We start from the raw sequence: 72,089 nt of genomic DNA, 5'->3' as shown, positions 1-72,089 counted from the left end.
GTTTTGATCTTTTATGGTCAAATCCCTAAGTGTCTCACTTGTGTTATTCTCTTTAGATGGGGAAAGAAAGAACATGAAAATTGTTTCTGATTTGACTTAGGGACCATAACCCTATTATCTTTTCTTTATATACTAGGTTAATTTTAGAAGTCCATCAATCATAAATTAACTTAGTATTGGACTTCTACACATTGCAAAGCTCATACCCAATAGATGTTAAAATAGTCCAATAAAATAATTGTTCTTAAATATGTGAGCCTACAGTAGGAAATTAAACTTTCCTAACAATCTCCCACCTGGGCAACACATAAATATCAAAAATAATTATATTACCCAAACCTTAAGTGTTCACAATATGACTATCATCTTTATAACATCTCCTTAATTCAATTTTATTCATCTTGTATACTAGCATGTGATCAAAGCGCCATTCGTTACACTCATATTCATAACTGAACCCATCAATGGTCACCACACTAATACACTCAATGACATAGATGGAGTATGGATGTGTAGCATGGTAATATGCATGCTTCTTAACCTTAACATGCGTATCCCAATTGGTCCTACCTTATTTCTTATGAGATCAACCTTAGTTTCTTTTAGTCCTTAACTCTTCCAAAAGGAAGATAACATTCAGAGTCACAAATACATAAAAAAATGCATTCCTTTATTACTTTATTTTTACAGTGAATTATCTGAACCAAGTGTCTACAAGAAGGAACATAAAAACAAATACAATTCCCACTAAACTGCAACATCGTCAAATAAGATGACACCTATACGAGCAATGTGCTCATGAAACACCTTGGGCGGTAAACCCTTGGTGAGTGGATCTGCAACCATGGAGTTTGTCCTAATATGTTTTATCGACACTTGACGACTCTGAACCCTTTCCTTAAACCACTAGAAACTTGATGTTAATATGCTTTGACTTGGTGGAGCTTCTGTTGTTGTTTGAATACAACACCGCAAACTTATTATCTCAATAGATCTTGAGCAGTTTTTCAACCCCGTCTAAGATATGCTACCCGGACAAAATTCTGCAACCAAATTCCTTGATTAGATGCCTCGTAGCATGTTATAAATTCTACTGCCATGGTCAAAGGAGCCATAAGAGCATGCTTAACACTCTTCCTGGAAATAGCACCTCCAGCCAGCAGATAGATATAGCCCGAAGTGGATTTCCTGCTATATTGGCATCCAGTGAAATCAGAATCAAAATACCCAATGATCTCAAGTTGATCCGATTTCCTATAAGTGAGCATGTAGTCTTTTGTTATCCGAAGATACCTCATAACCCTCTTGGCTTCCTTCCAATGATCAAATCCTGGGTTACTCAAATATTTGCCTAAAATTCCAACTATGTACGCCAAATTCGAATGCATACATACCTGAGCATACATAAGACTCCCTGCAGAGGCCCGAAAAATATAATTTTAAAAGAAATAAGGACTAAAGGAAGATGGTTTGGGTACAGCCTAAACTGTCACCAGTTTTATGATGAAGCAAGAAAATCGTAAATAGTTTTCTTTTTATCGTGGACTGGTAGCAGATAAAACAGTTAAGGGGGCAAGTAAAACCCAAACCGTTGACAGTTTTGTGAGAGGAGCAGAAAATCGTTGACGAATTTCTCTGCAGTGTTGGCTATAAAGAAAACCCGCGAGCTTCATTTTTATTAAACAAAATTTCTTCTCCCTCTCTCTCTCTAAACCCACGAGCAACCTTCCCTTTCTCTCTAAAATTATACTCTGATTTAAGCATAAATTGACGATCATAAACCACCACGACGATCAGAGGTTGATTCTCTACAAGTTTACCAGAGCAGATTTTCAATTTGAGGTTCCGGGGCACCACTCCAAAACTAGGGTAAGTAAGGTATTTTAGAGTTGAATGATTAATTTGGAGTATATAGAGTCTAGGAAATACTGAATGATTAAATATACTGAGAGTTGAGTTGATTAAATATGGGAAATATGAATTTCAAGATTTTGAACTTCGAATGCCATGGGGAGTAGATTTAGAGTTTTAGTTGGCTTAACAGGAAATAGGTAAGAGAATAGATTAAGTCAGATATTTTTAGGAAAATTTAATATTTATTATCCAGTATTTGTTTTAGAAATTATATGTAGAAAATAATGTAGTTTTGGGAATACTGATGTTAAATTGAGTAAACCCTAGAAATAGATTTAACGATATTTTTAGCAAAATATGTTTTCTAGACAAATTGTATGTTATATAGTAGCACTCATTCGTGTGGCACAAGTATATTGATTACGGGCTTAAACTGTGTAATTAGGCGTTTTAATTCATACATTAGGACTTATATTTTTAATTAAATGCCTAATTACCCTCAATATTTTAACAAGGTATATTATTTATAATATTTGTATTTTTTTATTGCAGGAAAATTGTCGAGAGCTAAAACCGACATCAATTCGTAATTTGTGCATAACCTTTTCATCTGAGCTCTAATCGAGATTATTCAAAATCTTGGATAAAGATGAAAAAATTACCTACAATTTTTGTGTTTCGAGTTTCGAGAGATACGGGCTCCGGGGGGTCAAGATTGGCTTAGTTCATAAAGGAATAAAAAGAAGAAAGAAAAAGAAAAAAAAATTACATTACCTTTGATGTGACCTGGCCATACAGCCGGGTCGGGTGATCTAGGCGCCGGGTCATAGGTTTCCACCCCCGTCCCCTTTATATTTTCTTTTTACTCTCTCTCCCAAGGAAGCCCCTGTACCCTCTTCTTGTTCTTTTTTTTTTTTTTCTTTTCTCTTGCTCTCTCTTCTCTCAAGCTCGCCCTAACTCTCTTTCTCTTCCTGTCTCTCGGCCCTCTCTCTTTCTTAGTCCCTCCTCTCCCGCACCCTTTTCTTCCCTATCTTTCTCTCAGTTTCTCTCCCTTTCCTTCTCTCAAACTCGCTCAGCCACTCTACTATCTCCTTCTTAGCCTCTTCCAGCCAGTCGAGACCTCCAACTTCTGCAAGTTCCGCTGCTGCTCCAAATCATCATTGAAGCCCTCTGCTCCGGCCATCACACCAACCACCCTCCTTCTCTCAAACTTTCTCTCAGTTCCTTCACCTTCCTCTGTAGCTCGAATATCATCCACAACTGTTGCACCTCAGTTCGGCCGCAGACCTCAGCAATAACCAGCGATCCACCTTGCTGCTGCACAACAGCCACCCAAGTCACCTTGCTGCCGAGAACACCTCAGCAATATCCACCTTGCTACTGCACAACGGCCACCCGAGGATCTTCTCTGCAACCAGCCACTCTACTCCAACAAATCAGCACAGCGACTCGGCTCCAGTCGACAATCCGACAGCCATGGCCTTATCTCTCTCTCTCTCTCTCTCTCTCTCTCTCTCTCTTCTTTTCTTTTTTCTTTTTTTGTTAAGTTGGATATTATTATTATTTTTATTTATTGAAGTTATTTAAAAATTTTGAAATTTAAATATTCTTTAGAGTGTTTTATTATCATTGCAACATTTATTTATTTATCTTCTCAAGTAATTTTAGTGGTGGATTTAATTAGTAGTTCAGTATTTCATTACTTCTGTTAATCTCGGGTTGGTTATAAAAAAAAAGAATAAAAATAATAAAATACAAAAAGAATAAAAAATGTTTTTGTCTTTAGAAAATTAAATTAGTTGTTCCTTTTAAAATTTAATTTTGGTCAAAGCTCGAATTAGTTTAGGGTTAGCCTTATTAAAGTTTTCATTTTTATTGTGTTTTGTTATCGTTCGAGTTATTTAAGTGTTAAATTTGTGTTTGTGTCTGCGTTTAAGTTTGGCCTTGGTTCAAGTTCTTGATTTTGTTAAAGATTCGGTTTTTATCATTCGCGTATGTGTTTGGTTGAGTTTTCATTATTGCGTGTTTTAATTACGTGTTAAAGTTACCGTTTTTAGTTAACGCGTGTTTCGATGCTTGCCTGATTAGACGTAGGGTTTTCGTTCTTTTTATTTAATTCAGTGCATGTTAGGATTAGGGTTTCAATTTGTGTGTTCGTTTAATTTGTTGAAGGAAATCTCAAACAATCTTGAAAAAAACCAGAATCTGAACCGAGTTCAGTAACTTCTTAATTTCAATTGAAATAACGTAAAATTTGAGATTAAATCGCATTCCCTAAGGAGACGATCTAGCCCTTGGGCTGAATATTATATGGCGTAACTCCTATACTTGGGATAGCTTCCAAACTGCTCATTTTTCGAGTGAGTCAAGTTTTTAACGCCGTTGCCAAGGAGTGCTAGTTTTAATTTCAAATTTTATGTTTTCCAATTATTTTGGATTTTTTTTCATTAAATAAAAAAAATTAAAATTTTAAAAAATTTGAAAAAAAAAATTTGATCATGCTTGTTTGTTGTTGTGTTAGTGGATTTTTGTTACCTGCATTGATGTTTGATGCCTTGGGTTCAAGATAATTTGAATAGACTGTGTAGAATTTCACCTAACACTAGTAGAGATACACGAAGCATAGAATTTGACTGTTCTCGTGTTAGTTTTAAGAGTGATTCTGAAATTGATTTGAGCAATCTGTTTAACCAATTCTTTGAGGAAGTCATGGATGCACCTGCACCACGTACACTTCAGGATTTTCTATAGCCCACACGCACATCTACACCTTCATGCATTGTGTTCCCACAAGATACACCGAACTTCAATCTTAAGCATGACATATTATCTGTGATACCACAGTTTCACGGGATGGACTCTGAGAGTCCATACCAACACTTGACGGATTTTGAGTTGGTCTGCACCACTTTCATTGATAGGGTTGGAACTGATGAATATATCAAACTTCGCTTGTTTCCCTTTTCTTTGAAAGATAAGACAATAATCTGGTTTAATTCTCTATGACCTAACTCTATTACTAGTTGGGCTAAAATGCAGCGTGAGTTCTTACACAAGTTCTTTTCTTTTCAGATAACTCAGTACCTGCAGGAGCAGATCAGTCAGTTCATGTAAAAAAATGACGAGACATTCCAGGCCAGCTGGGAGAGATTCAATGACCTAATGAACATATGTCCACACCACGGATCTGAATCTTGGAGGTTAGTGAATAAATTTTATACTGCACTAACCCTTGCATGTAAAAAAATTGTTCAGACTAAATACAATGGGGAGTTCTTCCGCAAAGAACTCGATGAGGTTTTATCATTCTTCGATTATTTAGTTGAGAGTGCCCAGCAATGGAACACACATTATGAATAGGCACCGATAGCAGCACAACCTCTCCGAGCGATTAATGATGGAGGCAGATATGAGGTCAAAGAGGAAACTAGCTTATAAGATTTTGTTGCTACGTTGTCTAAGAAGCTGGAAGTTATGGAATCAGAAAAAGCGAAAGCTGATGATTGCTTTATCTGTGAGACCTCAGACCACAGACCTCGAGACTGTCAATTCCTACCAGTATGGCAAGAGAGTAGATTTGATCGGGTGTCATCAGTAAATTGGGTCAACAAAACACAAAATTAGCTGCTCTTGAACATTTATAACCCATGATGGCGGAATCATCCAAACTTCTCATGGATAAATGAACAGCCCAGTCCATCATCCTCGCGGTATTAGAAACTTCCTCAACCTTATGCATTGCCTTCGCAACCGACATATCACCCAGTTGCAGCTCCTCAACCACAGTATTAGCCGCAATAGATTTCTCAGAGCTACGCACCACCAGGATTCCAACCAACTCTAGCTCCTATTCCAGCAAAGAAATCTCTTGATGATAGCATGACGTAGATGGCAAACATGTTCAAGCAATTTATGCAGCTTCAGGTTACGACCAATAGAGAATTGAAAGATGCCATGAATAAGATAAGTACGCAGCTGAACACCATGGAAAAAAGGGAAGTTCCCTGCACAGCCTCAGCCTAATCCCCAAGTATATAGACAACAATAACAACTGGTGCACAATGTTTCAGGGGATACTTTTGAGTCAGTTAAGGCAGTTATTACCTTGTGAAGTGGAAAAGAAGTTGCCTGTCCTGAAATTCCCACTGATCAACAAACAGTCGCTCTTGCACCTAAAGTGATAGTTGAGCCATATGAGGGAAAAGAAAAATCAAATGAAGCCAACTTAAGTTTAACAAAGTCAGATAATAAGGAGGATGAGTCGGTCAAGGAGTATCAACCTATGGTAGCCTATCATCAGCGGTTGACATCTGGTCAAAAGAATAAGTATCACACTGAGATTCAAGATGTAACGACCTAAAAAAAATAAAAAAATAAAAAAATTATTAATTAAAAAAAATTATTATTAATAATTAATTATTATTATTAGGAAAATTAATTAAATTAAGAAATTTGAGGATTATGGATATATATATATATATATATATATGTATATTTAATTATATATATATTGTTAGGATTGCTAGTGTGGAACCGTTGGCAACTGCACCAGCCCAGCCGCCAACTTGGACGTTGAAGACCGGCGGCCACCTACTCTGCAGACATTGCTGAAACAATTGCCACCTTCTTTGATTTTTTACTCCCCCCTTCTGTGTGTGTATATATATGCAGTTGTGAGAGTGTGTGGAGTTGTGCGCAGAGTGTGCTGTGCTGTGCTGTGTGAGTGTATGTGCTGTGTGTGAGAGCAAGCTATGTGTGTGCAGCAGTGAGTTGTGAGAGGTGTGAAGTGTGTAGAGAGTGCTGTGCAGAGTGTTATGCAGTGCACAGAGTTGAGAAGTGTGAGACAGAGAGAGTAAAGTTGAGCAGTGTGGCTCCTCCTCCTTGTATTTTTTCTCCCAGTTTATAGTGCAGTGGTGTGCTCCCGTGGACGTAGGTCAGATTCGACCGAACCACGTAAATCCAGTGTTCCAACGTGGATGTGCTTGTTTATTTTTCTTCGTGTGTGATTGTTGCTCCAGGATTATTCCCCAACATATATATATATATAAATATATATGTAAGTAATATATATAAGTATATATAAGTGTGTGTATATATATATATATATATATATATATATAAGTATATGATGAGGTTAAAGAAAGGATAAAGGAAAGAAAAAAAAAGAAAAAGAAAAAGAAAACTTGGTGTTAAAGTTTTCTGCTGGAACAAAATAGAGGGAAAGAAGAAAAAAAAAACAAAATTTCACGCGCTGAATAAGAAAGGAAAGAAAGAGAGAGAAAGGAAAAAAATTAAATATATTCTGTCACGCTCTTCACTCCTCTTTTTTCTACGATTTCATGGCGGATTTTTGCCCAATTAGAAATCTGAGAATACCACCGAACTCCATTCTTCGCCACCGACATATCTACCGAAATGGATTTGTCGTAGGAGTAGCGTTGGCATATCTCTTGGGGTAAGCCAAATTTTCATTCCTACTTCAGTTTTTCTTAAATTTTAAGAGAAATGAGCGATCAGATACCACCACGAGAATCTAGGGATGATTCTCTACAAGTCTACCAGAGCGAATTTCTTGTGGGGTCGTTGTAGAAATAACCCAAAATTAGGATAAATAGGTTATTTAGAAATTAATTGGTATTTAATTATTATAAATTAGGAAATGCTAAAATAATATTTTATTGGGATTGATTTGATTGAATCAGGGTTCGGGTGAGCGTCGCGGGTATAAGTTTGGGAGCCCTACAAGCTTAATTCAGGGAATCAGGTAAGGGGGAATAAAATTATATTAGTATTTTATTAAGGTAAACCAGTTATTCACGAGCGTATGAAATTTATTATTTATCTATATGATTTTCAGAATAGCCTGATTACTGGGAAAATGATGATTTTGGTTTAAGGTTATTTTTGAGATAATTGTTTATGATATTAAATTCGTGTGACATGGGAGTAATTTTTTTCTAATAAATTGAATATGAATTACTATGGTATTTGGGTTTGCATATGGGGGTGTTTGAAATGATTATGGCATGATGAATGAGTTGTTATGTTTGACTCCTGTGTGGAAATGTATTGATCTGTGGGGATATTGTGTGGAAATTTATTGATCTGTTGGATTACTGTGTGAGAATGTATTAATCTGTTGGATTCCTGTGTGGAAATGATTTAATGCGTCTGTGTGAACTAACTGTGTGGTTATTCGTATGCATCTCAATATAACGTTGGCATGAGGAGGTTGTTATATTGCTTAGATGTAAATCATGATATGACTTTGGCAGGTTGAGGAGCTTGTCATATTGTCATTTATATGGGGGTAGGACATTGACAGGTAGAGGAGCTTGTTCTACTGATGTATGACGGATAGGTCATGGAGATTGGATACTGGTGAATAATGGCGCCTGTGTGGGTAGTGGTGCCTGTGTGGGCCACGTTATATCCTGTGTGGATAATGGCGTCTGTGTGAGCCATGTTATATACCCTGTGTGGGTAGTGGTGCCTGTGTGGGCCACGTTATATCTTGTGTGGATAGTGGCGCCTGTGTGGGCCATGTTATGTACCCTGTGTGGTTAGTGGTACCTGTGTGGGCCACGTGTAGATAAGAAGTATGTAGGTGCCTGTGTGGGCCACGTACTGATATGTACGCAGTTGTTCTATGTGGGCCATGTATTGAGGATATTGGAAGATGAAGTATGAGATGCATGATTCCTGTGTTTATGTGTTGTGCGCATATGAATTTAATTATAGCATAAAAATAATGGTATAGCATATTGTGAATGCATGTGTGTGCCTGCGGCGAGGTAAACATACCATCAGGGGCTTGCTGAGAAAGGCAAGTGCTCTGTTAGGTAGTTTATTGGTATCAGTGCAAAGGGATGCTACTTGTATGGGCGGGTAGACATCCCGATCGTCGGAAACCTTCGCCTTTAAAATAATAAAGATGTGTGTACTGGCGGCGAGGTAATACTTCACCTAAGGGCTTAATGAGTAAGGTGAGTGTTCTGATAGGTAGTTTTTAGTACCAGAGCAGAGGGAAGCTACTTGTATAGGCGGGTAATCTTCCCTATCCTTGGGGACTTTCGCCTACATAAAAATTATGTACTTGTGCATATTGGATGTGTGTGATATTAGATGTTGGGGACGTTTTTAATGGTACATTTTCTCAGTTGTTATTGATATTATATGAGAAAAAGTTTATGTTGATATGTAAATATTAAAACTCCTTTGTCATACACTGTTATAATTTATTCCACCCTTACTAAGAAGTGTCTCACCCTAGTGGATTAACAATTTTTTCAGGTTCTTCTGGAGATCGGGTTTGAAGGCCTATGCTGGGACTGTTTTTACTGGTTTCCTTTTTGGGGTATTGTGAGATACTGAAATATGTATAGATATATTTGTACGGGATTATGTTTTAAATACTGGTTGAAGAGATAGATATTTGTATGTTGGAGTATTCGTTTTTGGGTTGCTATATAGAACTCTAGTATTTTTTTGAGATTATTTATTATGTTCCGCTGCGTGCATGATAATTATGGTATTAGATGCAAGTGATTGGAACACGTGGCACCCAGGCCCCACTTGACGGGTTCGGGGCATCACACAAGAAATATTCAAACAGGTAAAGATCAACATTCCACTTCTAGAGGCCGTACAGCAAATCCCTGCAAATGCAAAATTTCTGAAAGACCTATCCACATTAAAAAGGAAATTGAACATGAAGAAAAAGGCTTTCTTGACTGAGCAGGTTAGTACGTTGATACTAAGTCAGACTCCGTAGAAACTGAGAGACCCTAGGTCTCCCACGATTTCAATCACGATTGGTAAATCTCGTATCAGGAGAGCTCTACTTGATTTGGGGAGTAGTGTGAACTTGCTCCCATTTTCGATATATATGAACAATTGGGTTTAGGTGTGCTGAAGAAGACCACTATGATGCTACAATTAGCATATATATATCCGTAAAAGCTCTACAAGGCGTTGTTGAGGATGTATTGTTCAAGTCAACAAATTTTACTACCTCGTTGTTCTAAACATGTAGCAGCCTGTGTCCACCATATATTAGGCTCCTGTTATTCTCGGCCGACCATTCCTTGTCATTTCTAATGCCTTGATTAACTGTCAAAGTGGAGTACTCAAGTTCACGTTCGGAAAAATAACACTAGAAATAAACGTGCTTAATAAGACACCAATTGGGTGTGATGATTCGGAAGTACACGCATTAGATGTGTTGGATGACTTGGATACACTGAAGCTGTTTTCAACATTTGGTTCTGATGGTGCATTTGAGAATGAAGCTCCTGAACAACCTGTGGTAATTGATGGGAAAGTTCCATTGATTAGCGCGTTACTTGAATCTGAGGGGCAGTCCACAGAGATAGATGCAATACCGATCCGTGATGTGCGATGGAGACTGCCGGAGTTGACAATGTTAGACATCATCTATCCAATCACCAACATGTCATGTGGCCCTCAAGTTGATGATATTATAAACTACCTTGCCACTAAGCAAACACCAATGCAGGATAAGTGATAGTTCTTTCCAGAAGTCAAGATCATATTTGAGAAGACGGGTTGTCCTAACCGCAAAGCATGGCTCGAGAAATTGGTTGATGCACGCTGGGCTCACCGAACTGCAATCAAGAAAATTTAATGGATGACTTCATACAGGTTGATTTACGGTAAGATATGTTATGTACATGTTAAAATTTAGCATTATGTATTTTGGATCATAAAATAGATTGACTTTTTACTTGATAATGTCATAGGGTTGAGAAAGTTGCAGGTGCGTGCGCTCACAGAATCTAAGAGTCATAGAACCACTTAGAGAAGAAGCAGATGAAGGTGCTACATAAACTCAAGGACAAACAACCCTTCCTAAATCAACAAGACCTTCTCTGCACATCTAGATACCGTTTGTTTCCTTGGAAGCTAATGTAATAACCCAAGGAATTAATCAGGGTCTCGTCGACGAACACAGGGGATTCGTCGACGAGGATACATGTGGACCTCGTCGATGAAGACATGTCTCATTGACGAGAAGATACCGAAAGAGGGTTTAAGGCAGACTGAAACTCGTCGACGAGGGTGCAAGTTCGTTGACGAACTTTCTACAAGACTTGTCAACGAGATGACGTGTCTCATCGACGAAGCCGGCCCTATAAATAGTTGAAACTTGAATTTTCCAATAGTAAATCTCACAAGAAACTCCCTTTCTCTCTCTAAAATGTATTCCTCTCTTTCTCTCTTCGATACCGGCTCCATTTCTCGCCGGATTGAAGATTTGAGACCACCACGATGCTCCTGGTGAAGTTCTCTTCAAATCTTCCTGAGCTAATCGTTGGTGGAGATAGTTTGAAATTCATTCCAATTTCAGGATAAGGTATTTTAATTAACTCAACCCCAAATTAACAACCATTTTAACATTCCTAAGCCCACATACTTCCAATGACTAATTAAACTTTAAAACATCTTCCTTACCCTAGTTTTAGAGCGGTGCCTGAAATGCTTGAATTATGAAACCACTCTGGTTAAACTACGGAGGATCGTCGCCGGGATCCCTAAATCACGTTAATCAGTTGATTCGGGCTGATTTCGGGCCAAAAATCAAAGAGAGAGAAAGTAGAGAGGCCGCAACCCTAAGTGCGTGAGAGAGAGAGAGAGAGAGAGAGATTTAATTTCTTTTAAAAAAATGACCTCCAATGCTATATATAGTTGGTTGTACTCAGATGAAACCGTCGGTGGTTTGGTTTTTAACCAAACTCTTTTTCACTTATTTACCCTTACCTAGTCGCGATAACTTAAAATCGTCGATAGTTTTCTGAGCTCAACCAAAATTGTCGATGGTTTGACCTTGTACCAAACCAATTCCTCATTTTCTTACCTATTTTTATTATTATCATTTTTCTAGGTCTCTACATATTCCCTGATATGACCTTTTCCTTTATACCTCATTGAAACAATACTAGCTAAAAGGTTGCTTGTTTGAGCCTTTTCGTTTTTTGCAAAATGTTCTTGTACTTCCTCAAGGAATATCTTAGCATTATCCTCATCGGACATTGCGCCCTTGAATGCTTTTGGAACAGAGCGTTTCATGATCTTTAGGCTCATGCGATTACAACGCTCCCACCTCTCCAAGTCCCTCTTCATTTAAGCGGTACTTGTATCCGTAAGGGTGGAAGGCTGTCTGTAGCGCAAGATCTATATCCATACAGCCTAGAACAATCATGACGTTTTCCTTCCAATTCTTAAAGTTGGAGCCGTTAAGCATCGGAATGGAATTTATGTTGGCAGAAATTGTAGTAACAGATGCAGTAACCGAATGCAAAATAAAAAACCAAACAACATGCTTAGTCATAATATAAAAGTCATTAGATTCCTAAATTAGTTCCATATATACATGACAAGTATATTAACAAATAAAAGTGGGCCCTATCTGAAGATACCTAGTACAACATTAATATTCTATCTTTGGACAGAAATATTAACTTAGTGGTATCCTTTATGCAATGATCAAATACTTACAATAAGTCGTGTCAAACAACAAGCATTTCTATGGACTAACTTATTATTCACATGGATAACCCAACAATTGTAACGTATTTATCACCGCAAGTATGCAAGTTATTTGGCCTAACAATGACCTTCTTTTGGGCCTATCATTACTCGCACAAATAACACACATATGTCCCAAATGTTTCAATATAAATGCATGTACATAATAGAGGTTACTTTGACAACTTATTACTTCAATATACTTATACTGAAACAGTATGCATACACAAATTACATCAAAAAGAGAAATTTTTTTTTTTTTCATATGCCAGACCATGGATAATTTATTAACATTTCAGAATAATGTTTTTGCTTTCTTAAACTTATGTCAATGCATTTTATATCCATACAAGCAGCAAAAGTGCTTTAAACATGCTAATCATAACATTTAAGATTACCCATGAAATTACCACATTTGACTCCAACCTTCTTTATATATTTTTTTTTTCAGTGTTCAATTTCTTGTACATTTGTTTCTCCTAATTGGTTGTTTTGTTTTATTTGATTCCAATCTCACCACATATCAAAAGTCATTTTCCAAAAATTATAAAATTGTTATATTGACGAGGCAGCTTGTTATGTGTGAGATTCATTTTATAGCAGATTTTCTTCAATGTTAGTGTCGCTGTCCCACCGGAAATCAAATCATAACACTACAGCAAATCCCATCATTGAATAAAGCATTTCATATAAGTTCAGGACTCTCCTGGTACAAAAAAATTGAGAATCGTTTTTTTTTTTTCCAAACTAATTACAGTACAACAACACACAAGTCCGCGCGCCCATGTGTAAATCCAAATCTGCCTAGCACAAATAGTGCCATAGGTCCATAATCATCACAGGCGACAATACAAAATTTAACCAAATATATTAACCATGCACACCACCAAAATTGATTTTATGAAAAATTGATCCTTTTAGTCTAGGTTTTTTTTAAACTTTATCATGCCAAATCTAGATCTAGGGTTTTAATACAATCAATATAATTCCTAAATCAGATCATGCACAATTTCTTAATCAACAACATGATTAGGCTCTGATACCACTTGTTGGGAATAATTTTAATCCATAAATCTAACAACCCAAGATCATCATGTTATTTAATTAAAAAAACTAAAAGAGGAATAAATACCTGGATCCATATTAAATGCGAAATAAATACCTAGATCCATAGATGTGTCTGATTTAATTGTCAAACAGCTTTTAGCAGAAAGTTTTGATCTTTCATAGTCAAATCTCTAAGTGTCTCACTTGTGTTTTTCTCTTTAGATTGGGAAAAAAATAACGTGAAAACTATTTCTGATTTGACTTATGAACCACAACCTTATTATCTTTTCTTTAAATACTTGGTTAATTTTAGAAGTCCATCAGTATTAAATTAACTTAGTATTGAACTTTTACACATTGTAAACCCATACCCAATAGATGTTAAAATAATCCAGTAAAATAATTGTTCTTAAATATGTGAACCCACAATAGGAAATTAAAATTTCCTAACACTAAGGAGATCGTGGAGGTTATAAGGATGGTTTGGACTCCAACTAATGGAGGAGCCTTCCATAAAACAAACTCGTGAGATCAATGGGTCAAAGTGAATGAAACCTTACTGGAGTTGGACCCAAGACCGTTATACTATGCTTTATAAATTATCCAATAACCTTTTGATTTTCATAATGATTAGTAAAAGGGATCTTTAAGAGTGGTGCAACTAACATAAACCCTCTGCAATGCTAGGCCAGTTTCATTAAAATAGTGCATTAGCCCCTTTGAATAAGCATGTAAAAAGGAAGTATTGTATGAGGAGAAGTAAGAAAGTTGTGGAGACCCTAGGAGGCTATTCTCTATAAACCTCATACACTCATTACCTCATACACTCATTCTTAAGGACTAGCATTTAGTCGGTTTGATTAATTAACCAAATTAATAAAAAAATTTCAGTTAAAAAATCTCATTAATTGAATTGACTGAAATTTCATATTTAACTAAACTCAAAATCGATCAAACATAATTTTGATTAAATTGGTTAACCGATTTAATATTTAAATATATATATAAAATATTAATTTTTAATATATATAAGATATAAATAATATATATTATATATAAAAAATAAATAAAACTTTAGTATATGTATAATAAATAAAATATTTTAATATATGATATATATAATTATTTATTATTAATTTATACTATTTGGTTAATTTGGTTAATCAAACCGAAAATTGAAATTTAATAAAAACAAAAATTGAATTAAACCAAATAAAATTTTAACCAAAAGGAATTAATCGAATTTATTCGATTAATTTAATTAATTTGATTTTAATTAAATTATGTCACTGTTTGGTAGATTGACACGTGGTTCCATAAGATGGAAAAAGATAACAATTAGGGCCAATGGAACGGTCTAGGAAGTTTTTTTTTTTACCCAACCTAACCAAGCAATTTTAGTGGGAGTAAATCCACGTCAACCAAGAGATTCCCTGTTTCCTGACAAATTGAAAGAGCTCGCCTAATGAAAATAGTAGCCATGCATGGCTTTCGGCAAAAGATAGAAGTTGTACGAGGAAAAATTCTTCTACAAGAAATTGACCTTGACCTTGATCTTTCGATTCAGTTATATTTTAGAAACTGAAATTAAAATCGAATATCGAAAAACTAAATCGCTAATTTCGGTCCGATTTTTAGTATGTAAAATCAATTTTTTCGAATAAGATAATTCATTTTATAGTTACTTGTTACTTAAAATTTAATTGAAATAATTATATGAGTTTAAAAATATAATTAAAGTAAAGATGTCCATAAAGCTTTTAAAAATAAAATAAATAATAAAAGTTATTTATGAAATATTTTTACTAAATTTTTTTTTCTTTTGGATTACGCATCGGGTATCTACCTGTCCGTTTTACGTTCCACGTGACTAATCCTGCGTCCCTTGAAGTTGATCCCACAACTCGAAAGGGAGGGTAAATTCAGGAATCCAGGGACGGAAATGAACCTGGGGGGTTTGAACACCTGATCTCGTGAAAGGCACTCCCGCAGTCCGTACTATCACCTGAACCACATCCTGAGGGTATTTTTTACTAATTTTCATCATGCATGAAGTGAATCTTGAAATATAATATTTAAAAGGAAAAATCATTATTATAATCTTTATTTATTTGATAATATTTTTATTTATTTATCTTGTACTTTTGTCATTTTAATTGTATTTCTTAAACTGTCCTTTGGTTCAATAACAAAAACGTGCATTTATTTAATTAAAATTAAAATTTATTTTAGCTTTACAAATATCAATTATAGGTTATTAATATAGGTTATTAGCTTGTAATTTTTTATTTCCATATTCATATTTTTAAATTATTATTTAATTTAAGGACAAAAGCAAATATTCTTTTAATCAAAGTTTTATTCTATTTTAAATTTTCAATTATTAACCAAATAAGTAACTAATTTAACATTTTTAGTTTTTATTTTTAATTTTAAATATTTTTTTAAAATTTTAATTTTCATAATTTTGGTATCAGTGTCTTAATTTTTTTTGAAATGTCTAATTCATATAATGTTCTTTGATCTTTCATAAAAAAATCGCTATTTTATTTAGTATACATCCCAGAATCTCAATTTTTCAATGGCAATTTCGTAATAATATAGACATTGGGCACCAAATATATGGGCCTCTTCCCTATAAGTCTCCGCTCAGTTTTACCAAACAAAGGAACGAAAACCCTCGCTCTGAAAAAATGTCAGGATATCCCCAACGTCCTCCGGGCTACGGTTACGGCGGTGCTCCACCAGCGCAGCCCTATGCGGCATCCCCATACGGCGCACCCCCGCCGGGACAACCCTATGGTGCACCCCCCCCGGGACAACCCTATGGCGCACCCCCACCGGGACAATCCTATGGCGCACCCCCACCGGGACAACCCTATGGCGCACCCCCGCCGGGACAATCCTATGGCTCGCCATCGGCACCGTACGCGGGGGGCCCCACTCCACCCAGCGTCAAACCCCCGAAGGATCAGAGCCACGGCCACGGCGGGTACCCACCGACGGCGGCACCCTACGGTAGCCCTTTTGGGTCGCTCATGCCGTCGGCGTTCCCGCCCGGAACCGATCCGAGCGTGGTGGCGTGCTTCCAGATCGCGGACCAGGACGGGAGCGGGTTGATAGACGATAAGGAGTTGCAGAGGGCGCTGTCTTCGTACAATCAGAGCTTTAATCTTCGTACTGTTCATCTTCTCATGTATCTCTTCACGAACACCAACACTAGGAAGATCGGTGAGCTCTCTCTCTCTCTTTCTACGGATTGCAGTGCGCATGTTAGTAGGTAGATTTACTTGTTGCTAGGTTGCGCTAGGGGTGGATATGCCCCCGTCTCTGGCGATTGTTGTGGCGGTGGACGGAATTCCGGCTGGACGTAGTCTTTTTTTTTTTTGACAGAAAAGCCCTTGGAAGTGTGTGATTTTACATTTGGCCATTGAACGCGTGGACCGAGTAATTTTGACGCGTTTCGGAGTTCACATTTTTTATGCAAGTCTTGTGGCCTAATGATCCAATTTAGCGGGACCCGCTTATCATTGCATTTCATTGGATCTGGACCGTCCGATCAACTGATATCGGCATTTAAAATAAAATAAAATTTATGTAAAAAATTATTTTAATTGAAATAATTATAGAATAGCAGAAACGTTTTAAAGATTACTTAGAGGGTCTAAAAAAATAATTTTGAATTTTAATAATTGAATTTTATGAATTGTTTTGTTTGGAAACAGGGCCAAAGGAATTCACAGACGTGTTTTACAGCCTTCAAAGTTGGCGGGTAATGCTCAAATTCTGAAATCAGATTCCCCTCATCATATATATCGCTTTGTTTTGGCTTTGATTTTGATTTATTAATTGCCGGTGGCGTAGACGATATTCGAGAAATTCGACAGGGACAGAAGTGGGAAGATCGACGCATCGGAGCTGCGAGAGGCGCTCTTGAGTCTAGGGTTTGCAGTGTCCCCTGCCGTCTTGGACTTGCTAGTCTCCAAATTCGATAAAACCGGCGGCAACTCGAAGGCCATCGAATACGATAACTTCATCGAGTATGTTTTCCTTTCATTGAATATTTCTTAACAAAAATGTTTATATTTTATTATATTAATAGGTTTCTAAGTATAATCCTTTATGTTTGGGGGGGGGGGGGGGGTGTAAAATGGTAAATGCAGGTGCTGCCTGACGGTGAAGGGGCTGACGGAGAAGTTCAAGGAGAAGGACACGAAGTACTCGGGGTCCGCCACGTTCACGTACGAAGCTTTCATGTTGACTGTTTTGCCCTTCCTCATTGCATAGCATCAGCTGGAGAAATAAAGATGTGGCCAGTTTGTTTAAGAAGAAGCTATGAACGAGTGATTGAGGCTTTTATGAACGAGTAATGGAGGCTATGATGGTGGGCATGACTCGTTTAACTGAATTATTTATTATCCCTGAATCGTCAATCAAATTGAAGTTGCTATAAACAATATGTTTTCATAATAATTATTTATAAATTTTAAAATTTTAAAATAAAAATTTGAGGATGGATCTTAGATAAATACAATTTAAATTTTTTTCTTCAAATATTTTTCTCAACTAATGTGTTTTTATTGGCGCTTGCAATGATTTATCAGAGAGATTTGTGATTTTTTAGCTCAAATAAATTATTGTTTATCTCAATCGATACCTTCAGATTTAATTTATGCTCCACTCCACCAAATATTTGCTCAATTTTGAATGTCTTTGGGGTTTCAACTTTATTTCTTCCCCCAATTTGGCATTAAAGAAGCAGAAGAAGGTTTGAGGTTTTCCTTTGGAGGGTAAAGATTTTCCATGGATGATTTGGATTCGCATTTGTAAGCTTAATGAGAAAAGTACTCGGGATATCAAAGCATATTTACAAGAATTTTGATTCGAAAACAGAAAGAAAACAAAAACAAGAAGGAAACTCGATGTTCACTATATTTTCTTTCTAGTTATTTTAATATAGTTAAAAATTAAGAAAAATTAAATGTACATGGTATGTAAAATCATATTTTTATTCATTAATTTACTATATATATATTTATATATATATATTTTTTTTCCTTACTTTTTTTAATGACTAAACATGAAAAGTAATTTTTTTCATATTTTCTTTTCCTTTTCTTTTTCTTAAGATTTTTTAAGTTCTAAACAAGGTCTTGGGAATTCATAAACGTGGTTACATGGAATTCCTACTAATGTAAGATTGCCTCCATAATTAAGGATAGCAATGGATTTGGCCAAGATGATTAACAATAGATATAACATTTTTTAAAATAGCTATACATATTTCTCCCAATATGAGAAATATTATTTTAATTGAGCAAGTAAAATTTGGACAAAGCATAATACAAACATTCCTTCATTATATGACAAGGCAATTCAAAAAATGATTGATACGCTAGAGAAAATTGCCTTATGAGAGGCAAGATATCAAACTCAACAAGTAAATTATGTGGCTCTTGTTCGAAAATAATAGACTACTTTTCAACTGTCCAATTCTAATGCAAACCTACTAGAAAGCAAGCTCATCACTTATTATAAAAGGGCCTTGAGCTAATTAGGATAAAATTTGAGATAGGTTTCTTCTTCAGGAAATTCACAATATTAGGAAACTCCTAAGTTGTTTTGGGCAACCACTCTATATTTTTTTTTAGATTGCCAAGAACTCATTTTTGTTTGAAGGAAATATTGCCAACTCTAATATGATAACAACTATTAGCATGTCAAGAGAATTAGTTTCACGTCTCGACTTTTACGATGTCGCTCACTTAGAGTAACGAATTGTCGGCTCTGATACCACTTGTCCGGACGAGTCCATAGGTGGGCTTAATACATATAGGTGAACACCAACTTGACCCAAACGTTTAAGTCTATTGGATCTTGAGTCCAACCATGTATATAAGAACCCATCATCCACTCAAATTTTTCAATGTGGGACAAACTCTCAAGTGGAATTTTCAATAATCTTCCCCTCACTTGTGAGTTCCAACTGCTCCCATTTGAACAGAAACCGTCCCCCTTATGGGAGTAAGCTCAATTCCCCAATAGTTACTCAAGTGGGCCTTACCACTGATGCCTTACATGTCTCGGATTGCATTCCATTACACATGCCCCCGAATCAATTCTACCTCTCACGTCTTGACCCTATTCGGATCCATCCGAAGTCTAGATGATCCTTATTGGTTTTAGTCACACACTTGGTCTACCAACTGTTAGCATGTTAAAAGAATTATTTTCACGCTTCGACTTTTACGATGTTGCTCACTCAGCGTTGCAAACCGTTGGCTTTGATACCACTTGTTAACAACGAATGAGCCCATGGATGAGCTTGATACACATGGATAAACACCAACTTGATCCAAAAGTTTAAACTTATTGGATTTTGGGTCCAACCATGTATATAAGCATCCATCATCTACTCAAAATTTTTAATGTGGGACAAACTCTCAAGTGGAATTCTCAATAATCTTCCTCTCACTTGTGAGTTTCAACTGTTGCCCCTTGAATAGAAATCGTCCCCCTCATGGGAGTAAGCTCAATTCCCCAATAGTTACTCAAGTGGGCCTTAACACTGGCGCCTTATGTGTCTCGAATTGCATTCTATTATACGTGCTCCTGAACTAATCCTACCTCTCACATCTTGACCCTATTCGGATCCATTTAAAGCATAGATGATCCTTATTGGCTTCAGTCACACACTTGGTCCACCAATTGTTAGCACGTCAGGAGAATGAGTTTCACGTTTTGACTTTTATGATGTGGCTCACTCAAAGTTACAAATCGTTGGCTTTGATACCACTTGTTAACACTGAAGAAGCCCATGGGTGGGCTTGATACACATGGATAAACACCAACTTGATCCAAAAGTTTAAACCTTTTGGATCTTGGGTTCAATCATGTATATTAGCACCCATCATCCACTCAAATTTTTCAATATGGGATAAACTCACAAGTGAAATTCTTAACACTTAGGGACCAAACCTTTTGTATTCCTATATGGAGATTAAGCAAGTTATACCTTCCTTTTTGGATTTCTCTTATGATCGATGATTATCTCCTAGATCCATAAGTATTATGTGATTAATTGTTCAAGACTTGAGAGCCATTTTCGTTGGTATATTATTTTGATGAATTTTTTGATTGTGGTAAGGTTGGTTAGCCAATTTTCTTAGCTCGGTGATATATATGGTGCTTACTTCCCACTAACAAAAAACATCAAGTTGATTTTGATATGCATTTGTAATGCCCCTTATTACTTCTTTTGCTTTACTATGGCTTATTCTTGCCCTTTCATGTCTTTTATGCCCCCGCCAACATAATTTGTGCAGTTCATCCTAAGAATTTGAGCGCACTTCCATTTCTAATTTAAACTGTTAACAAAAAAAAATAATAATAATAATTATCTAAATCACAAGTCAAAAGCTTTAATACAAAATCATGACAAAAGAAAAATCTCAAATCATCTAATCAAAATTACAATTCTAGTTTTTCATTTAAATGAACACTATCAAGCTTATTGATAAGGATGGTACTTGGTTACAAGTATATTTCTTCCAACATAAGACAGATATTTGGCTACCCCAAACTTAAAAAACAAAGGCAAAAAAAAAAAAAAAAAAGACCGACCAAAGAGAAAACCTAGACAATAGCTTAATTCCCTTTAGGAGTATAACAAAATTGGTCTATCGCCCACTTGTTGAGTTGGCCTTGCATTTGCTTCATATCCCTGAAAAGTGGTAAACGAGCATAATTTAACTTAGAATTAAATGGCGACAATGTCGTGTTTGAGACTTCAGTCTTTGAAACTTGAAATTCATGTTAATTAATTTTTAAGAAATTCAATATACAATATATTTTGCCAAATGTACATAAATCCAATTCTAGGTTCAAACTCCAAGTTTCCAAACACAAAAAAAAATATATCATCGAGTTCAAAAATACTTTTATTATTTGATTTTAAAACTTGGCGTGGGCAAATAATGGCGAAAGCGATTTTATAGTTTATATAAGTTCAATGTGAGCACTCAACAATCTAGTTGAAACATGAACATTAATCACTCGGAAGAAGTTTCCAACTTCCTAAAGAATGCAACTTATTAGCCAATCGTCAAAGATTAATCTAAAAATAATTTCATTATGAAATTATTAATATTGAAATTACTTGGGGAAACACTTACATCATGAACAGCTTCTCTTAATAGCCTCACTTGTTCCCTTGAAACAGTCCTCACCTACAAAAAGCAAAGGGTTTGTTAGTGTGGTCTGAAGGATATCAATGGCATGAACAAGGGGCAAAGCCTCCAACCTTTTTTACTATTGTCCAAACAACACCTTCAGTGCATGGGGGAATTGTAAGAGCACTAATATATTGATAATATTTTCTGCTCCCAAACCTAATATCCCCAGGGTTTACGATACTCAGGTCATTTTCTTCTTTTGCTACGAAATTCTCATTGCTGATTGAATACATGTGATGAATCATCTGCGAAAGAAAATAAAAGGATTAAGAAAAAAAATATTATTGTTCCTTAGTAAGGATTAATGTACTCAACTTACAATAACTAGAGGTGTATTCGAGTCGAATTGATTCGACATAGTAAAATACTTGAACTCGATTGGCTTCGAAAATGTTAAGCTCGAAACTCGACTTGAATCTAATCGATTACATAATTGTAAAACTCAAACTCGACTCGCCTATAAGTTCATAAAACTCAAGTTCGATTCGATTATAAATTGGAAACTGGACTCGAGTATTATTACTGAGCTTGAACTCGACTTGGTAAAATATTCGAGTAGCTCGAACTCGAGTAGAGCCAAGTCAAGTTGAATTAGAGGATGAGTCGAGTCCAAATAGCTTGCAAGTAAATTTGACTCACTTACACCCCTAACAATAATTATATATGCTTAAATGCTTTGCTTATGTGTATATGTGTGTGTGTGTGTTTGTGTGTGTGTTTCTCATTATGTACATGTCTATAATCGAATAAACAAATTTAATGCAATACAACTCAAAATAAACCATCTCAATACCCCTTTAATAAAATGATTGGGTCGACCATATTTGTAGATAATTCCAACAATAGCTATTTTCTCATCGGAGCTCTTATGAACAAGGTTGAGCTCCATATTGTATCTGCAATAAAATAAAATATGAATGTAAAAAATAATTATTGAAATTAGGAATAGCTTCCCAAGAGGGGGGGGGGTGAATTGGTTTTTAAAAATCTCTTTTAATTTCTTTTAAGAATCCTTAACTTCTTTAAACACTTAACCAATTCTTTAACTTGTTTGTTTAATTTCACCAATTACACAAGAACTTAGTTCTTTTATCCAATCAATAACACAATTAAACAACCAATCAATTAAACACAATCTTCAAACCAAACAATCAATTTATTTGTCAAGTACAAGTTAAACATCAAACAACCAAACCAAGATATAAGGTATTCAGCACTTTGGTAATATAAGATCTTGAGATTGTTTGTTTGTTTATATAAGCCCCATGATTATGAATTTGAAAACCTTGTGAAGAATGTAATTTAATATTCAACAATCCTTTCAGAAACACAATAAAGCTTTTGTAGTCAGCCCTAGATATAAATTTTAATCAAGCCTTGTATATATGGATTTGCTTAATATGATGTTCAATACAACATTCAATCTCTCTTTCCAAATATTCAAAACTCAAATAAACTTTTAGTTAATTTATCTTTGAGTGTTTAACCAAGAAACGTACTCCCGTATGGTTTCCGCAAAATATGGTTTCACCAACGTACTCCCTTTCGGTTTCCGCAACCCAAATCAAAATTAATCTTTAAGTTTACTTGATTTCCAAACATGCGTAGTATATTTGATTTTCAATTTAAATCATCCACGCAATTTAAATATGTACTGAAAATAAAGAATAGGGAAAGAGAGAGTGAGACGGAGATTTTTACGAGATTCGGCTTATACCTAGCCTACGTCCTCACCTTTGGCAAACCACCAAAGGATTCACTAAACCTGTTCTGTTGATGGGTGGAACAAAACCGATTACAACATTCCTTGGTTAAGGCTAGAGCCTACCTTCTCCAAACGATATTCTCTCGTTCGGTCACTCCTTACATAGACTAGAGTCCGCCTCTTTAAGCAATATCCCCTTACTTAGCCAACGATCCAAACACCTTAGAATGTCAATGAACTACAAGAAACACAAGATAAAATCTGCGTATGAGTATACTCTCTCAAAGAGCAAGTTAGTACAATTTCAGTATTATATACTTCAATATAAAATATCAATAGGAAATAGAATGAAACTCAAGTGTAGAATTCACCAATATCCTTCTTAGAAGAGGATTAGCAGTAGGAATTCAAAGGAAGAAGGATCAGCACTTCAGAATTCTCAGCAAAAGAATTTTTCAATGAGTGAGCAAGAGAATTTAGGAAGAACAAGAGTACTTTCAGCTCCTCAAAACAGATTTTTCAATTCTTTTAATTTTTATTTGTTTTGAAAAACCATGTATTTATAGGCTTTCAAACTTGCAAAAGTTTTCTTAAAGAATTTCTCTATTTATTAGAATATTTAAGGTTCAAACGGCTATAATTTAAAACATTAGAATTTTAAAAATTTGTCCGTTGAACAGTTTTTAAATGTCTGACAGTAGTGACCCCATTTCAGTGTTTTGACCATAACTTTTTTTGTATAACTTAAAATTAGGTGTTCTTGGTGTCAAAAGAAAGCTAAGAGAAAATCCTACAACTTTCATGTTTACCACTCTTTAAAATAATGAGTGTTTAATAGAGACAAATTCACCTCAATGCGGCTGTATAAAAATTGACAGCATTTGGAAAAAAAAACTCTTTTTGGTGCTCTTTATTCCAAAAATGATTCTAACTTTTTTAAAATAATTTTTGACCTTATAAAAATATTATTCAGGTATTTTAAAAAGTATTTAGGTCTAAGAAGTTAACCTAAGAGTTTCAAAATATTTCAAACGATATTTTAAACATTAAAACACTTACATGAGACTTATAAAATATTAACATTCTAAGTTCTTGAGTCTTCATGCTTTGTCCTTGGATTGAATCCATCTTTTCTTCAAGCTTCCATATTCTTTAAGCTTTCTTACTTTGCCTTTCTTTGGATCTTTTGACTTTAATATGCCTTGGCTTTCAACAACTTATTCATGTCCTCATGTTCTTCAACAAGTAATTCATGTCTTGGCTCATTTAAACTTCATTTGATCGTTGTGAGTACTTTGACCTTGCTTCCATCATATTTGATCCTTGTGGGTACTTAGACCTTACTTTCACATATATGAACCCTGAAATATCATTACTCACACAAATACATTAAATTTCACTTGTTTGTTAGCATCAAAACAAGATAACAAGATTTTAAGCCTTGTAAGGCCAACAATTATATTTATATATGTTGGGTTACAACTCAAATTTAGAATAATTTATTCACTTAAAGTTTGTTATAAGCTGGAGGTTTTGTGCAAAGGGCGACAGAGCCTGAAGGGCCTCTAAACAAGGACATAGTGTAATTATAGTGAGTTTTGATTTTGTAAACCCACTCGCATCCCAGAGCATGTTTGCCAGTTGGCAAGTCCACGAGATCCCATGTGATACCCCATGGATGAAAGACTTAAAAGATTAGATGTTACTACTCATATCAACAAGGTGCACCTTTCTTTTCGAAAGTTTTCTCATAAGAACTTTACGGTTAAGCGTGCTTGCCTTGGAGCAATATTGGAATGGGTGACCACTTGGGAAGTTTTCTCAAGAAGTGTGTGAGTGAGGACAAAAGACACTGAAAAGGACACGTGTTGGTTTGTGGGGCCTGTCATTAGTCTGATAAGGCTCGCCCCCCCTGTTGTCTGGTCTAGGTGGAGGAGGAGAGACGTAGTGCTCCCTGGCAGACCCAAGTTGGGGCGTTACAAATGGTATCAGAGCCAACACCCAGCCGGAAGTGTGATGAGATTCACATCGCCTGGATTTGGAAATGTGGGTTCGCAACGAGGACGTTACGCTCTATAAGTGGGGGAGAATGTGATACCCCATGGAAGAAAGACTTAAAAGATTAGATGTTATTACTCATATCAACAAGGTGCACCTTTCTTTTCGGGAGCTTTCCCATAAGAACTTCACAGTTAAGAGTGCTTGCCTTGGAGCAATGTTGAGATGGGTGACCACCTGAGAAGTTTCTTAGGAAGTGTGTGAGTGAGGACAAAACACACTGAAAAGGACACGTGTTGGTTTGTGGGACCAGTCATTAGTCTGATAAGGCTCGCCCCCCTGTTGTCTGGTCCAGGTGGAGGAGGAGAGATGTAGTGCTCCCTGGCGGACCCAGGTTGGGGCGTTACATCCCAAGTATGAGTGTTTTCAAGTGCCTATAGTTCCTCATCCATTGCTTTCTGCCAAAGAGGGAAGTTGGAGGTTTTGTGCAAAGGGCGACGAAGCCTGAAGGGCCTCTAAACAAGGACATGGTGTAATTATATTGTTATATGAGAGCATTTTGGGATTTTTATGTAAGAGCTACATATCCGCAGTCTTGTAGCTAAAGGTTGAAACCCTAAGATAGTTCCATTGATGAGATGGTTGAAAGCAAGTGAATTTTTGTGTTGCTTTTTTTTTTCCCCTAGTTTTTTTATTCAATTTTTCTGTGTGTGCATAGTTATACGATGAGAGATGCAGAAAAAGAAAGAGAAAAGAGAGAGAGAGAGAGAGAGAGAGAGAGAGAATCAAACAGACAAACCTTGTTCCATTGACAATGTGCTCTACAGGTGAATGCCAATGACACTGTATTAGTTTGTAATTTGTCCCATTTATATTTATTTTTCCTGCATCTCCTTTCCACACCACCTAACAAAGCAACAATTTTAAACGACAAAATTATCCATAAAATGACATATGATTTTAGTTTGCAACACACGGTAGCATACAAAAATATATAAGTTATCAACACCAATTTACAAGATTAATATTAATTATGAAGATTTCATCCCTTGTGTTGCATCTTCATATAGACCATTAATGCATAAAATAAAAACATTGGCGTAGATAATGATCAAATATTTATGATCTTTGTTTAATTATTCACCCACACGACCAAATTTAATTGGGGTTCATATATGCACACATTGATTGTGTTGAAGTTAATAAATTTTAGATGAAGTAGCTAGGTTTATAATGAACAATATGAGCGAGTGACCATAATAGATGAGTCCTCAAAGATTGTTTAAGTAATAAACTAAATGCTCTTCTTATTAAATTAATATTAAGATTCGAGTCTTGAGGGTTTCAATTTCTGATTTGAATACTTTAAGCGGAGAAAGGTAAAGGAAGGAAACCTATTATTCCAATCAATTAATCAAGTGTCGGAAGTATCATGAATACCATTATTTCAAAACAAAAAAAAAATTATGAACAAGTAGTAAAACGAAGCACAGACATGATATATGGGAGCTTACTGCAATATCATGTCCTTAATTTTTTATTACTGCTGGAGCTGCGCTGTAATCCCTTTTTAATTTTCCCAAGTTAGGAAAAACATGTACCCTTGTGTTAAAGAGATCAATGGGAGATTGCATCTCTCCATCATTACACACTCGCCAATGTGGATCAATCTCACCGCATCTCTCTGGTCCTTTGCCACTTCCATCCATATAAGAAAATGAACTTTCATCCTCTGCATTCGAACAATTTAAACATTGAAAAATCACATTAAAGCAGTAATCTAAAGGAAGTCAAAAGATTATGGACGTGCAAACACTTCAGCCAATGTGTTTGTACATTTTTGTTTTCTCTAACAGAGATTGAATGATGCCTTAACTAGTTCAAAGTTGAGATTGAGTTTGTCTCTATTGAGAATTTCACTTGTGAGCTTTTCCCATATTGGAAAATTAGAGTGGATGATGGAGACTTATATACATGGTTGGACCCAAGACCCAATAAGCTTAAACTTTTGGGTCAAGTTGGTGTTCACACATGTGTATCAAGCTCTCCCATGGGCTCCTCTGGCCCTAACAAGTGGTATCAGAGCCGACGGTTTGTAAGTCTGGGTAAGCGATATCGTAAAAAGTCGAAACGTGAAGCTAATTCTCCTGACGTGCTAACAGTTGGAGGACCAAGTGTGTGGACGAAGCCAATAAGGTTCATCTAGGCTGAGGATGGATCTGAATAGGGTTAAGACGTGAGAGGTAAGGTTGGTTCGAAAGCACGTGGAATACAATCTGAAGCATGTAAGATGTTAGTGGTAAGACCCACTTGAGCAGCTGTTGGAGAATTGGGCTTACTCCCAGAAGGGAGACAATTTTCATTCAAGGGGGAGCAGTTGGAACTCGCAAGTGAGGGGGAGATTGTTGAGAATTCCACTTGTGAGCTTGCCCCATATTGGAAAATTAAAGTGGATGATGGGGGCTTATATACATGGTTGGACTCAAGACCCAATAGGCTTAAGCTTTTAGGTCAAGTTGGTGTTCACTCATGTGTATCAAGTCTACCCATGGGCTCCTCTAGTCCTAATAGTCTCAAGCTGAATTTATTGATGATCCAAAAAATCAAACAATAAAAAACTAAAATGCAGATTAACTTATCATATGGGTTATCTTGAAAGCAACATTAAATAGATTAAATACATTGCAAAATAAGAGAGAGAGAGAGAGAGAGAGAGAGAGAGAGAGAGAGAGAGCATACCTACTTCAGAGTGAGTAGAAGCTGAGCAGATGGAGGGTGGAGAGAGAAGAAGAGAGATGAGGAGGAGGAGAGAGAGAGACAATGACTGAGAAAGGATTGAAGTAAAGGGGCCACTGGCGAGTCGTGCCATGCACCCTCCTCCTTAAATGGATTTTATAGAAGTTTTTTGAGAAATTATTAAGTATACAATGGGTTCGCCTTATGCTAAGATATTTTTTTTTCATATTTAATTTTGTCGGTGCATGAAACACACAAACACAAGAAATCTTTTTATTTATTATAATTAAGTTTTTAATACTCTATTTGGTAGGAAGAACATAATAGGAATGTGAACAAAATGAAATGGAAAATGGAATTGAGTTTAACTAGGAATAGGATAATTATTTCCATTCTATATTTGATTAAAGATATGTAGTGACAATGGATACATTTTAATACTCATAATATTCTCATATTTGGTATAGGTGTGGCAAAATCAGTCAAGTTTGATCGGATCATAAATGGTTGAGACTTCATGGGTTGGGTTCGAATTGTCCCCATTTACGTACAAATGGATGAATAAATCATAAACCCAAGCGTACCCAATTAATAAATCGGTTATAAATGAGTACCCATTAACTACCCGTTAAGAAATGTATAATATATTTATTTTAATTTTTTCTTTAAAATTTCAATAAATAAGAGTTAAGTTTTTTTTTTTTTAAAACAACACTCTTTCTCATTAATAACTTAACATTTGTGAGTTCATGACACTTATTTATTATTTATTTTATTTTTCTCCTTTTTTTTTTTTTTGAAAAAGTGCTTTGAAATTTTAATAGTAGCACTTACAACCTATTTATAATTTTTTTTCTAAATATTTCAAAAAATGTAGTTGTATAACTTGTATTTTATTTCTATATTTTATAAAAAATATATGATACATCATATATGCATCAAATATCATAATTTATACATATATAGAGAGTTTAATATCTTTTTATAAAAAGCTAAACATGTGACCTGACGGGCACTCAACTTGAATCTAGCTAATGTGTTATTAATTGGGTCAGGTTCAAGTTGACCCATTTATAAATGGGTCACTGTAACGACCCGAATAATAATGAGATTTAAATAATAAGAAGGAAGGGAAATGGAAACCAGAAACAGAAGGAGGCAGTCGACGATGTAACGTCCCTCAATTTCTTAACATAAAATATCACATAATAAATAAAATGGTTAACCCGAACCCGTGGGTAGCGGGGACACCTGTCAAACACAGCGAAAAACCTAGCAGCAGTAAACATAAAAATCTCAAACATCCAATCATAAAACATAATACCAGAGCTTTCTATAACATTATGTTACTGTATTACTATACATCCTCATATACATCCAAATATCTCTAGGGTCAAACACAAAATAATTCTAACCCTAGTACAAAATCTTACCCTCCTCACGGGGTAATCTCACTAATCTCAACGGCGGCCTTGACCCGCCGGTCTCTTAGGGACTCCTGAAAAATGTAATAATATTGGGGGTGAGACACTTCTCAGTAAGGGAAAATAAACTAAATACAGTTGTGTGGCAACATGAATATTTAATGCATTTGTACGTATACAGTACATTTCATAATTCTATAAACATAATCATATCGTACTGGGTAAACATATATTTTCACATCTGTTAACAAATCATATCACACATAAAATCATCTGTTATAACTGTAGTACTGAAAACAAACCCAGGATGACTAGCTAGCTGGTGTCATGTATTACCCCCCATGACGGGTTGTGCAGCCCGAAGGCAGGACCCGACAATGGCTGGCCGACCACTGCCGAATCAAATATGTCTGTAAGTACGATGAGCCCGCCACACCCTGGTCCGGACTGCCAGGTGGACGTCCACACTCTACTGAAAGCCACATCGACTATCCATCTCCCATCCCCTCGTGGGACGGTAGCACTAATAAGGCCTCGTGCCAAAATGAACCCATAGCTACGGTACCGAGCTCCTGGTCTGAACTAAACTAACATCCTGGTTATGAAAACATATAATACATTATCATATATAACATCATTACGGCCTCGTGCCGAAAACATAGATACGGCCTCGCGCCGAAATCATACTTATGGCCTCGCGCCAAAATCATAGTAAATATGGCCTCGCGCCAATAATATAATTACGGCCTCGTGCCGATAGCATAAATACGGCCTCGTGCCGATAACATAAATACATGGCCTCACGCCAAAAACATAGATACGGCCTCGTGCCGATAACATAAATATATGGCCTCGCGCCAAAATTGTTTCAGGTATATATATATACTGAAAATACATCATTTATCACAACATAACTCATATTTCCATAAATGCTTGGTTCGTAAAATCTTTCACATCATAATACATTTCACATAAAATAATATTCATGCCACACATATGCTGTTAAAAGTCATACTTCATATTCTAAAAATGTGAATTATTTACATCTCATACATACATATACATTTTAATCATCATAGCAGTATTTTTCCCAATCGTACATTTCATGCGTAATACACAATATAACATATGCTTTTCTGAAAATAAATTTACTCATAATCAATAATAATTTGTATGAAAAATTACTGCTTTAGTTTATTCCCTTACCTGACTATTGAGAAATTCCTTAGAACCCAAAATTTCACGCCCTTGGCGCCCGAAATCTAATTCCTGCAATTTACATTTTTCCCCAAATTTATTAATCTATTTCTCCAAAATAATACTCATCTAGCCTTCCTTAGGCTCCATATACCTCAAATTAATATTTAAACTATTATTTAATATCCCTACTTAATTTTTCAAATTTTGCCTGCGGGTCCCAAAATTACACCCGCAGCGCTCACCCGAGCCCTAAATTTCAGAAATCCTATTTCAGTCGCAGATGCTTAATATTTTGGCATTTCTAAATTAATGCTAATTAATTAAAAATAAGCCCCTTAATAATCGCCGCACCCCAAATTTGGAGTTTTGGCCCAACACCCCCAAGAGAATTCCGTCCCACTAGACTTGTAGAGAATCATCCCTAGATTCTCGTGGTGGTGTCCGTTCGTCAATTGGGCTTATATTTTGCAAGAAATTAAAGAAAAAGGGGGAAATGGCTTACCCTAGGGAATATGCCTACGCCGCTCCTACCATCGATCCGCTCTAGTAGAAATGACGGCAGCAGCGAATGGAGTCCAGTGGTATCTTCGGATTTTCGATCGGGCGAAAATTCGTCGCAAAATCGAGGAGAGAGGGAGAGAGAATGAGAGGAGAGAGAGAGAGAGCTCAGAGAGTTACAGAGAAAGAAAAGAAAAGAAAAGAAAAGAACAGAATGGAGAAGAAGAAAGGTGGGGGGGGCGTGAATCATATTTGAGAAGTCACCTGAAGCTTCTTTGAAGCTTCAGGTGATTATAATAATAATAATAATAATAATAATATATTTAATTAATATTAATAATAATATATTTTATTAATAAAATAAAAATAAATTTTAATTAATTATTTTTTTTCTTTTTCTTTTAAAATCTGATTAATTAATTAATTAATATTTTTTTTTAATTTTTTAATTTAATTTTTTTTAAAAAAATTTTTTAAAATTTTTTTTTTTTTTTGAAATCAATCCGCCAATCTTTTATTTATCTTTTTGGGATTTTTACAGGCGACATTGCATTGTGGAAGGAAAAATAAAAAGGGGATCATCAGGGCTTCGTCGACGAATCCCTTGTATTCGTCGACGAAGGCTTAAGAAAATTCGTCAACGAAGACTGAATTTTTTTAACGAGGACTGAATTTCATCGATGAAATTACTGAAGGATTTGTCAACGAATGACGTGGCTCATCGATGAAATCTCCTGTCTATAAATAGAAAAATCCAGATTTTATCTTCACTATTAAGCAAGTTTCCTTCTCTCTCTCTCTCTCTCCTCTTCGATTCTCTCTCTTTTTTTCGTCGATTTCGAGCCAGATCTTCGCCGGATCGACAATCCGAAGTCATCATGACGCTCCTGGGGAAGTTCTCTCCAAATCTGCCGGAGCAGATCGTTGGTGAAAGTGAGGTGGAAACCATTCCAAATCCAGGGTAAGGCTTTTTACTCAATATTTGGATTTGTAATAGTTGTAAAAAGTGTTATATGCTTAGAAATATTGAACTTTAATTCTGGGCAATGTTGTTTCTAGGGTATTGAGTGGGGAACCCTGCGTGCGGGACAGATTTTCTTAGGGGCTTTTCAGGAGTCGGGTAAGAGGATAAACTAAGTTAGTTTTGTTTTGAGAAAATGCATGTATATGTATATATAGCATCTGGTTTCATAAAAATAAATATATTTATATATATGATTTATATTTGCAAAATACTGTGAAAATGATCATATGTGGAATATGTGAAAATCCATTTGTGTGGCATGAGTAAAAAGTTATGAAATACTATTTTCTGGGAATGTGGATATGGATTTTTATGATGGAAAACCGGCTTACGGGCCGAGCTTTTTGTGTGATTTGCCGACATAAGGGCCGTGCTATGTGGATGTGATTTGCTAGCATACAGGCTGTGCTATGATTTGCCGGCGTAAGGGTTGTGTTATGTGACCGTGATTTGCCAGCATACGGGTTGTGCTATGATTTGCCGGCGTACGGGCCGAGCTATGATAAAATGTGTAATACCGCCGTACGGGCCGATGATTTTCATGATATACGTATATATGCAAAATGATATGATTAATGTGAAAATTAATGATATGAGATATCCATGTATCACGATTTTAGTATATGTATATGATATCAGAACCTGATTGGTTTGGTTTAAGCTAGCACTTGCACGGTACTGTTGCTATGTGTCCATGATCTTCGTGATCATGATATTTGTGTTAACGCTGCTGTACGAAGTGGTGTGAGATTAGATGGTCGATGTGGCTTTTAAGAAGTGTGTGTGATCGCCCCTGGTGTACGGGCCAGGTCGGGCAGGCCCATCGGACTTACAGACTGTATGTTTGACTTGGCAATGGTCGGCCAACCATTGTCAGGTCCCGCCTTCGGGCCACACAACCCAGTCATGTGGGGGTAATACATGACAACAACCAGCTAACCTACCAGGATTGTTTTTATGTTATTATTACTATATGTGACGAGATATGTTTATGAAAATGTAATATGTTCTGCCATGATTTGATATATACATGTTTTCCGAGATTTGACAAAACAGTTATCGAATATGTTATGTATGGTATATGTACAACACAGAATACTCATGTTGCCACACACTAGTATTAGTTTATTTCCCTTACTGAGAGGTGTCTCACCCCTAAATCTTAATAACTTTTCAGGAGCCCTAGATAGGAGAGCGGGAAAAGCCCTACTGATATAGTATTGTTTATCTGCCCTTTTTGAAGGGTAAGTTTTTGTAGGGACAGTTAGATTTTGTGGAGAATGTCCCTAAATCTGATTTTTGCGATATATATACTGAGATATAGTGATTGTAGTAACTCTGGTGTTGTAATGCATGTTATGATGAGATGTATATGATTATATGTTTTCTGCTGCTTAAGTTTTTGCTATATATTCTGTTATATCCCTGGTACCCACGGGTCTAGGTGGATATTTTGATTGGTTTGACCAAACCCCCAATTCATCAATTAGTCCAATCAGTTTGATCGACTTGACTAGTTTGACTGGGTTGAACCGGTCCTCTTTTATTTATTTTTCAAAAAATATATTTTTATTTACAATAACTCATAAAAATTATTAAAAATTCATAAAAAATAGCAACAATTATAGTAAAATCATAAAAAATTATTAAAAAAAATTAACAAGATTTTTCAGAGTTTTTAAATTCAAAAAAGGGAAAAAATAGAAATAAAAAATCATAAGGATGAAGAAAATTTAAGAAAATTCTTTCAAAATCTTTACAAACTATAGAAAAATACAAAAAAAAAAAAAAGAGAAAATTAAAGGAAATTTTAATGACCTATTTTGCTTGTTTTAACATTTTTCAGTACTTTTTGACTTTTTTGTGGTTTTCATTGTATGATTTTGCATGATGCATGAGTGTGCGACTGTTTCCTTTATGCATGTGTGCGCTTGTGTGTGCGCACACCCTATGAGAAGGAATTCAATGAAACGAGGTTATATGGTCCTTAACCATTCCTTGAGGGGTGGAAAATCTAACATAATCATTGTGTGACTTGTTCGTTGGTGATTCTATTAGACACTTTGATTTATATATATAATTTTCATGTATATTTTGCATGTATATTCTATGAGTGCATTTTTTAGCTTGTATGTTTTGATTGTCTAATTTACTTATATGTTACTTAGCTTATTTGCTTGTGTACCTCTTGTATTCTTGCATGCATTGAGGTGTCATTTTGAAATGAGTTTTCATAATGAACTTTCCTTTGATCTTGAGGGTTATATCTTCACATGCCTTTAAGAATTAGAGGTGAAGGGAGTTTGGGTCTTTTGCAAGGCCTCTTAATATTTAAAGATCATGTAAATCATACATTTAATCTAAAGAAAACTCATTGAGTAATTAATCCTAATAGGGGAGTTTTGGGTTGTGTCTTCGCATGCCTTTGGGGATCCTTAGGTGAGGGTAGTTTCTATCTTTTACAGAGCTATCCAATATTTAATGGTTTGGTAATTGAATAAAACAAAGAAAAAATCTGAGTCTTGATCGACTAGTTTCACATAGAATATTTGGCTAATTAGGTACTGTTTATTAGACATATATTGTCCACATCCTCTTTGTCCGCCTCAGCCTCCTCCTTTGGATTCAGTATATCTAGATCCTCTTCCACGAGATCCTCGACCTTGCGCTTGTCCTCGGTGCGACATCCCCCCTTGGTCATGTCTCCCATTAGTCAAAGATAGTTTTGAATGTAGGATTTGTTGCAATGACTTACCGTCACTTTTTCTGTTCACCTTCTTCTTGTGAGCTTGCAAAGATCTTACAAGTTCTTCTATAGACATGGTCTCCAAATCTTTCGTTTCTTCTAGTGTAACGGCTATGTAGTCAAATTTTGGATCCAAAGATCGCAAAATTTTCTCACATACCCTTATGTCTATGGATTCTCTCCCTTTCTGTTCAACTGGTTATAGACAACCATTACCGGAGTATAGTACTCGACAATGGACTCAGATGACTTCATTTGCAAGGATTCAAATTCACCTCATAGAACTTGGAGGCGTCCTCTTCATTTTGTCAGCTCCTTTTTATGTCCAGTGGAGAGTATAGCAAACTAAGGTGATGATTTCAAAGGTGGCCTCATCAAGGCCCTGGTAGATTATGGACTTGGCTTTGCAATCCCTTTTTCGATCGACGCGAAGGGTCTTTCCTTGAGTTTTAGACATAGACATTTTGAATTCTTTTGATGGGGCTTCTTAGTACCCATCTTCAACGATGTCCATGACATCCGGAACACCTAGTAGAGCTCTCATTTGAATGCACCAGTTGTCATAGTTGTCTTTTGTCAACTTTGGAATGACCGCTTGTGCAGCACCGTTCGCCATCGAGTTTGATATATATCAAAATAGAATAATGGGGATGGATTTTGGAAAATCTAATGCCATCGGCGTGTTCATAAGGTTAAAAATCTTTAGGAACTGATTTTAGGAAGCAAATAATCGGTCTAAATAACACTGAACCGACTAAAAAAACATTCTAGACCGGTTTGTGCCAGCCGGTTTTTCTTAATGGTAGATAAACGACCTTAGTTAACACCATTAGGCCACGTGGCGCCTTTTGGACAAGCCGCGTGTCGTGACGATCTGTAGATATGGACGCGGGTAGAGTTGTTCTCACGGGTCTTTGGTCCAGGTTGCTGGTTTCTGGGCTGGGTCGCGAATCGGGTTGCGGGTTTTCGGGACGGGTCACGTCAGTCGAGTGAAGAAGATGTGTGCCAACACGTTAGGCGCATGACCTTGTTGGTCAACACTCACGTCGGCACGTGCAGTGCGTGCCGATAATGCAGTATCAGCTGTCGGCGCGTGTGAGCACGTGGGGAGGCCTACAGACTCCGTTTAAGATGTGGTTTTCACCTATGGACTCGTCTCAACGCGTTCTACGCAATGGTATGCTCAAAAATTGATTTCGAGCAACTTCAAATCTAAAAAAAAATAAGTTGAAATTCCTCTTTGTTCGCCTCTGTTTCACGAATTTTGGCAAACCTTGGCGCTTTGATACCATTGATGGGTGGGGGAAACTTACTTAATCACTGGTTGTGATTGAACTCAGTGAGTTAACACTCAATTGCACACTAACACTCTTTGATTTCAATAATAATATGGAAAATACACAGAATACTCAATATACAGAATTTATTCTTCTCACTGGTTACTCTTCCTTTTCTAGACCACATACATTACACACACACATATCTTCATATATATAGCAATGGATGATGATGGTAGGTGAAGATCAATTTCAACAGAATTGGCTGAAGTTGGTGGAGGTGGCTGCAAATTTTGAAATGTGTCCACGTACTTCTTAAGTTGATTTCTTCTTCATCTCACCAAACTTTCCCAGAGAATTGGAATCTGCTACACTACTGGCTAAACATAGCCTCATCAAGTTTAATATTCAACATAATGTGAATCTTTAAAAAAAAATTTAACTGCTGCTCTATGATAAGATGGAAAAAAATAAATACAAATTCGATCACACAATTATCTCACATGGAATTATTTTTGAAATTTTATTGACTTTCAGGATGAGTCATTTGGGGAGAGGGTAATGGCCCCATGACAAAGTGGTATCAGAGCCAACCTCGCTTGATTTAACTCACGCCAAGGGCCTAAGGGGGTATGCAGGGTGGCCATTGACGACGAGGTTGTTGTCGAATTGGGTGGGGAGAATGTCAAACCAAGTGCCTAGGAGGGTAGGCAGGGTGGCACGCTAGGCACCCAGAAGGTGTAGACAACGTGTATCGTCAAACACCATAGGGTAGCCATGGTGCATTTATCCCACATCGAAAACGATTGGGAAATCCTTAGGGCTTATCAGTGTGGACATTGCACACCCTAATATGGTACCTTTTTGGAGAAAGGGTAATGACATGGATTATCATCTAAAATTCTTTTGATCATTTTTTATATGTTAAGATTAAACAACAACAACAACAACAAAACCAAGCCTTAGTCCCACTAAGTGGGGTCGGCTATATGAATCATTTTCCGCCAATTTATGCAGTAATCTTGAATGCTTGCATATATATATATATATATATATATATATATATATATATATATATATATATTTTAGTAAAAGAGGGTGGCACCTCCATTTATTTATTAATATACCCTCACTTTTGACGGAGAAATACCGTGGTTACAATTTAAAACAAACCAACCAAACTAGGACAAACAAAAATAAACATAACTAACAAAGGAGATAAAAAAAATAAAAACAACCAAAATCAAAACAAAATACACCAAACGAAACTCTAGAGTTGAACTAACGACGAACGGAAACGAGACCCTACCTATCCATCCGAAGGATACCTTTCAGATAACGTGGTTGAAGGTGTTGTTCTTTGTAGATTACATTGTTTTCGATTTCTCCTTCTTTAGCAAGAAAATCAGCCACACTATTGCCTTCCCTATATTGATGCATCACCATGACATTCACTCATTCTAACTCTGCCACGAGCTCCTCCCAAAATTTCCAAAGATACCACAAAGTACATCTATCTTTCCGAAACCAATCAACTACAATTTGCGAGTCACTTTTAATAATTACATTAACATAATGCAAACGTTTACACAAACGAATTCCTTCTCTGATTGCTTTTAATTCCGCACTATTATTCGTACCATTGCCAAAATAACTTGAAAAAATCGCTTTTACCATGCCATGGCAATCCTGAATAATTCCTCCACCTCCTGAAGTACCTGGATTGCCCCTACAACTCCCATCACAATTAAGTTTTATCCACCCTACTGGAGGTTTAACCCACGAAATAATTTTTCCAAGCCTGTCGCAACCTCCCTGATGCTTAATTTGAAGCCCATTCAAAATCTTAATGTCCGACTTCTTCAATGTTTGAAAAGAATTGGTGCTCTCAACAATAAAACTAACCCAGAATCGCACACTTCTCCACATCTGATCTGCACTTTGATAAACTCTTTCCATTCTCGCTTTACATCTTCGATTCCGAGGCACCACATAATCAAACATGGAATTAGCCCGATTAAAATACCTTTAATAGACGATTTTTTAGCATAGTGAAACCAAATTGCCATTTTGTTTTTCCAAGGAAGAGATCGTTGGAAAGCAATCCCCAACGCCACACTAGCCCGACGCCAAACTTCTAAAGCCACCTCACCTAAAGAAAGAATATGATCAATGTTTTCCCCCATGTCATGGGGGAAGTAAATGGCGTGTTTGTCATAGAGAGTGTCTTATACTGTTAATTTATGTGAATACAAATAATTAATAAGATAATTTCTAGGGCTTTCTGAGAAAAGCAAGTGCCTTAGTAGCAATAATAGTATTAGAGTAGAGGAAAGCTACTTGTATGAGTGGGTAATCTTCCGTATCCTCGGCTAATTGTGTGTGAGAGTGTAAAATAAGAATATTTTCATAAATGTGTTTATCTACTCAGTGAACTGGTTATTTTCTGTACACTAAATGCATGTTGGTCATACACTGACATTAACTTAGTCTTTCCTTTATTGAGTTGTGCGTCACCTCTACTTTACAAACTGTCTTTTCAAGAAATTCTACAGATCGAGTCTAGCAGGCTAGAGGAGCCGGGCTAGTGGTGTAAATTTTATGTAGGTAGTGTGTGGATAGAGATTTTATTTTTATTTAATTTTATGGGATGTAATTATGTGAAAATAGATATATTTGTGTATAAAGATAGTTAGAACTCTGGTAATATAATTTGAGGATTTTGTATTTTATTTCTACTGCATATATGTGTTTTATATATGATGAACAAGATAATAGGAACACAGACGACAATAAAGTAACACTTTGGCCCACGTGGCGAATCGAGGTCGTTACACTTACGTTAATTAGGTATTATTCATAAAAATGGATTTGTAGGGGGTGCTACTACCTTCCCCTTACATAACTGTACTTTTGAACTTGACTCTGGTAAGAGTAGATGTAGATTACTAATTTCTTGACCTTAAAATTAGTTTAAAAATCAATTAATGGATAGTAATTAAAAAATAACATATTAGTGGTGACTCTAAAGAATCTAAATGACATAAAATATCTCATCACTTGCCATTATGGGGTTGAAGCATTAGACCCCCGATCCACACATTGCGACAATATAAAAAATATAAAGATTTGAATCATGCAAACTTTAGAAAAGTTATTAGGCATCATTCTATAATCAGTGATTTTCAAGTCTTGAATAGGAATATAGTTTCTTACAAATTTTAACCAAATTACAATGCATAAATAAATATTGCACACAAAACTAAAAAACCTAGCTCATTCAAAGAAAAAATGCTTTCATTAGAGAACTCTCGAAAATCTTTTACCTGGGCTCTATCTCTCCTACGGTTGGTTAGTTTTGCTTGGCATATCTATAAATGAAAATAAAAATATTTTCCACTAGGCTCTTAATTTTTTGTGTTGCTATATTTACATTTTATAATTTTTAACTTAACCTTAAATCACTTTGCAACGATTCATCAAAATGATTAGCAATTTTTTACCTAAATAATTTATGGTTTATTTCAATTCCTTTAGACCAATGAAACTTGGGAAAAAAATTTAAAAAAAATTCAAAAGAATCTATTTTTTCTTTTTTTCTTTTTTGGTTATCAAGGAAAAATGAGAAGGAACATAAAAAATACACAATGCAACGAAAAATAAACTTTCTTTTTATTTCCTTTTCTTTTTCCTAAATAAAATCTTTAATCTAAACGGCTGTAAATAAAAGTCCCATTGCTTTTTATGTACTATGACTTCTTTCCTCATTCCATTTTATTTAGGCCCTAGGCCGATTTATTAGATCTAGTCGAACACATACAAAGAATGAGAACACTCCCATTTCAAGCAATAGCCTCCATTCACCCTTTTGGAGTATATAACCAAATACGTCTGTCACCAATTTGTTGAGTTGGCCTTGAATTTGCTTCATATCCCTGAAAATGTGGACACAATTTAACTCACATGTAAATGAACATGAAGTTGTGTTTGGGAGATTGAAGTTCAAAACTTGAATTTGAGTTTAGTCCAAACCAGAGTTTCCAAACGCAAGAAAAATGTATCATCAACTTTAGAAGCAGTACTATTATCATACGATGTTAAGTGCTCACCATGGGGGACTATAGAGAAAAGCGATTCCATAGATTTCTAAATCGATACCAAACAATCTAATTGAAGTATGAACATTAAGGTAGCGCTTGGTAGCATGGTTTGGATTTAAATTTGTATGAATTTGGAAGAATTTTAATATAACTTTATATTGTATTTTGTCCAAATCCACACAAATTCAAATTCAAGACTCGAAATCTCTACTCCCAAATACAAGATAGTTTTCCAACTTCGTCCTCAAGAATGCTTTGCCAAATTTTAGAAGATCAACCTAAAACTAATTTTGCGTCATGAATTGAAATTATTTCTATTGAAATTACTTTAAGAACACTTACATCATGAACTGCTTCCCTCAAGAGCCTCACTTGTTCCCTTGAAACAGTCCTCACCTACAAAAAGCAAAAGGGTCTATCAGTGAAGTCTGAAGGGTACCAATGGCATAAAGAAAGGAAAAAGCCTCCAACCTTCTTTGAAATTGTCCAAACAACACCTTCAGTGCAGGGAGGAATCGTAAGGGAACCCAAATACCGATAATACTTTCTGCTCCCAAACTTAATATCACCAGGGTTAACAATCCCCAAATTCTTTTCTTCTTTCCCCACAGAATTCACATCGCTAATTGACCTTATATGGTGAAACATCTGCCAGAGAAAATAAAGGGATTAGAAATGAAATTAGCTGTACCATAACTATGATTCATGTGCTCCCATACATAAACTATGCATGTTCTTTCTCTCCCTTTGACTGTTTAGAATGAGTTTACTGTCTATCATTTCCAATTCTTTTAATAAGATCTAATATGTTTCTTATTATGTGCATATGATGAATAAATGAACGCAATACAATACAATACAATTCAAAAATCGCAATACCCTTGTGAGAAATTGATCGGGTCGGCCATATTTGTAAACAATTCCAACAGCAGCTATTTTCCCATCAGAACTCTCATGAACAAGGTGCAACTCCATTTTGTATCTGCAACAAAATTTGAAAGTGAAATTAATATAGAAGCTATTTTAAATGTTCGTATTGAAATTAGTAGTTTAATACTTGTTTTCTATGAGGAAGAAATTATATTTCTAGAACCTATATGGATATAATACATAAACAACAACAACAACAAAATCAAGCCTTAATCCCACTAAGTGGGTCGGTTATATGAATCTTTTTCCGCCAATTTATGCATATGGATATAATATATAACACACATAAATGTGTGTCTTGAGAGTAGAGCCGAGAGAGAAAAAGATAGAATCGAACAAACCAACCTTGATCCATTGATAGTGTGCTCTGCTGGTGAATGCCAATGGCATTGTATTAGCTTGTAATCGGTCTCATTTATATTTATTTTTCCTGCGTCTCCTTTCCATACCACCTAACAAAGCAACAATTTTCACACGGTGAAATCATTGATAGAGTGACAAGCTAATGATCATAGCCTGCAACGGCATATAAAGAAAATATAAGTTACCAAGACCAATTTACATGCTCAATATCAATTCGTAAGATCCGAAAGACTATGAACATGTAATAGGAGCTTACTGCAATATCATGTCCTCGGTTTTTAAGGATAGCGGGAGCTGCTTTGTAATTCCTTTTTAATTTTCCCAAATTTGGAAAAACCTGTACTCTTCTGTTAAGAAGATCAATGGGAGACTGCATCTCTCCATGGTTGCAAATTCGCCAATGTGGATCAAGTTCACCCCAGTTCTTTGGTCCGTACTTGGTTCCGTCTGTGTAAGAAAATGGAGTTTCATCATCTGCATACAAACAAAGCATTAGATAAAGACACAAACATGTTAGAAGACAAAGATTTAAAAGATTATGGCATCTTAGGATGTCACGAGAAAATAAAGTCAAATTTGAGACTTGACCAGACCTTCGTGAGTTGATTTTTAATTTCTAACGGCTGAAAAATGAACAAAACTTAATTAATGCAGCTTGAAAAGCGAAGAAGTTCTTTCTCTTCCATTCTCAAGCATCAATAACGGAGGAATGCAAAAGGATAGCAAGCTGAGGGGCGCAATGGATCCAATGAATTGTTTAGCAAGTGAACATTAATAATTCTTTCTTGTTTGTCAAGCAAGAAACAGTTTTTAAGAACCAGAATTTGAATGTTCAGGAAAAAATTAAATATAAATAAATAAATAAACAAATCTTTGGGGTGAAGGAGTGTTAATAGGTGCTGATGTGCCTGTCCATGCCTGATCGGTAAAAATTTTTCGTCTTTTTTTCTTCTGACAGAGATTGAATGATGCATTATTTAAAAGTTCAAAATTGGTCTGTCTCAAACAACGATTTGATCCAAAAACCAAACTCAAAAAAAGAGAATCTTATTTTTGAATCAACCCAGATGCTTTTTGCAACTACAACACACACACGCACACACAAGCAGATTAAAATATCATGAGGGTTACAAAACCAAACTCAAAAATGAGAGAATGCCAATGTCAGACTCAGGCCAGATGTCTACGAACACAAAAATAAAATAAAATGCAGACTAAAATATCATATGGATGCAGAGAGAGAGAGAGAGAGAGAGAGAGAGAGAGAGAAAGAGAGCATACCGATTTCAGAGTCATCAGTAGAAGCTTTGCAGATGGTGAGCGGCCCAGAGAGGAGGAGGAGGAGAGAGAGAGCCCCACAGTGGATATTCATGACGACGATCCTTACTTGAATAAGAAGAAGAAGAAGAAGATGAAGAAGAAGAAGAAGAAGAAGAGGTTTCCACCGGCAAGGTACTCCGGCCTGCTTCCCACACGGATTCTTTTATGGCAGAGCGCTACGTTAGCGCCTGCCCGTTTGGTTACCCTACTGGCATTCGACAAAAATGACGTGGAAAAGCAAAAAAGTTTGCTGATTTATTTATTTTTCTTCTTTGTTTCTTCAATAGAAGATTGAAAAAACATACCAATTTACCTTTCAATTAATTTTTCAAAAAAAACTTTATATATTTTTAATTTACATTCTCATTTCTTGGTATGCACATGCTCCACGTCTTTGCATTTTTAAAATTTCAAAAAATTATAAAAAATTAAAGAGTATAAGGATATTTTTGGAATAGTCATAGATTATTATAAAGATACTTTAGGATAGTTATTAGTAGTTATCGGAAAAATAAAAACACTGGAAAAAGATAAAGATCGCTCTTCATATTTTAAAAATGTCATAAACTTCTTTCGAGGTTTTAAAAATAAAACACACATTTGTCAAAAAGACACAGGCCTCACCTTAAAAGACTTATCTTTTTCCAAAGTATAAAAGGGAGGTTTGTATAAGACACCACACTAGTTCTTTTTTTTTACTAAAAGAGGGCGGCACCTCCATTTATTTTCATAAATTTTTAATTACATAATTTTTCAAATACAAATGTCACTTATAATTATTCATGATTAACAAGGCATGACTTTCTTTAATTTTTTACATCCATAATGAAGTTTTTTATTACTACTAATTATGGTAATAAAAGTCAAAAAGCATGGTCATTACTAATGCCTATGTAAAATATTGGGTATGGTGTGAATTTCTTTCCTCTCTAAAATTTTACAAATTATTTATTTCCTTTCTAAAATTTTTGTGATGTGTAAACTATAAAGAAGTTCACAATATATATGCCACATGATCATTGTTTTGTTAGAAATCAATTAAAACGCAAATATGGTACCTATTTGATACCCAATATTTTCTCGTGTTTATGACTAATATGATTTATAAAAGAAAAGGGGAGAATTTTTTTTTCCCAATTTGCATAAATTGAAGCACAAACTAACACGATTTCGAAATTAGAATTGAGTCTCTTCAAATTTATACATCCATCTGTTAAGTTTGGGGGTATCCCTCGTACGTGGAGAAATCCAGTCAACCCTTTATCCCACTTTCTTTGGGCTCTTTATTGGGTTTTTTTAGAGGTTTTTTACATCTCATTTAGGTAAAAAAAAAAAAAATAGGGTTGGTAATGTCGAATTCCATTTGAAAAGAGAGAGAGAGAGAGAGAGAAGCAAAAGAGAAAATATGGGGTTTTGCTATTGTATGTAGTTTTAATCAACCCAAGATTGGAGAGACATCCGTAGTCCGATTGAGCTAATTTTTTGTCAGTAGATAGAGGATTCATAGATGCTGATTTTGAACGGTCGGATTGGTCGTACAAGCACTATAGCATTAGATATCGGGTTTGAACTGTAACCACATTGAGAAAATTTAGGTTTTTGCAAGTGTACAATTTTGATTAATTGACTATTGGAGGGTCAATCGTGGTCCAATCGAGCTAATTTTGTTAGTAGATAGAAGCCGACTCATAGATGCTGATTTTGAATGGTTAGATGGGCCGTAAAAGCATTATAGCATTATATATTGGGTTTGAACATTAACCACATTTTTTTGTGAAATTCTCAACTTTCCCTCTTTGATTTAAAGATCTTTTGTTGTTAGCTAAAAAGAGAGTTATGTACTCATTGTGATAACTGAAAATTGTGATCTTGTACCCACACTTTTATCATAATGATGTCTTTTAGTGGACTCTCAAGTCCCGTGATTTTTACCCTTTGATTTGAAAGGGTCATCTACGTAAAATTGTGTGTCTCGTGTGATTGATATTTGTGAAGCCGATTTTGTGCTGCTGAAAAAATATATTTTTGTACTATTGTCATATCATAAGAATTGATTTTGTTAATTAGGAGAAGTTGAAAGGAAATTTTGGGTTATAAATACATGTAATTACCTGTAACATCGAAAGAACTCGTGACTACCTTGAGAAGATAAAAGGTTGGAAGAAGAGGATGTAAAATTTGATTAAGATGGGGTTTAACAATCGGGTGAAGTCAAAAAGGATTTAGAGTATTTAAATTTGTTGTTTGAACACATGTGAAATTTGTATTTGATAAAAATACATTATGAGGGGTAAAATTAGTATTAAATTTTTTGTCACTTCGAGGACGATTACATTTTTAACTTTACACTTTTAGGAGGAGTTTAATTTTTTAATATGCAATTATTAAATCAATCATTTTGCAAATTCTATGCACACAAAACATTTGGACGCAAGAGCAAATCTACAAAATTAAGGTGCATTAATCTCATTTCTTTATATTAACAATTCAAGGATTATTAAATCTATTAGTTGATTTTTTTTAAAAAAATTCTAACAAATTGGGGATTTGATTGTAATTTTGCATCGCATGTGGTGAATTTAAATCATACCACCTTTTTTTTTTTATCGTTGTATAATGTTGAGAAATCTTATAAGTAGATATAAAAATCTCTTAATACCCCTTTTTATCCCTTTCAATATTCAAACCTGAGACCTCTCACATGCAAGTTCTATAATTCTAGAGTTCATATATAATTTTAGTACAATGATTTGTATTTGCAGCATAATTCTATAATAAATTTATTATGTATTTAAAATGTTATATAATTGATATGTTAATTCGATATCATATATTTTTGCTCGTGCATGACATGAGGTTTCTGCTACTACTGCTGCTGCTAATTATTATTTTAAAGATTTAGAAAATTTTAAATATTGGGATGCATAGGCCTTAGTTTAGCCTTCCCGTGGCTTTTGAAAAAGAGCTGATGAAAAGGAGTTTATTGATATTATTTTAAAAATATTGATTTGATCCCCCTATAAAAAATGAGCTACTAGGAAAAAAAAAAAAGACTTTGATCGTTCGGTAAAGAAGTTGTAAATTACCTAAAAATATTTAAAATAACTAAAATGGATATAATTTTTCAGAAAATACAATTAATGTATTAATTGTTTTTGCAATAGTTAAACAAAATTAAGGACCACTGTGGAATAGAATATTAATTAAAGAAAAAGTTAATTTTTAACTTGTAAAAGTTTCAAATCTGTAACTTTTAGGGTGAGTTCGTTCCTCCTTTTTGCCTCAACTTCTCCTTTTCGATAGCAAAAGTGGGTCACATGTGTTTGGTAAATAATTTTTCCAACTTCTATAAGTCAGATTTTAGCTTTTTTGGCGGTCTTTTAAAAGTCATAGATTTGAAACTTTTAAAAGCTAGAAGTTTGCTTCTTCTCCAAAGTTATTCAATTTCATTGTTATACTTAATTTTTTTTTTTTCAAATATTACAAAACTATCAATACATTAATTATTTTTTTCTAAAAATACATGTCTATTTTAGTCATTTTAAATACTTTTAGACACTTTACAACCTTTTTACCGAATACTAAAAGTCATCTTTTACCTGATCAACGAGACCTAGGGGAAGGACGCTAATCCATAGGTTTGATGTCGCACCAAGGGATCCAAAAGGTTTGTTGGTGGCTGGAGTTCCTATGTAATAAAAAAAAAAAAAAAACTAAAAGCCATCTTCTTTTTTTTTTCCTAGCAATTCTTTTTTGACACGAGACCAAATATTTTTAAAATAATATAAAAAAAAATTTATTTTCATCGGATTCTTTTTAAAAGATCATTTTAAAAAGTCATAGGAGGATAAATTAAGCCTTAAAATTTTCCCAAAAAAGTTAAAAGTTAGTTTGAATGTCAAAAAAATTAATTTGCAAACACATTAAATTGAACTTTTATTCTTTAAAAAAAAAAAGAATTTGAGACAAAGAAAAGATCAAACTCTTCCTAAGAAATGAAAGATGAATTAATTCTTATTGCATAACTTCCAATAAAAAAATTAATATATATTTTATTGGGAGGAATTTTCCAAGCAAAGGGAACCCCACTTGCCATCCATATTGAGAAAGCATTGATTTTGTATCAATCAAGGCATAAAGCATGCCAATCTCACTGATGACTCCATTAGCAAAAGCTTTGAATAATGAATATATTAATGAGGGGAAATTTTATAATCATATTTTATTTTTAAATTCAAAAATCCACATGAAGATATCCTTTCCAAGGTTATATTCTAATTCTTGGATTGGCTTCTTCTCCTAGGAATAAAGTGTATTTATGTATTTTGTTAAATTGAATAACGATATCATGGAGATTTGGTAACTTAATTAAAAGAGCAATAAAGATAATGTGTTAATCGCAACGTAAAATAAGCAAGAAATCATTATTCTCAAAGATAATAATGAGAATTTCAAATTTTATTCTATTTTATATTTAAAGAAAAATACATTTTATATTCTTATTACAATTTGTACCGGTAGAAATTCCATACTATGCACGAGGTACGATTTCATAAATAGGGTTTAAATTAATTTATTAAAAAATAAAATTATTCTTCTATTACAAATTACAAAATTCCAACTCCACGTTCTCTCTAACTTATGAAATTCAAATCAAATTCGATATGAGTTGTTGAAATTTCGACAATTTCTCTTCTATATTTTAATTTTACATTGACTTGTAATATATATATTCAAAAACCACTATCATGCACAAATCACAATGCTCACTTCACTTTTTTCATATACCGTCAAACAATTAAGTTGATGGGTTTTACTATTGAGAAATATACGAATTTAAATATTTTTGAATTTTGCTTTGATCATATAATATAATAACCTCAATATTGCGAGTTCTACTTTATTCATCCTCACATACATGTGCCTAGAAGCAAAACATCAACTTCGAGCAAATCCAACAGGGTAAAAGGGAAAATCGTACAAATCGTATATATCGGAGAAGATCTTGTATTTTTTCCGGCAACGGTTTAAAGCTACGTACCAAAGGCTATAAAAGGGAAAAAAGAGTAGGTTAAAAGTCTAACTAAAAAAATAAGAGAACAAACCTATCTTCTTTGATAATTCTTTCTTAATTCTTAATATTATGTCAAATGAAAGTATTGTAATTTGTAATAAAATTCGGAAAAGATACAATAGAATAATGAATTGGCTATAAATTTCACCATATTATAAATTTCAATATTTTTTCAAATGAACAAATCAAAGTGATTATCAATCTGTGAATACACAAAAATGATCTCTTAGAACCAAACTGAATTCAAACTTTTGCTTCATTCATGTAAATCTCCATGGCCTCCATGCGTATTTTTTAATTAAATTATTCAATGAATGGCAACAATAATTAATCAAACTTCATTATGGTAATTCTCCTTTGCCATACTTGTTGACCACTCTACTCCAAAATGATTAAAGAAAAATAATGTTTGTAACCCATTGACAAACACACACACACACACACATATGACATTCCAACCACATGCACATGTTGTCGGAATAAAATAGGGACAATGAATTCATGCAAAAATCCAAATAGAATGATAGGACCATGGGGAGAGGGGTCACAAACTTATGAACAAATGAGTTTAAACAAAGGCGAATGTGAAAATTAAATTATCACAAATAATAATATTTTATTTTTGCTCGACGTTTAAGTTAACTGCAACGGTTGACATTAATAGACATGATGCAGGTGTTGATGCATGGTCGACTCACGATGGCGAGGGGTGAGAGAGATTGTCATATTGAAGGTTCGATGGAGTAGTCACTAGTATGTTATTTACTAAGGTGCAGTTAGAGTTAGCTCTGAGACACTTCTTTACCCCCCCTTTTTTTTTTTTTATCATTGGGTCGCATACACGCACACACATGCAAAATATGATGCATATAAGTATTAAACATGCAAAATGATCCTAAAAATACATCAAAATTAGGCAAAAATGATCCCAAAATAATTCTTTATTTTTGGAAAATTTCCTAAATTTTTTTGGAATTTTTCATAATTTTTCTGCATTTTTCAAGTATTTTAAGAAATTTCCTCAAATATTATTTATATTTAACATTTTTTTTCATTTTTTTGGACACCTTGAGTAAAAAAAAAGACTCAAGAACTTTTTTTTCTTGATTTTTCTTTGTTTTTTGTGATTTTTCTTATTTATATGGATTTTTAATGAACTAAAAAAAGAATTTAAAATTATTTTTAAATAAAGAAAAAACAAGGAGCAGTTAAGGCAGTTGAACAGGGTTAAACTGAGTCAATCAATTTGACCTAATCAACAACGAGGACCTAGGTTGACCCGATTCAAAAGAGGGAGAGGATCATGCCAGAATTTCCCTAAAATTGATGTGTTCAGTGGTGACATAAGGCAGTACAAGGATGGCTATATTTTTTTTTTGAAAAAAATCAGAGGTAACTCTTCGTAGGGTGACATCACCTACCATATCATTCAACATGTGGCGCTCTGCCACTAGTCTGGATCAAGGCACTTGAAAAAATCAGAGGTAACTCTTGGTAGGGTGACATCACCTACCATATCATTCAACATGTGGCGCTCTGCCACTAGTCTGGATCAAGGCACTTGAATCACTGACGTAACAATGATCCAGCCGTAGGCATCCTATTTTTCCTAGTCGTTATGTAGCAAAATTTAGGCCTTTTTACCTTAATTTTGTTTCGATTTGAGGTTTTTTTGGGGTGTTCTTATAGTAACCTGGGAAAAAAATAACAATAATAATAATAAATAAATTATTATTAAATTAATGTATTAAAAAATTTTAATTAAAAAAAGTGATTAGTATTATTAATGGTAATAAAATCCTGTTGGGATAAGATATATATATATATATATATATATATATATATATATATATAGGTATATAGTTATTAATATAATATATTATATGTTATATATAACTTTAAGGTTAAAGTTGAAGCTTCAGGAAGAAGAATTTTTTTTTCATTCAGGAAGTAGAGAGCTACGCCCCCCTTGAAATTTCTTAACTCACCTCCATCTCTCTCTCTCTCTCTCTCTCTCTCTCCTTATTTTCTCGATCAATATTCAGCCGATCGTAAAATAGAAGGTACTGTTGGATTCCTAACTCCGCCACTGACATTCCTATCAAAGCAGATTTGTCGTAGGAGTGGCTTAGACACAACTCCTGGGGTAAGGTAATATTTTCCTATTTTCTCAATTTCTTCTTAAATTTACTGCTAAATCGACGATTGGACACCACCACAGGATCTTAGTTGCGATCGTCGTCATTTTGGTTGGAGTAAATTTTTAATTTGAGTTTCCTTGGCACCACTCCAAAGTGAGAGTGTGATTTGGAGAAATAAGTAAATTGATTATATTTGAGAGTTTAATTATTTATTTGAAATTTATGGACCTAGGAAATGTTGAAATAGTATTTTATTTAGGGTTGATTTAATTGAACTAAGATTATTGAATCAGGATTTGAGTGAGCATCACAGGCATCATTTTGGGGTCTTTGTTGGCGTAGTTCAAGAAATCAGGTAAGAGATAAACATATTAAATCAGGTTTTTATGAAATTAATTGGATAAAAATGGATAATTTTATGTGTATATGTATATATTTTCTTATGGGTTTTAAAATGGTAACCGTTTAGATTATGATTTCTGAGTCTAAGGCTGTTATATTAGTTATGTATATGTGAAAATTGATTGATGAAAGTGAAAGATTTTTCAGGATAATTATGTAAGAAATTAAAGGTATATTTTCAGTATATGAATGTTAAATGTAGGTTGACTTATTTTATAGGAAATGTATGAATTTTACTACTAAATTGTGTGGCATGAGTAAAATGGAAATTTTGTGTAAATTATGTTATATATATAAGATGCAGGTTATATAGGAAATGCACTAAGAATGAAAATGTTATATGAATTATGCTGCGTGTGATTGTTAATGTAACCATGGAAACAATGAACAGTTGAAAGGAGCTGTAGACTAACTGATGACAGCTGAAAGAAGCCGTAGTAGCAGGCTAGCGCATATCTATGTGGACTAACTAACGTACAGCTGAAAGGAGCTGTAGTGGTAGATTTAGCGCATATCTATGTGGACTAACTGATGTATAGCTAAAATGAGCTGTAGTATGAATGCATGAAATGAAATGAAAAAAAATGAAATGAAAGGGGAATGAAGTGGAAATAAAATATGAAATGTGAACAATATAAAATGGGAAAGAGCCATGTAAAGTGAAATGTTATGAAATGTCAAAGTTAAGAACATGAATAGATGAGAAATACAGGATAAATGACATACAGAATATTGTATTACAGTAGTATCAGTATGTATGCTAGTATAACATGGTACGTGTATGGGCGGGGCAAACTCTTCGCCCAAGGGCTTACTGAGAAATGCAAGTGCCCTAATAGGAATCAGATGTAGCAGTATGCTGCATAACGTATTAGGGCAAAGGGAAATTACTTGTATGGGAGGGTAAATTTCCTTATTATCGGGAGCTTTTACTGGTAAACCTTTGTATGAATTGTGTGAGTACGAGATTACTTTTTCACCTGAGGGCTTATTGAGTAAGGTAAGTGCCCTAGTATGTTTCATTTGTGACCATAGGTTGCCTAAAGTATATGAGCAGAGGGGTGCTACTTGTATAGGCGAATAACCACCTCAATCCTTAGGTATTCTCATGAGTAAAATACTTTACATGTGTTTGATCATACTCGGTAAAATATTTTAGAAATTATGATAATGATTTGCAAATGATGAATATATATACATATGTTATTTACAAACCTCATGTTGGTCACATGCTGATTTAATATATTGTTTCTTCCCTTATTGAGATGTGTCTTACATGAATACAAATTTATCTTTTTCAGGACTTCCACATGATCGAGCTTAGAGAGTTCGGGACTGTTATAGTATTTTTGAGTTAGAAAGAAAGGGTATAAGTTTGACGATATTTTTGAGTTGTATTAAGTTTTTATGTTTTATATTTTAAGTTTTCAGAGTTATGGATGGTTGTGAATACTGGATGTTGGAGATATGTATATATATGTAGATGCAGGTTTATGGATGGATTATTTTGGATGTTATTGTTAGAAACTCTGGTATTATATTATTGGAGGATTATATTTATGTTTTTCGCTGTGTAAATGATAATAGAATGTCAGGTATTAGGTAAATAAATGGATGACGTGGCACTCAGGTCCCACCAGGCGGGTTCGGGGCTCCACAAAGTACGGTTTATTAAGGTATAACGCATCGGATCGGATTTTTGGGTTTGGGGCGTTACAGTTCTTGAAGGATGCATTAAAGTATCGTCTAAGGTATTTGCCTAAGCATTCACTCTTTGAGCAGGATTCGACGTGTTTTCTTAGCTTTTCCTTTGTGTTTTCACCTTTTTTTCTTTGTTTTGGCCATTTTTTACTGTTTAAGATAGTCCAAAACGGCCCTAAATGTTTAGATGGGATTTAATAGCAATTTTGCCCTTGAGCACAAAAATCGAGGTAAAATTGGTGTCAATTAAGGATTTTCTTGTCTTTTTTTGCCAAATCATACTACATCGGGTGATTCAGGGTAGTCTAAAATGACAAAGGGAGGTCTAACAATGATTTTGACCTTGAGTACGCAAATCGAGACAAACTATTGTCATTCTTGGCTTTTCTGGTCTATTTCTGCCAAATCAAACTACATCAAGTGATTCAGAGTAATTCAAATTGGTAAGGAGAGGTTTGACAATGATTTTGACCTCGGACACTCAAATTGAGGTAAAACCATTGTCATTTTAGGTTTTTTTGGTCTTTTCGGTTAAATTAGACTACGTCAGGTGATTCAAGGTAGTCCAAAATGGTAAGGAGAGGTCTGAGAGTGATTTTGAATTTGGGCGCTCAAATCAAGCCAAAACCCTGTCATTTATGGCTTTCTTGGTCTTTTCTCGCTAATTTTGACTACATCGGGTGATCTGAAGCACTCTAAAATGGTAAGATAGTGTTCCTAGTAAGTTTGCCATTCAACATGAAAATCAAGGTAGAAGCTTTATCATGTCTAGCTTTTTGGCTCACCTTTTGCCAAATTTGATTGCATCAAGTGATCTAGAGTAATTAGAAATGGTATTAAAGGTTCGTTTTAATTTTACGCTTTTACATGAAAATCAAGGCTAAATTTTGGTTTTTCTATAGTTTTTTGGCTTTTTTGGAGACTCATGTAATTTTTGGCCATTTTTGGTGGACCCCACTCATTTTTTTGTAGTGACGCGAAGAATAATAGCATTTTAAATATTAGAGGGAGAGAAAATAGAACCAAAAACAGAAGGAGGCCATAGACTTCGTCGACGACATTACATTTTGGAGATAATATTAAATAATCAAAATTTCAGAAATTGCCAAGCTTCGTCGACGAACACAGGTTTTCATCGACGAGAAAATACCGAGAGATGGTTCGGGCTGCTCTGAATTTCGTCGACAAACACAGGGCCTCGTCGACGAATTTTTTGAAAGGCTCGTCGACGAACACAGGGTCTCGTCAACGAACCTGGCCTTATAAATAGTGGAAACCCGGGATTTTATCACATTTCTCTTGCCGCTCTCTCTCTCCTCTCTCTCTCTTTCTCCTACGACTCCCTCTCCCTTCTCTCTTCATTTTCGGCCCCACCAGTCATCGGATCGACGATCCGAAGCTACCACGATGCTTCTAGCAGAATTCTCTACGCATCTACTAGAGCGGATCTCGCGAAATCGGAGTTGGAAATCATCCCAAATTCAGGGTAAGGCCTTTTAGTCTCCTTTTGGCCTTATGGTAGTTATAGGAAATGATATAGACGGAAAAATACTGATGTTTAGTTCTGGCATATATTGGTTTCAGGGTGTTTTGTAGGAGGCCCTGTGGGTGTTAGGCTTGTATTCCCTAGGGGCTTTCCAGTAGTCAGGTAAGGGAAATATGCTATGCTAGGAAATTTCTAAATATTATACAGTTTATTTATTTACCAAAATTACGTATTTTAGTATGGTGTGGCTTGTGATTATGTATATGGTACGGGGATATGTTTTAGGAATTTAGTTTCCCGATTTTATGAATTTCAGTATTATGGTTATACGAACTTCAGTATCATGATTTTGTGGATTTCAGTACCATGATTTTACGATATTTTAGTACCATGATTTTATGAATCTCAGTACCATGATTATACGAATTCCAGTATTACGAATATGCAGTTTCATGTTATGATTATTCAGATTTCAGTACGTTATGCAGCATCATGATTATTTCAGTACTTAAGAATCATGGTAAATCAGTTAGTTATGTATAGAAATATATTATATGATATCAGACCCTGTTGGACTTGCAGCTACAAAGCACGGTACCTTTGCTACAAATACTATGTTACTTTATGAGTGTAACAACCTATTCAAATATACGTGGTAAATTCAACCACCTAGACCCTTGAAGAGGTTAGGCTTTCCATCCAGATATGGGTTGAGGTGGGTAGGTCGACTGACGGAGTTCAGTGATTTATTTCTGGTTGGCCAACTAGGGTAAATCCAGCCTACGGGCCGCACAACCTTGTCATGAGGGGCATGTCATGACACAGATAGCCACAGGGAACAGTTTCAGTTATTATTACACACGTATGGATTTACTGGTTTAGGAACCTTACTTATGTACATTAGAAGTAAACTTACAATACTGTTATGTTAAGAAACATGGATGGGGGATGCATTTTCTTACTGATACTGTACTTAACATATCTAGTTATACATGTTTATATGAAATCAGATTTAGCATATTATTGTTAGCTCATTTGTCACACACTAGTAATAGCATATTTCTTCTTACTGAGCGTTGGCTCATCCCAGTGTTGAAATATTTTTTAGGTGATCCAGGTAGGCGAACAGATCGGGCTCGCAAATAGGGGGGCGTCTGTAGTGCCCTATCAGCAGAGTAAGTATCATTTTTTAGAGCATTTTTATGTAGCCCTCACCAGTTGAGGTTATTTTGGGAACAGTGATACATGTGTATTTAGAGGTTACATACTAGCACTCGGGTATTGTACATAACGTATATGGATGTATTTATTCAGTTTCTGCTTCTTGCTGTTTAGGTTTATGGATGGGCTTATCTCAGTAGGGTATCAGAGCATGTAGATAATCATAGTATATAAAAAAATCAATTTATTAAGCAGGTCGTTACAGTTTGGTATCAGAGCCTAGGTTTGTTAGGTTCTGTAGACTTTAGAGTGCAGCAGAAGCAATACCAGAGTATAGGAAAAGGATTTGAGGTTTGTTCTGTGTCTGGGTACAGGATTTTCGTAGTGGTTTCTGTATTTTTCCTAGGGTGATGATTTCAGGAAAACCATAGTAAACTATTGTCGGGTCGTGTGTCTAGGTGACAAAACTGGATATTGGGTAAGGTCAGGGAAGGTAGTTAATTTTGAGTTGATACGGGATAGGTCCCTATAGGGGATAAGTTGCTTAAGTATGTTTTCTTGTTTTCAGGATGGACCCAGGGAGTAGCGGCACGAATGCTGGGGAGGACAGATCAGGACCTTCCAACATAGGTAGAGGAGATACTGATGCTGTGCTGCGTAGTGTCACTCAGCAGGTGATGGCTGAGATGGCCAGGAGTTCTGGGGAGCGTGGCTGTTCGATTGAGTAGTTTACATGTATGAAACCCCCATCCTTTGTTGGAGGAGATGACCCGACTGTAGTTGAAAATTGGGTCCAGGATATTGAGGAGATGTTGGCGGTGCTTCCATGTACGGATGAGTAGAAGGTAGCATTTGCCACTTTTAAACTGATAGGGGAGGCGAAGCGTTGGTAGAGAGCAGCGCGTCTGATAGAGGAGCAGAGTCCGGCTCCAGTTTCAGTGATGTGGGATCGATTCAAGGATATGTTCTTTGAGCGGTATTTCCCTATTATCGTTCGGAGTGCGAAGGCAACAGAGTTCCTGCATTTGGTACAAGGACAGATGACTGTATCTCAGTACACGGCTCGGTTTGTCGAGTTGTTGCGTTTTTCTCCACATCTAGCGCCTAATGAAGAGAAGAAGACTAGGAAGTTCGAAGAAGGGTTGAGGCATAATCTATTTGAGCAGGTGATTGGTTTTAGGGCTCAGACATTCAAAGAGGTTGTAGACAGAGCTTTGATTATTGAGAGTGGCATTCAGAGGGGTGTAGTAGCTCAGAGTCAGAGGAAGAGGCCTACGCCTCAGGGTTTCCAAGCTGGCTCCAGTAGGGGTCCATGGAGAGGTGGTCGTGATAGGGGAGACTAGAGGTAGATGGTAGGACCTCGCGGGAACCAGGGTGTACAAACTTACCCGATGTGTCAGACATATGGGAGACATCATTTGGGTGAGTGCCGGGCATGCAAGGGTGTATGTTATCATTGTGGGAGACTAGGTCACGTGATGCGTGATTGCCCAGGTCAGCAGGAGCAGGTACCAGCACCCAGGCCTTATCAGGGAGGACATCAGGCAGCTCGGGGAGGATACTAGGCACCCTGGGGTGGCTAGCAGAGGAATGTGGCCCCAGTACGAGTATATGCCCTAACGCTACGTGATGCAGAGGCTGCTACGAATGTGGTGACAGGTACATTTACCATTTTATCATACCTAGCTATTGTTCTTTTTGACTCGGGTGCTACTTATTCTTTCATTTCTGCATCTTATGTTAAATTATTTGAGAGTGAGACCCAGTCATTAGATATAGCACTGTCGGTAGCTACACCATCAGGGTCAGTGATCAGATGTCAGAGGATACTCAGAGGCTATCCGATAAAGATTCAGGGAAAATTACTACCAGCAGATCTTATTGTGTTTGACATGTGTGGGTTTGATATAATACTGGGTATGGACTGGTTGGCTTCCAATCACGCTAGCATTGATTGCTTCCAAAAAGAAGTAATTTTCAGACCTCTTTGAGAGCAAGAATTCAGATTCGTTGGTTCACGGGTACGTGCTCCAACATAGCTAGTGTCAGCTGTGCAGGCGAGCAGATTACTTCGATACGGAGGTCAGGGGTTTATAGCATTTGTGAAAGAAGCATCTGAAAGTGAACTGAAGATTGATAGCACTCCAGTGGCACGAGAATTTCTGGATGTTTTTCCAAAGGAGTTACCAGGGTTACCTCTTGTGCGCGAGGTAGATTTTCCTCCTCTAGGTACGGCGCCAATCTCTAAGGTTCCGTATCGTATGGCTCCAGCTGAATTGGGAGAATTGAAGGAGCATTTGCAGGATTTGTTGAACAAAGGGTTTATACGACCCAGTGTACCGCCATGGGGAGCTCTAGTGTTATTCGTAAAGAAGAAAGATGGGTCTATGAGGATGTGCATTGATTATAGGGAGATAAACAAAGTTACTATTAAGAATAAATATCCTCTACCCTGTATAGACGATTTGTTTGATCAGCTCCAGGGTACGCGATTATATTCCAAGATTGACCTCAGATCCGGGTATCATCAAGTGAGAGTAAAAGCAGAGGACGTTGCGAAGACAGCCTTCAGGACCAGGTATGGACACTACGAGTTCCTCGTTATGCCGTTTGGGCTGACGAATGCCCCAACCGTGTTCATGGACTTGATGAACAGAGTTTTTCACCAGTATCTAGATCAATTTGTAGTAGTCTTCATTGATGATATACTAGTGTACTCGAGGAGTTTTGAGGATCATGAGGTACATTTGAGGCTGGTGCTGCAGACTCTCAGGGAGGAGAAGTTTTATGCTAAGTTTAGCAAGTGTGAAATCTAGCTAGAAAAGGTGACATTTTTAGGCTACGTGATCTCAGGGGACGGTATTGCAGTGGATCCCAGTAAGATTGATGCAGTGGTAAATTGGGTTAGGCCGAGAAATGTGCAGGAAGTCAGGAGTTTCTTAGGACTGGCAGGTTATTACCGTCATTTTGTTGAGGGGTTTTCAGCCTTGTCAGGTCCTCTCACGTGGTTGACTAGGAAAAATGCTAGATTTTTATGGGATGAAGAGTGCGAGCAGATTTTTCAGGAATTAAAGCAGCGATTTGTCATTGCACCAGTTCTTACGATTCCATCTGGTGGCGATGGTTATGTTATCTACAGTGATGCATCCTTGAAAGGGCTCGGTTGTGTATTGATGCAGCATGGTAGGGTGGTAGCATATGCATCCCGACAGTTGAAAGAATATAAGAAGAACTACCCTACTCACGATCTAGAATTGGTTGCGGTGGTACATGCATTGAAGATCTGGAGGCATTATTTATATGGTGAGAGGTGTGAAATATTTTCTGATCATTAAAGCCTAAAATACATTTTTACACAGAAGGAATTGAATATGCGGCAGAGAAGATGGTTGGAGCTCATCAAGGATTACGACTGCACCATTAGTTACCATCCAGGTAAAGCAAATGTGGTGGCTGATGCTCTAAGCCGTAAATTAGGGGACACAGCACAGTTAGCAGCGATAGTTCAGCATCCGATTCAGATGGACTTAGAGAGACTTGGTGTGGAATTGGTGGAGGATGATCCTCAGGCACTTATGGCCAATTCGGTTGTACAACCCACGTTGTATAAGAAGATTAAAGCTGCTCAGAGAGATGATCCAGAGTTAGTGGAGGTTATAGCCAGAGTTCAGGACGGTCAGGGGGAGGAGTTCATTATTTCTGATGTTGGGGCTCTGAGATTTCGCACCAGATTGTGTGTGCCTGCAGATGATAGCATCAAAAGGACGATTCTAGAGGAGGCACACGGGTACCTATACACTGTTCATCCTGGCAGTACGAAATGTATAAGGATTTGCAAGATTCTTTTTGGTGGAGTGGCATAAAGAGGGAGATAACAGAGTTTGTGCAGCAATGTCTGACATGCCAGCAGGTTAAGGCTGAGCACCAGAGACCGGCTAGTCAGTTGCAGCCACTTTTCATTCTCGAATGGAAGTGGGACCATATATCCGTGGATTTTGTTACTGGGCTGCCTCCGGCATTGTATGGACAGAATGCCATTTGGGTGATAGTTGATAGATTGACGAAGACAACGCATTTTCTGCCTATTAAGGTCAGCTACCCTATGAAGAGGTTAGTAGAGATTTATATACAGGAGATTGTTCGATCCCATGGAGTGCCGATATCCATAGTATCGGATCGTGATCCACGTTTTACATCACGGTTCTAGAGGAGTTTGCAGGAGGCACTAGGGACTCAGCTAGCATTCAGCACAGCTTTTCACCCTCAAACTGATGGTCAGACAGAGAGAACCATCCAGGTATTAAAAGATATGCTTCGTGCTTGTGTGCTAGACTTTGGAGGTAGTTGGATTCAATTTTTGCCGCTAGTTGAATTTGCTTATAATAACAGTTATCAGGCTAGCATCGGCATGGTACCCTATGAGGCATTATATGGTAGGAGATGTAGATCTCCTCTTTTCTAGGATGAAGTGGGCGAAAGGCGAGTTTTGGGTCCAAAGATAATTCAGCAGGCATGTGATAAGGTCCGACTTATTCGTGACAAGATCAGTGCAGCGCGGAGTCGGCAGAAAAGTTATGCAGATACTCGCCACCGAGAACTGGAGTTTGGAGTGGGTGATCATGTTTTTCTGAAGATAGCTCCTCTGAAAGGAATTATGAGATTTGAAAAGAATGGCAAGTTGAGCCCTAGACATATTGGCCCTTTTGAGATACTTCGGAGAATAGGGTCAGTTGCCTACAGGCTAGCTTTGCCGCCAGCTTTGGCTCATATTCATGACGTGTTTCATGTTGCCATGTTACGTAAATACGTCCCAGACCCATCCCACGTCATTAGCTATGCAGAGATAGAGCTCAAGGATTCATTGGCATACGAAGAAGCTCCAATACAGATTTTAGATAGAAAGGTTCATATTTTACGTACTAAAGAGATACCATTAGTTAAAGTTTTGTGGAGAAATCACGACATAGAGGAAGCCTCTTGGGAGCTTGAAGAGCAGATTAGACAGAGATACCTACAGTTATTCCGAGAGGTATAGAGGTACTCAGATAAAGTATAGTAGTAAGATGAGTTTCTTTTGCAGGTACATGTATTGATTATGGTTAGGAGATAGTATTTTGTTTTGGGAGAAATTTTCTTTTATGGTTGTATTCTCCCATAACCATCCATGTAACCACGGTATTCCTCCGCCATAAGTAAGGGCAGATAATAAAATAAGTAGACAATTTTCTTTGCGGAATGATGGAAGTATAGATAGAGATTCAGATAGTAAATTTCGAGGACGAAATTTTATAAGGAGGGGAGAATGTAGTGACCCGAAGAATAATAACATTTTAAACATTAGAAGGAGAGAAAATAGAACCAGAAACAGAAGGAGGCCATAGACTTTGTCGACGATATTGCATTTTGGAGATAATATTAAATAATCAAAATTTCAGAAATTGCCAAGCTTCGTCGACGAACACAGGGTTTCGTCGACAAAGTTCTTCAGAATTTCGTCGATGAACACAGGGCTTCGTCGACGAGAAAATACCGAGAGACGGTTCGAGCTGCTCTGAATTTCGTCGACAAACACAGGGCCTCATCGACGAATTTTGTGAAGGGCTCGTCGACGAACACAGGGTCTCGTCGACGAACCTAGCCCTATAAATAGTGGAAACCCTGGATTTTATCACATTTCTCTCGCCGCTCTCTCTCTCCTACGACTCCCTCTCCTTTCTCTCTTCATTTTCGGCCCCACCAGTCGCCGGATCGACGATCCGAAGCTACCACGATGCTCCTGGCAGAATTCTCCACGCATCTATCAGAGCAGATCGTCAGGAAATCGAAGTTAGAAATCATCCCAAATTCAGGGTAAGGCCTTTTAGTCTCCTTTTGGCCTTATGGTAGTTATAGGAAATGATATAGACGGAAAAATACTGATGTTTAGTTCTGGCATATATTGGTTTCAGGGTGTTTTGTAGGAGGCCCTGCGGGTGTTAGGCTTGTATTCCCTAGGGGTTTTTCAGTAGTCAGGTAAGGGAAATATGCTATGCTAGGAAATTTCTAAATATTATACAGTTTATTTATTTACCAAAATTATGTATTTTAGTACGGTGTGGCTTGTGATTATGTATATGGTACGGGGATATGTTTTAGGAATTTAGTTTCCCGATTTTATGAATTTCAGTGTTATGGTTATACGAACTTCAGTATCATGATTTTGTGGATTTCAGTACCATGATTTTACGATATTTTAGTACCATGATTTTATGAATCTCAGTACCATGATTATACGAATTCCAGTATTACGAATATGCAGTTCCATGTTATGATTATTCAGATTTCAGTTTGTTATGCAGCATCATGATTATTTCAGTACTTCAGAATCATGGTAAATCAATTAGTTATGTATAGAAATATATTATATGATATCAGACCTTGTTAGACTTGCAGGTACAAAGCACAGTACCTTTGCTACAAATACTATGTTACTTTATGAGTGCAACAACCTATTCAGATATACGTGGTAAAGTCGACCACCTAGACCCTTGAAGAGGTTAGGCTTTCCATCCAGATATGGGTTGAGGTGGGCAGGTCGACTGACGGAGTTCAGTGATTTATTCTTGGTTGGCCAGCTAGGGTAAATTCAGCCTACGGGCCGCACAACCTCGTCATGAGGGGCATGTCATAACACAGATAGCCACAGGGAACAGTTTCAGTTATTATTACACACATATGGATTTACTGGTTTAGGGACCTTACTTATGTACATTAGAAGTAAACTTACAATACTGTTATGTTAAGCAACATGGATAGGGGATGCATTTTCTTACTGATACTGTACTTAACATATCCAGTTATACATGTTTATATGAAATCAGATTTAGCATATTATTGTTAGCTCATTTGTCACACACTAGTAATAGCATATTTCTTCTTACTGAGCGTTGGCTCATCCCAGTGTTGAAATATTTTTTAGGTGATCCAGGTAGGCGAACAGATCAGGCTCGTAAATAGGGGGGCGTCTGTAGTGCCCTGTCAGCAGAGTGAGTATCATTTTTTAGAGCATTTTTGTGTAGTCCTCACCAGTTGAGGTTATTTTGGGAACAGTGATACATGTGTATTTAGAGGTTACATACTAACACTCTGGTATTGTACATAACGTATATGGATGTGTTTATTCAGTTTCTGCTTCTTGTTGTTTAGGTTTATGGATGGGCTTATCTCAGTAGGGTATTAGAGCATGTAGATAATCATAGTATATAAAAAAAAAAAAATCAATTTATTAAGCAAGTCGTTACATTTTTTCCCTCAAATTTAATAAATTAAAAAAATCAAAATTAATTAAATATTGTATATTATAATAATATTCAGATGTAAAAAATGAAATTATTTTTCAAAAAAAAGGAAATTAAATGAATTTTCAAAAAAAAGAAAGAAAAAATAGGCTGGTGCGTGTTCACACACGGCCGCACATGGCGCCCAGGTGCACGCCTTTTGAATAAAATGCCAATGGTGTCCTTTTCAGACATTTAAAAAAAAAAACAAAGGAATTGATGACATCATCTCTCTCCTCGTTTCCCCCCGCGCATGGCTTCGGCGTCCCCCCACCATTAACGCCGGTGCACACCCTTCTCCCTTTTTCTTCGAGTTTTTTCCCGGTTTAACTTTTTTTAAAAAATAAATATATTAAATAATACCTCATTCTATGAAATATTTCCCATAATGACTCTAACATAATCTCGCTACTCCAAGTAGCGAGATTTTCTATTGATAAAGGATGTTGGCCTGGACGCGTGGCAAATCTTGCTGGTTTATCCAGTGAGATTTGCTTCGGATACTTAATGCCCATCCAGCCGGCGTTTAACGGTGGCAAATCTCACTGGTTCATCTAACGAGATTTGCTTCGGATACTTAATGTCCATCCAGTCGGCATTCGACGCGTGGCAAATCTCGCTGGATGAACCATCAAGATTTGCTTTAGCCATTACACAGCCCTTCCTCCTTCCATTGTCTTCACGAACAGAGAGTACTACGCATGCTTTGCAGAGAGACGGGGAGAAGCAGAGCAGAGCAGGTTACCGTTGAAGAAGGCAGAGGTCAAACGTGTTGCGCAGGTGACCGTTGCGACGAGAGACTGCCTAACTGTTGAGGGTTTTCGTATATAAACTCGAGGAGATGGGGTAAGACACAAATCCATCATTTACTTTGTTAATAAATTTTAAATTAATTTATTTGATCGAAGAGTTCATTTGATAATCTGAATTGAGTTTAACGTGCTGTTCAGAAGGCTTCGTTCGAAAATGCCTTTCTTTAAGGTTAGGGTTTTTTTGTATTTGAATTTTATTTTTTATGATACTACCCAAACAAAAACATGGATGAAATTTATTTGCTTGAATTATATAATCGTTTTTGTATTTCTATGTTCTTTAGCATATTTATAGAATTATGTTTGTTTGATATAGTAACAATTTTATTTCTGAATGCGTGTTGTTTATTATCTTAATTTATTTCATCTAAATTGAGTGGAAGGGTATCATTTTATTAAGTTTGTAGAATGAAATGCATGTTGTTTCTCATGCCTTATACATGAATCCCATTGGATTTTTATGCTCCCTTATAACATAATATAAATCAAGAAAAATAAAAATAATAATATTACCATATAATAATAACATAACACAATGGTTGAAATTTTGAAACCATTTCGTCCACATTATTTCAATTAATTGGATTATTATATGTTGAAATCAAGTCCATTAGCCTCCGATGTCTTCATGATTCTAAGCCTCTTCATTGTGTTGATGAACATCCTATACACAAACCAAAAAACAAAAAAAAAAACATATATATTGTCAGCATTTACAAAACATCTAAATTTCCAACTACAATATTATCTTTTCTTATGATGTTCTATTTGATATGCACAGCCCATAGGTCTCTGCCTGTCCAAAGTACCTAGGAACTTGAATGAAACAAGCCTTAAAAGCATGGTCCAAAATATTTAATATTAGGTTACTAGTAGTGCAGCTAGTGCTCCTACACCTAAAAATGTTGCTTGAAATAGACCAGCTAGTCTTCCACAGGGCTAGCCTTGTCATTTGACATCATTCCATTTGGGGCTAAGTAGTGCATGTACAAATATCTGGCATAAATATGTGCATATATACACACAAAGACTCATTCACAAAAACATATATACATAAGTATATATATTGCACTAGTATAATCACTTAGAATGAAATGAAAGGTGCATACTCCCAAGGAACATCTCCTACGAGCATCCAGTCCCCCTCCTTATCTTCATAAGTGAGCACAAATTCGGATGATCCATTCAAAAGCTTGGAGGCCTTTCTTGCTTGCTCACTCTCTCCACTCGAACCTAGTTACACAATCATAATTACATTTTAAAACTAGAATTATCTATGCAACTCATTATTGTCCTAGTCCAACTAATTTGACTTTGAGGTCAAAATGTTTATGTCATCTTAAACCACTTGGTTCTAAAAGCTAGTCGTTAGATTGAGGTGCAACAATGATTTAACAATAGTCTCACATCAAAACTTTTAAGATCGAATTGATAGAAAATAAGTAAATTACACATTATTGATAAAAAAATATAGAAAATAAAGAATACACTCACGAATGGAAGTGATGCCCGTGGTGGGATTAAAAAACATGTCCTCCGGTGCTTGGGCTAAAGTCTCATAGTAAGTGTGAGCATTTAGATCCACTTTCCTCCCTATTGACAATCGATCCATGTTAACCTTAACAAACCCAAGATGTCTTTTTTCCATAGCAGTAGTATTGTTCTTATTGCTACCATTGTACACTTTTTTCTTTGAAGTATCCTTAAATTTATCATCCTCGCATGCCTCATCTTCTTCAGGGGTTAGAGTCTTTGCCTCGTTAGCCAAGCTGTTCATCCTATAAGCCCTTATAGGCGGTCATCCCACAACCTAACTGCTCCCAAAGAACAAAATTAATTATAATAATGACTAATGAGTAATATATTAGTTGAGACATGGAGAGAGAGAATAAACGGTGACATGAAACAACAATTATCCCAATCTTTCAGTTTCAGCCATGATCCCAATATTTTAACAATCCAAATTAATGGAGGCAGATCCTCATAAGTTACCCTTCTCAAAGTTAACTAAATTTGAATGGTTTCATAGTAGCAAGAAAGAGACGGTGTAGGAGAGAGAGACAATTTCTCAATTACACGAAACTCCAAAGAAAAAATAATTCTAGAGGATTAGTTGATATATGCTTTGGCTGGTTGCCGAGAAGATTAATTTTGCAACAAAAATGGATTAATATTTTAATATAGGGGTTTTTCTTTACAGGTTTTGAAATCCGGGAAAATTAGAAACTTTACTTTGGTATTTTACATATGAAAATAATCAAGATTTTTTCCTCTACTCTTCATCATTTCAATTTTCTCTGCAATTTAAAAAATGACGGTTAATCCTTAATAGAAGAAAATCGAAACACTCATATCAGCAAAATAAAAATGACATTAGAATTTATAGGGAAAATGGTGGAATAGAAATAGAGAGAGAGAGAGAGAGAGAGAGAGAGAGAGAGAGAGAGAGAGAGAGAGAGAGAGAGAGGATAATAGATGAACAAATCCAAAATAAAAAATGCCAGAAATGTGAAAATTAAAATCTTAACTCCATTAAAGGGAACAGGATCACTAAAACTCAATGTCAGAGAAAAACAAATGAATAATGGTAAAAGAAAACATGAGAACGAAAAAAGAATAAAAGAAGCGTTATGCTTCTATAAATATTTATGCTGACAACGCCAGCAGCAGCAGCAACTTTTTGGGCAATAGAATCAGCAACTCTCTTTGTGCCAAAGACAACGACAACAGAAGAAGCAGAAGCTCTGTTTGGAACATGTTAAACTATTTAAATATTAATTATTTTAATTAATATTTAAATATTTCCTACTTAATAAAATAATAGAAGATTTCCCTATTTAATTAAATATAATTAGTGTATATTTATAGTGTATGACTGTTATATTAAATTTTGATAAAAAAATATTTTTAACTAAATTACGAATTGTAATTTATTATATGTGAAAATTTAAATTAATAACTGATTCTTCCCTCCAATAATTCAGAAAATAATTTAATTAATCATTATTATAATAAATAAATAATAAAGAGAAAAACAATAAAAATCTCACTACTTTGGGTAGCGAGATTTAAATAAATATCACTACTTGGAGTGATAAAATTTAAGCAAATCTTGCTACACGAAGTGGCGAGATTTAAATGCCAGCCCCAATCTGGTACAGATGCGTGGCAACCAAATCTCTTGCTATTCCGAGTAGTGAGATTTATTTAAATCTCGCTACTTGGAGTAACGAGATTACGTCAGAGTCATTTTGGGAAATACTTCCCATAATAGGGTATTATTTAATATATATTTTTTAAAAAAGTTAAACGGAGAAAAAACTCCCTTTTCTTCTCTTTCCTTCCCTGTTTGTCCTCCTTGTCTTTTCCCTTCTGCCCTATGCCTCTCTTCCATCTCACCCACTCCCCTTGCTGCCATCCTGTCCATGCCACTACCACCACTGCCATGGCAGTGTAGCTACGGCGGCTACAGAGCTGCTTGCCACTATTTTTATTATTATTTTAATTTATATTTTTATCTTCTCTCTCGTCTCCTTATCTTCTTGAAAATCCTCGGGGGAACTCTCAAGGGAATCTCTCTCTCTCTCTCTCTCTCTCTATTCTGTTTCTTCCTACTTCTTCCTCCTTCCTCTTTCTTCTTCTTCTTTTCTTTTATTTCTCTTCTTGGGTTTTCCTGAGCTCCTTGTGCATGTGTGTTACACTGTGTGTAGGTGTGTGTGTGTTGTGCATGTGCGAATTCGTGTGTGTGTGTGTGTGTGTGTGTTAGTGTGTTGTATGCATGTGTGTTGTGCACGTGTGAAAATGTGTGTATATGACATGCATGCATGATATGCAGGGGGAGTGTGGGTGCATTTTCTCACTTTCTTTTAAGATATCCTTTAATCCTTAATGTTTTTCTCACTTTCATTACATTCTCTCTCTCCTCTCTCTTTCTCTCTCTCTCTCCCTCTCTCTTCATACACACATAATTTATGTATATGTGTGTGTGTGTGTGTGTTAGTGTGTTGTGCACGTGTGAACATGTGTGTATATGACATGCATGCATGATATGCAGGGGGAGTGTGGGTGCATTTTCTCACTTTCTTTTAAGATATCCTTTAATCCTTAATGTTTTTCTCACTTTCATTACATTCTCTCTCTCTCTCTCTCTCTCTCTCTCTCTCTTTCCCTCTCTCTCTCTCTCTTTTCGTACACACATAATTTATGTGTGTAGATTTTTATGATAGTATCATGTATGTCATCTAGGGTAGATCTTGGTATACTTAAACATCATAACATGCATATTAACGGGCATATGAGCAGAAAATATGGAGTAAATACATGTATGTACACAATTTAGGTTAGGTGGTCAACTTCCCTCTAGGGATCGGTCAATCAATCTTGGCATAAAAAAATATTTCTTTCTCACTTTATTTAGATGATGTGTAGGCAAATATTTGTACGTTTCTATAAACTAGTATATATGTTTATGATTTTAAGAACATGTGATAATGACTTTATGTATGCATAAGTGTTTTATTTAGTATATGTATTTGTATGATTTATAATAGTGTTTAATGTGTTTTTATGTTGTATTGTGTTTTTTCTAAAGTGAAAAAAAAAAAAAAATGTCTTATGTTTTCACAAATGAAAAATTTTAAGAAAAATATTTTCTAGTTAAAATAATTTTTTAGATTTCCCAAAAATGGTTTTCTCGAACGTGTTTTTCCCAACTCTAAAGCTTATATTCAAATTTCAAGAAATATTTGTTCTTAAATTTAGAAATATTTTTCATTTTAAAATGGAATTTAATCCTTTTTGGCTCCCCCTAAATAATGGATATGGTAATTGAAAAATAGTAAAAATGTTTTTAAAATGAGCTTATTTTTTTTTTTAATTTTATGCATATGTTTACTTTAATTGTATTTTAAATTCATATTATTAGTTTATAATATTAAAATTTAGGTGTAAATGAATGATATAATCGACAAAAAGTGATTTTGAATATTGAAGGATTTGATAACTTGTTTTCCAAAACAACAAAAATATGATTTTTAATTTTTTTTTTTTGAAAAAAACTAACAACAATAAAAGAAAATTGATAACTTGGTAGATGTTTTGTGTTACTGTAAAAATGTATGAAAATAAAGATTAGAAATACAAAAATATAGAAACTAAAATTCAAAAACCAACAATCTGGTTAATGTTTCTAAAACTAAAACAAATAAAAAAAATTGATTAAACAAATACTCTTTTTGTCCTTGAACAAAATTGTGACACCCCGATTTTCATACCAATTTTTTATATAAATAATATTAAATATTCACACATCATCAACAATATTCACAAATCGGCCACGTCAACAACCCTGTTACCACCCATATGACCCGACTCGCATTGGGTACTGGGTAAATAATTATTTCATTTATACAACCTAATATCGAAAGACAGTATATACATAACAACTAGAATACAATACCCAGAGTATTAACATACATATATATACATTACCATCTCATACCCAAAAATAACACAATCCTAGGGAAATTACACCTCCTTAGTCCATGAACTCACCCTATGTATCAGGATCTCAGCTCCCTACTGTCTCGGAACTCTTTCACCTGACCTATCTCTATTTCCTGAAAAGTTTAGATAATTTGGGTGGGACACATCTTAGTAAGACGAAATAAATTATTTACAGTGTGTGACAATATAAGTTCAGTTATATCAAAATACTCATTAAAGTGATTTTCATCTGAGAAAGTATACAACTTCATTTTCATACTCGTATAGATATACATCACAAGCTTTAAAAGCTTTTAATTTCGTTTCCAAAATTATTTGTACACAACTTATGTTTATTGGTGAAGTTCCTGAGAATAGGGAAGCTTACCCACCCATACAAACAGTTTCCCTCTGCTCTGATATCATTTGTATTCGTACCCAGATAACCTGGGTTTGGCAATAACTAATACTTATCAGGGCACTCACCTTACTCAGTAAGCCCTCAAGCAGTGTGTTTTACTTCGCTTTAGTTATTTATATTATTAACTCATACTATTTCTTTCCTCATTTTCTTTCACATTTCCATTTTCATTTCATTTCCACTTTCATTACATTTCCCTTCTCATCTAGCTCATGAGTGTCTCAAGTAATCAACATACCAATGTCTGTAACTCATTGCTGCCCTGAGGCTAGATCTAACCGCAGTTGGCTGACCTGGTTAGATCAAAATATCATATCATATATTTCGTCTCTGTAGTACAACTGACCGGCTTATAGCCCTGATCCAGACTCAAGGGGCACAACAACTCTACTATACAACTCAGTCGACTGTCACGCTGGACGCTCCACGAGTCCATGTGGTTGCACTAATACCACTAGCAACGGTGTCGTGCTCAATATCACAACCCATCATTAGGGTTTCCATATTCGTCCATCAGGGTTAATCATTGTCACATACCCGCAATCATTATGTGGTATTAACATTTATCAATCACATTTCAATGATCTCGTTGCAACTTTCGTACTTTGTAATGTTCACATTTTCCCAGTATTCACAATCAGTATTCTCATTTCAATCATCACATTTCAATTTCCATATTACATTTCATATTTCCCATATTCACATTCTAGTATACATATTTCAGAATTCACGTTTTCATTTTCACGTTTCAATATTTTCATATCGATATACACAATTAATCTCATATTAGTATATCTCAATTCATATTAATAAAAATGTTCTCATCATTTTCTGTGCACATTTCATCACCTCATAATAGTATACATCATGTTTCACGTAGTTCAACATTTCTCAAAATACCCATATCAGTAATTCACACATTTTCATAGAAATCATTTCTATTCACATATAAATACTTCATTTCATCATTTTCCACTAACATATCAATAATTCTTATTTCATTATTTTCTCAGAAATTATCCATCATTATATTTTACATTTTTTAGTATATGTCATATGCCACACAATTTTCATCTAATATTCATAATATATTAATTTCACATGGGAAAATATCATTACTTTATTTTCCATATGTTCATTCAATCAATAATATAAAAATACTACTATAATTTATTCCCCTTACCTGGCTTACTGAGAGTCTCGTTAAAATCCAGATCCTACGCCCCTGGCGCCCGAAACTCAAATCCTGCAATTCGCGTTTTTCCTAGACTAATTAACTTATTTCCCAAACTAATACCCATATAACCTTCCCTAGGCTCCATATACTCCAAATTAACATTTAAACTAATACTTAACCCCCTTACCTGGTTCCTGAACTATGCCTACAAGATCCTGAAATTATACCCGTGGCGCTTACCCGAGCCCTTAATTCAATAACCCAAATTCAACCTCAGAATGCCCAATATTCTAGCATTTCTAAATCTACATTAATTAAATAATAATTAGCCTTTTAATAACCCTCTTATCCTAGTTTTGGGGTTATGCCTAGGACGACCCCATGAGAAATCTACTTCGTTAGACTTATAGAGAATTATCCCTAGATTTTCGTGATGGTGTTCGATCGTTAATTAGGCTTAAGATTTACGAGAAATTGAGGTAAGAGTGAGAATTTAGCTTGCCCCAGGGGATATGCACATGCCGCTCCTATGACAAATCCGCTCGGGTAGAAATGTTGGTGGCGGAGAATGAAGTGCAGCGGTATTTTCTGATTTTCAATCGGGCGAAAATTAGTCGAGAAATTGAAGAGAGTGGGAGAGAGAGACAGAGGGACGCCCAGGGCTATTCTTTGCGTGAATCTTTTTTTTCTTTCTTTTTCCCTTTCTACTTCCTTTCCTTCCTTTATGAAGGATCTGAAGTATATATATATTATAATAATTTATATTATATTATATTATATTATTTATTTAATAATATTTATTTATTTATTTATTTTAATTATTTCATTTCATTTCATTTTAATTTATTTATTTTTTTGAGATCACACCCAAATATTTTTGGGGTCCTTACATTCTCCCCTCCTTATAAAAATTTCATTCTTGAAATTGTTATTCATCTGCTTCCCATGTTTAGAGAGAACACTTTCGATTTTATTAATTACCCTCATTTATGGCGGAGGAACACCGTGGTTACAAAGAGGGCTTTGAGAGATTACAATTACTCAAAATTCTACCAAAACCATTCATATCCCAAAACTAAAAACTCTATCTATCATACGTAACCCTATACAAATCAAAATACAACATTATTATTCACTCTTATATTAATTGGCTCAATTCTGAACTCCACTGAATAAATATGGATATCTGTGGCGCATCTGATCCTCTAATTCCGAGGAAGCTTCCTAAATGGCATGATTGCGCCATAAAATTTTTACCAATGAAATCTGTTTCGTGCATAGCTCTTGTTCCTTCTAGTCCAAAATCTGAACTGGCACTTCTTTATAAGCTAAGGTATCACTCAGATCCAGTGCTTCATAACTGATTACATGAGAGGGGTCTGAGACGTATTTTCTCAGCATAGAAACGTGGAATACGTCATGGATCCTAGATAGGACCGGTGGCAATGCCAACCTATAGGCAACTGGACTCGCCCGTTCAAGAATCTCGAATGGTCCAATGTACCTAGGGCTCAGCTTAACCTTCCTCCCGAACCTCATAACTCCCTTCAACAATGCCACCTTCAGGAATATATGATCTCCTGCGTCAAACACCAATTCTCATCGGTGAGTATTTGCATAACTCTTCCGCCGACTCTGTATTGTTTCGATCTTGTTTCTGATGAGTCTGACTTTATCTTAAGTCTACTGTATCAGCTCTGGCCCCAAAATCTATCTTTCCCCAATCTCCTCCCAGTATAACGGGGATCGACACCTCCTGCCATATAATTCCTTATACGGTGCCATCCCAATGTTGGTCTGGTAGTTATTGTTATACGCAAACTCGACCAATGGCAAATACTACATCCAACAACCTCCAAAGTCCAGCACACTTGCTCGTAGCATATCCTCCAGAATCTGTATCATCCTCT

The 72,089-nt window shown here is 35.6% G+C and overlaps 2 protein-coding genes and 2 pseudogenes across 2 annotated transcripts; 1 reads left to right on the top strand and 3 right to left on the bottom strand.

Annotated features, from left to right (window-relative positions):
• Positions 1–15,995: 15,995 nt before the first annotated feature.
• On the top strand, positions 15,996–17,955 carry LOC131143466 (calcium-binding protein CBP-like). Its single transcript, XM_058091785.1, has 4 exons — positions 15,996–16,680; positions 17,175–17,221; positions 17,314–17,489; positions 17,613–17,955. Exons 1-4 carry the CDS (start codon positions 16,143–16,145, stop codon positions 17,734–17,736), a joined length of 885 nt encoding a protein of 294 aa, XP_057947768.1. The 5' UTR covers positions 15,996–16,142; the 3' UTR covers positions 17,737–17,955.
• Positions 17,956–21,106: 3,151 nt separating this feature from the next.
• LOC131167463 (alpha carbonic anhydrase 4-like) lies at positions 21,107–34,969 on the bottom strand (annotated as a pseudogene).
• Positions 34,970–39,939: 4,970 nt separating this feature from the next.
• Positions 39,940–43,153, bottom strand: LOC131168203 (alpha carbonic anhydrase 4-like). Its single transcript, XM_058127487.1, has 7 exons — positions 42,966–43,153; positions 41,941–42,158; positions 41,667–41,773; positions 41,271–41,373; positions 40,863–41,039; positions 40,734–40,787; positions 39,940–40,226 (listed from the first exon to the last, which is right to left on the bottom strand). The coding sequence occupies exons 1-7, from the start codon at positions 43,054–43,056 to the stop codon at positions 40,152–40,154; spliced, it is 825 nt and encodes a 274-aa protein (XP_057983470.1). The 5' UTR covers positions 43,057–43,153; the 3' UTR covers positions 39,940–40,151.
• A 20,532-nt stretch (positions 43,154–63,685) lies between these two features.
• LOC131167462 (auxin-responsive protein IAA13-like) overlaps positions 63,686–72,089 on the bottom strand; it is an 11,242-nt pseudogene continuing 2,838 nt past the window's right edge.

This window comes from Malania oleifera, chromosome 11 (genome assembly GCF_029873635.1).
Source record: "Malania oleifera isolate guangnan ecotype guangnan chromosome 11, ASM2987363v1, whole genome shotgun sequence".
Taxonomy (NCBI): domain Eukaryota; kingdom Viridiplantae; phylum Streptophyta; class Magnoliopsida; order Santalales; family Ximeniaceae; genus Malania; species Malania oleifera.
This window is presented reverse-complemented; position numbering and strand designations above follow the sequence as displayed.

Bases quoted from the DNA above. Each gene is read 5' to 3' on its own strand.
- LOC131143466 (XM_058091785.1), top strand. From the start codon at position 16,143: ATGTCAGGATATCCCCAACGTCCTCCGGGCTACGGTTACGGCGGTGCT. The intron at 16,681-17,174 runs GTGAGCTCTCTC...GTTTGGAAACAG, and splicing joins CACCAACACTAGGAAGATCG to GGCCAAAGGAATTCACAGAC. The intron at 17,222-17,313 runs GTAATGCTCAAA...CCGGTGGCGTAG, and splicing joins ACAGCCTTCAAAGTTGGCGG to ACGATATTCGAGAAATTCGA.
- LOC131168203 (XM_058127487.1), bottom strand. From the start codon at position 43,056: ATGAATATCCACTGTGGGGCTCTCTCTCTCCTCCTCCTCCTCTCTGGG. The intron at 41,374-41,666 runs GTTGGTTTGTTC...ATTTTGTTGCAG, and splicing joins CACACTATCAATGGATCAAG to ATACAAAATGGAGTTGCACC. The intron at 40,227-40,733 runs GTAAGTGTTCTT...CCACATTTTCAG, and splicing joins TGAGGGAAGCAGTTCATGAT to GGATATGAAGCAAATTCAAG.